Source organism: Antrostomus carolinensis, unplaced genomic scaffold (genome assembly GCF_000700745.2).
Source record: "Antrostomus carolinensis isolate BGI_N321 unplaced genomic scaffold, ASM70074v2 scaffold18024, whole genome shotgun sequence".
Lineage (NCBI taxonomy): Eukaryota > Metazoa > Chordata > Aves > Caprimulgiformes > Caprimulgidae > Antrostomus > Antrostomus carolinensis.
This window is the reverse complement of record NW_010313031.1, coordinates 1-65852: the sequence shown is the minus strand read 5'-3', so window position 1 is coordinate 65852 and position 65852 is coordinate 1. Positions and strand designations below refer to the sequence as shown.

Below are 65852 nucleotides of genomic sequence, written 5' to 3'. Positions count from 1 at the left end.
CCGTCATTCTGCAGCTCGTACCAGCACTTTGCTCTTTTGCAAACATCATGTGTCGTTCACTAATAACACTTTACCTCTTGCTTTAGATGTTCCAGCACAGACTTTTCCCAAATTATTCCTGCCAACGCTTCTGTGACATGGGATATCTTTAATATAACAAAATTTGCTCCTAGTTAATTCACAGTAAAGAAAAGAAAATGAGTTATCCAGAATTGCACTGTTGTAAAGGCCAGCAGAATTTGACAGAATATGAAGACTTCATGAAGAATATGAAAGTTACTAAACTTGCCACCAAGATGATTAAGGGAGTGGAGCCATCTCCCTTATGAGGAAAGGCTGAGGGAGCTGGGTCTCTTTAGCTTGGAGAAGAGGAGGCTGAGGGGTGACCTTATTAATATTTATAAATATGTTAGGGGCGAATGTCATGAGAATGAAGCCAGGCTCTTCTCAGTGATGCCCAATGATAGGACAAGGGGCAATGGGTGTGAGCTGGAACACAGAAGGTTCCGCTTAAATTTCAGAAGGAACTTCTTTAGAGTAAGGGTGACAGAGCACTGGAACAGGCTGCCCAGGGAGGTTGTGGAGTCTCCTTCTCTGGAGACATTCAAGACCCGCCTGGACGCCTTCCTGTGTAATTTTGTTTAGGTTCCTGCTCCGGCAGGGGGATTGGACTAGATGATCTTTCGAGGTCCCTTCCAATCCCTAATATTCTGTGTGATGCTGTGTAAACTCAGAACATTTTTTTTAGAAGTTATTTTTAAAAACTGGTGGTTTAATTTCAAAGACAAAGCAGTTGTTCATTCTTACATTGTTACTATGTCAAATCAATCTCAAGAAACTCACAGCTTTTGAATGCCAAGTTGAGAGTTCTTGAGCCTAACTTTGTCCAAGCAACAGTTCTCTGCACGTCTCTGCAACTGATGAGGTACAACATTTTGTCTCCATTCTCACTATGCCATTGACCTGCAATTCATGCTGATCCCACAGTGCACCAAAGGGTGAACTATTGGGTCAAATTAAATTTTCATTTAATACATGCAGTTCTGCTGCAGTCAGTTAAACAGTACAGAAGCCAAGGAAAACAATTCCATCATATTAAAGTTCTCATCTCTCTGAAATAAAAAATTACTATAAAAGCATTGGTGCCCTCAGGCACCGCAGTAGAAACTCTTTCCTTCTGAAACTGTCATGATGGGTTTAGGTAAAACAGGGTGAAATTAGAGGAGACAAACATCATTCCATCTCACCACGTAATGACAGACAAGACAGAAGAAAATCTTCATACATCAGCATAGAATGATAGAATGGCATGGGTTGGAAGGGACCTTTAAAGTTTCACTGTATTGTGCAAATACTTCCTACCTCATGGTCTAGGAAGCAGTTATGCTATCTCAGACCTGTTCTGCTCAACTTCTGCCATATCACAGTAAGTTTTTCAGCTTTCTATATTTTGCAAAACAAAACCAGGAATCTAATGCCTCAACTGGTATTTTCAGAAACCAGTACACTATTTGAAACTTAAATTGGCTATTAAAAAAAAATAATGACAAAACTGCAACTTCTTTATCTGATTCTATCTATATTCCCACTAAGAGCTTCCAGTGAAGTGTTCACCAAAAAAAAGAATGTCACTGAAGTTTAGATTACTGTTTGAGCTCTTTACCATATTGTTGCAGATGATCTATTTTATGTAAAACTACTAACATCACACAGATGTATATATCTTTTTGCAGGATGAAGTCTTAGAATGTGTTCCACCAATAAAATACTGACATTCTAAGGAATAACAATAAAAACAAATATATGAAAAAACTCCTGAAAAATCACTTCTGAGGCCTTGGGCCTTAGCAGACTATTCTGAAGCTATCACAAAGTTCACTTATATGTGAATAGTCTTTTAGTCTTTCAGATTACAAGAATAATTGCTTACTCTGCAGTTGATATTCTAGCTTATCACAGAAGTACATATTTGAGTTTTGCTTATAGTATTAATCTTGTGAAGGAAAAAAAAAAAGAAAAGAAATATGACCTTGCACAGACATTCCCAGAAGATATTGTATCTTGAACAAGCTTAGTTTAGAATTTCATAGATATGATAAAACTAGTATACATCTATTATATCAGCAAACTAAAGCTTGCTTTCTTAGAACATAAATAGAACAGCACTCCAGAGACGATGTAGCATAACAAACAGCAATTCTTCATCTTTATTCTCCATTTCAGAGCATAATGATTGAGTAAAAAGAGTATAATAATCATGAGCTACCATTTGGAGAATAACAGAGGCGATACAGTGCTCGTTTCCCCATCTGTCTCATCTTGCAGAATTTTCTCTATATTACAATAAAAAAAAAAATTGAACATTGTTCATTTTAAAAAAGGACCACTAGATCACTGTGAACATCCTATCCAAGGCTGTGGTACAGAACCTGCTTAGCTGACAGAGTTGTAGGATTCTTCCCCAGGTTGTTAATGCTTCCAAAGCTGTTACCTGGACCACAAGTTACATGGCAGACTGTGCAGTACTGCACTAGAACTTGTGTTCTAGTTTGCTAGAACACAAAAAGTTTAATCTCTGTCAAGAAATTGTACTATTTTTGAAAGTCAGGAATCAGTTGACAGCACGATATTGTGGCAAAGGACTTTCCCAGATTAGACTGTTTAGAAAGTCCTATTAGCTACTCCAGTGGCAGAAGCAGCTGTCTTACTGGGCTGTGGACAAGCCTTTCCTAGCTTTCTACTTAATCTCTCCCCATACCATATAACCAGCACTTCATCCAAATGTCTCCATATCCTCTCATCCTCTGCTACCTCCCCTATAATCCTATGTCTCCTAGATCTCTCGTCCCTATATAACACACCTGAAATTTTGGTCCATCCATACTGCACTTGTCATCACCTGCAGTGCAGCCTCATGCTTGATGGCTCCATTCCTTCTCTGTAAATAAAAATAAAGGTCCCAATGATGAACTGGTGATCACCAAAGTAGAATGAAGGCTTGGGAATGCTGCTGATAAGTTCTGGAAACCTTACTCCTATTTCTTTACCAAAAGGACAGAAAAAAAAAAAAAAAAAGCTCAGTTACAATCTAAACCATTGTGAGAAAACTGTTATCCCGTATACCCATCAGGTTTTTTTTCAGGTAGGCAGAATGCCAGCGAGCAGCACTTGTTACTTCTGGCATTTCAGAATTTGTTTCTCTAAAGCATGTCCTAACACAAACGTGAATCATGACTGACATACAGTGAAGCATGGCATACAAAGATGATGTAAATCTGCCCAAGTTATATGGGAACTAGAAAGAAACTGTCGATATAAATATGCAAACAGCAGGTCCAACATCATGTTTATGTTTTTTACAATTCCAGCTTAGTTATACAGTTGAAATAAATTGTTAGGAGATAAAACATAGGTTTACCACAAGAGGTATTTTTGTATCCAAAGTACACACTGTACTGTAAAGTATGTATATATTTATGTATTATAAAATAATAAAGAATACCATTTGGTTATTCTGAGGCTGAGAACATATTCAGATGGTGTTGCACTTAACGAATGCTCCCACTGATGTTTTCCTTTGCAAAAATTATTACTAGTGAAATCTCATCTATTCAGGCAGCTGTCCCAGTGAAAAAGCACTCTGGAAACCAGCACATTGTTTTCACTTGGGTTGTTTTCACTGCTGAAATATGGACTGAGCTGCTGAGGATGATGTTTTTATTAGATAACCAAGCTTCCTCTGATGACGCCATTAAAAGATTAGAATCTTTATGAATGCTATTAGAAAGAAGGTAATCTCTTTTCCTGAACTAGTTAAAGTGAAAAAAGGGTCTTATAAAGTTTTCATAGCCTGCCATGATAACTGACAGATTTTATTGAATCCCTTTCTTCTCAGGAAATATGATAGAGGTTTAATATAATTGCTTTAGGATTCCGAATATACTGTGCCCTCCAAACCTACAAATTAGAAGGGGAAGATCATTCTTCAGACTCTCAAACTGATGAACAGTTAATACTTTTCAGTAAGTTTCTCCTGCTTTCTTTTCCTACAGTTGATACTGATAACTTGCAACTATACATTCAGCATGGATATACTCAGGAAGGCCAGGCACAGCAAGAGCTATAAATGCTCTTTCTCTTCATCTCTGTTGTCACTGCTCAATCCATGTGACACATTAGCAGCCAAGCAGCTGCAGAGTTCCTCCATCCCAATCTCAGTTGCAATTCAATATTGGCACTGAAACCAACGTTGCCTCTATAGCAAAGGCTTTGCTTTAAAACATTAAAAGACTTCTGATCATATGTGAAAAGAAAGGCTTGATTTTGAAATTCATATTAGGTCTTGGTCTATTCATTTTCAGAAAAAATGCAATACGTAGGTTTGAAAGGTCTTTGCAATAACTGTAGGTCAGCTACAATAGCAGATTTACTGTGACTGTGACTACACTAGGCTCCATGATTAACCTCATCCCACACAATTACTTCAGGCTTGTATCAGTGACAGACACCAGAATGCAACCCACTCTTGTTTCTGCACATACATTCCACATAGATTATAGCATATTGGATATGCAGGCTTGCTTTTCAAGGAAAAAGAAAAAAAAGTGGTTTTAAGAATTAGAGGGAAATAAAATATACAGAAAATAGTATAAAATAGTATAATTCTGATCATTATATATCAGAGGAGGTGGGGCTTTTTCATGGAAGCGGCCTTGAATGCTCTTATATAATACTGCAGAAAGGTTAATGCAGTTAGTTTTGTATATCCACTTGGAGTGAAAGTGTGATAGTTTAACTAATAGGAAGAAACATGTGGAATTGGTTTTTTCATTGCTACACTTTGGCAGGAAGACCTAATCATTAATTCAGTTCCAGCAAATGGATGGGCCCTAAACTAATGTACATTATTACCAAAAACAGCAGCCAATTAAAAAAAAGTTAAGAGATTGAACAGTACTAGAATAAGCAACATTAATGATAAGACTACTTAATTAGATAGGGTAACATCCTTTCAAGCAGTATTTTACAGACAAAAAAAAAATCTGCATTAAAAAGATTTGGAATTGCTAGATAATGCTTAATAAATTACTATTTGAAAAGGCGGAAGCTATGCCCCAACCCCTGTGAGCTTCCATTGTGTATTTCAGTAGCACAAGATATAAGGCTCTTTAAGGAATCAGCAATATATATCTTAAGAGCCACCTCTGATTTCAGGAAATTCCTACTTAATACAGAGTTGCAAGAATAAGTAAATTTATGCAGAGCAAAGGATATACCAGCTGTTATTTTGGAATATCCAGTCTTAATGATAAATAATAAACTAAGAACCAATGAAAAACAATTTCTTACTAGGTAGGCCAAGCTGGTGTTTAAAATTCAAACTAAAACCCGTAAATATCTGCAAATACTGCAGCACAAAGACTGCTATTCAATGGCATCAGCAGAATGTTTCATTGTCTTTCAATGAACATTCAATAATCTTGGAGGAAGATGCTTTAGAGATGCATCATTAGGGCACTGGCAGCTAAAGACTGTTTTCCCAGAAAACAGCTCAGAATGCCTCCAACACACACGTTAAAAAAAAAAAAAAAAAAAAAGAAAAAAAATCAAAGCTGAATCATAGAGAAAGATGACTTAAGGAACAAAGTCAAATAGAACAATTCAAGCACTCATTCATAATTTAAACTATGGGAATAAAAGCAACTGTTCAAAACACATGATAAATGATAAGCATCTCTAATGCATCTTTGTAACACCACTGGAATCTGAAAACAATGAGTAGAACTGGAGAAATCCACAGATGAGACACCCTTGAAAATTAGTCCTTGTTTTTTGCAAAGGATCCTGCAGTTCAGGAAGGAATCCAAGGAAGAGGAGGACAATCCTCAGTCACCCCAAAACCCAGCCAGGAATTAAATACTGAGCTTTCATTATCAAACTTAAATTGTCTCTGTATTGAGGGTGGCACACAAAACCACAAAGAACATTTATTGTAAAGCTATTCAAATAACACAGGAAAAACTCAGTTTTGGGAATGCTCTTACATCATCCACCTTCTGTGAATCTGTCCAAGGAGAAAGTGTGAAAATCTCTGTGGCCCAAGGATACCACACTGGAAGAAAAATAGCTGGATATAAAGTAGAGCACCATTAAGGTTTCCTCTCTACTTCAGAAATTTCTCCTTCTCTCCACATTATATCGGGTGTACATAGTGCAATCTAACAAAATGCTGATTAAAGCTCTTACTCTCTCTCAGTAATTTTCCATCAGAAGTGCCGAATACAAACAGTATTCCAGCTTGTTTCCTCTCAACTTTGTCAGTAATTTTATTTACCATTGCGATTCACAGCAAATTAAAATTATTCTTGCCTATTTGAGCCCTTTTAATATACGAATTTGACATATCACTGTACACACCATAAATATACATCGTAAGACTATTTATAAAGGCAAGAGAAAGAAAAAAAAAGCACTATATAATCTGTTTAACAAATCATACAGAAGAAATTTCAAATAATGAATTTACTGCAAGTACCTACAACTTTCAGAAAGCTGAACACAATAATAGCCACAAAGACAGCTGCAAAAGAAATGCACCAACTGCACTAGGATAATTTATAAATGGAGAAGATGGCAATGTGATCTCAGAACATTCACAAGAAAAGGAGAGCTGCTGGCCATATTAGGTAGATTATTATAAGCACTATATATTAACTCAAGTGGAAACCACTGAACATATTCTTTAAGGTCCTGACAGTAAAACACATTGTAAGTTTAAAGATACAGAGGGATAACTGAAAGGTAACTGAAAGGTAACTGAAAGACTATATTAAAGACAGCTAAAATCACACATTAGAATGACATTAAAACCAACTATATTAAAGCAATATCTGTCATTTTCATCTTTAAAGTCTACTAATATTCTAGAATTGGATCTTCTTCAGTTGGAAGAGTTATACTTTTCATTAGAAACCAAATAATTGCCAACTACCCATTTACCCATAATCAGGATAAAAATCACATACGCTGAATTAACTAAATAGGAACTTTAAGTAAACTTATCCATGACATCTCAGTGCCTCTTACAGACAGGCATGGAAACTAACTGACCACACAGACTTCTACCTGAGAACAAGATGAATCACATCCTAGAAATGACTGCTTTTCCTCTACTGCTAACAAAGCAAGTCTAGAAGACAGGTTTAGACATACATGTCTGAAGTTAAGAAAAGTTAATTGTATCTATATCAGTTGGAAAGTAGGGTACTAAGAGTAAGATCTTATTCAGACACATTTCCTAAAATCTTTGAAATAGAGACAGTCTTATAATCTCAAGTTATCACACAACAGGAATAGGAACCAAGCAAAGAAGTAAGAGATGGAGTCCTTATATATTAGATTTTTATCATTAGATTAGATTTAAATTTTAAGTAGGGTTTTTTATTTAAATTATTTAGGTGACCGGTTTTCAGGAAAGCTGCTTATATAACTCAGTAATAGAATGTGCACACATAAAACTGCATTTTGAATATTTTGCCTTATTTAGGGAGAAAGTGTGGAAGGTACTGCAATTTTTCCAGGGGCAAGAAGGGGCACATTCCCCTTCTCTTCCCCTAAACACCCGTGTTTCAGAGCTGTGTATCTGTTAATTTGCAGAAGAGAAAATGTGCAAGTCCGTGCAGATCTCAAAATGGCACATGTCTACAACACAACATTCAAATTGTTCTGGGAATACAGGATGGAGGGGGCACTCTGGCAGAATACTTAGTTCCTTTACAGGCATTGTAACTACAACCCACGTCTACGAGGAAGCAATTTGGCACATTCCACGTCTGGGAATAGCCCCCTCAGATTGCACTGTCTGAATTTATGTTCCTTGCCTCCACATGAAAAGATCTGAAGATACTACAAAAGGATAAGAAATGCCACAAATCACAACTTAAAAAAAAAAAAAAGTAATTTTCTAAACAAGCTGATCAAGGCTTTTAAGAAAAGAGTAATTTTATCAAGCTTTCGAATGTGCACGACAGACTGGATGCTATAGGACTGCAGTCTTAAAGGTGCTGAGCCTCAACACCTTCTGCAGGTACAGAGGTCCTCTTATTAGGAGGAGATTGGGAGTAATAACAGTTCTAACAATATTCTTGATAGCAGTAAGAGGTTGTATTGGCAGGTATGTTTTATATTATAGACAACAGCAATTGGATACTTGGGCAGCTGAGCTCAGACTTTTCTGCTATACAGCCTTTTTTACTATGTGGTCTTTCAGCGTTAGCTAACATTTTTTGCTGTGTAACCTATATTATGCTGTTCAGTGTTTCCATAAAAGAGGAACCAGAGAGATAAGTATAGTTGCCAGTCTTAGTTCAGCATCTCAGGCCCCAAGACATAAAATTAATGTATTTGAAGATTAACAAAAAATTGTAAATTAAGGATTTCATTACAGGATAAAGGCAAATGGCACAGCAACACAATTTCTGTTGATTTGCATCTATGCACTATCATTATATTTTCTAATGTAACAGACAATTAGTAGGTCATTATGGAAATACTTTAGTGGAGATCACCACAAAGTTAAGTTTATGATTCTCAGAAACATACTGGTAACTTGCCTTTTCTTCTTCAACAGTTTATGTCACTGTGGTATGCAACTGCACATTCCTTCCACTTTTGTCCTTACTTCTAAATCAAGATTTGGATCTTTGTGTCAACAATGACAAATAGGCCTAAGGAAAAATTATTTTTCTCCAAGAAACATAGTTTTTAATTTCCCAAACTTTTTTATTGCTTGGCTTTTATCAAGGGTTTTTTCTTGAGGAAAGAAAAATAAATTGCATCACAAACAAGAAGTGCCCAGGACATTCATCCCTTCTATTTGTTTCCTCTATTCTCTCTATTGTATTACGGTATGGTTGTTTTTGCACTATCACTTTGAAAGTTTTGCATTGTTCCTGAATAAGCTAGTTTACGCACTTATTTCAATAAAGTCTTCTTTAGTACGAGTATGCCCCCCCTCCACTTTGTTTTTCTTGTTTGCTTAAACAAAATACATCTACAGGACGTGATACTGTCTTTTTATCAAAGCAGCATTACCCAGAATACATAAAAGGAGTACTGACACCCACCCAGGGCCTTGTATCTGGATCCTGCACACTATAAAGAAAGCAATCTGAGCTTCCTGTTCAAAGTTTCTTTTTAGAACCCTGCAGTTATTTGTTGGCTGTACTAAGAGTTTAAGAGTACATCTGTGGCAATGAAAAGGACTGTGAGGAATCCAGACCAGATATCTATAACTGAGGAGAACAAGGAGGAGGTTTTGCTTAATGTATTGTACATTGTCATTCATTTGCACTTTCAGTTATGATTCAACTCCAAATAATATCAATAGACCATGATCTTGAGACAGAATTTACTGCCCATAGGGCAAAAAGCTTCCTATCTCTCTATATGTATGGATAAATGTGATGAAAAAAAGTAAACTGGAAGTTTAATTTCTACCAGATACTGATTTCTATTTTCATGTAACAGAGATGACTGTTTTCTTTTTTTTTGTTTCTCAGTTTCAGATTATGTCCTACTTGTCACTTCCTAGACACCCAGATTAAAGTAGGATAAAAAAGAAAATCACTGCATTTCCTTAAAAATTTTAGCTTTTCCTCCCTAAAAGAAATGAGCGGAGTTTAGTGTATTTCATATCTGTATGTAGATACAGATTTTTACAACTAATGTTAGGATAGGTTTATTATCAATGCAATTAAACATGATTATACAGTTCCTTCAAGTGAGAAAGCTGGATATCAGTAATTAAATTACTAGGTAAAGAAAGTTTAGCAGTGAGGAAGAACTGTAGCATCTCCCCAGCCAAATTCAGCTACTTAAAAAAAAAAAAACCAAACCCCAAACAAACCAATTGACAGTTCTAGAGTGATTCACCACAATCCATTACTCTTCCAGCAGAGATCAGATGCAACCTGATCATGGGCTAATCCTAAGTTTTATTTTTTTAAAATATTCTTTTATTGATACAATGTGGAGGCTGATGAGTGTTTTTTTAATAACTAACTGACTATGAAAAGCTGCCTGGTTTGTCTGCTTAGACACTAATTTTAAAACTAATGTTCTTATGCATGAGTGATTATCATTTATGTCTTATAGAATTAGATTAGTGTCTATTACAGGTATGTAGAGGGTCTGCTGGCAAGCAGACATGAAGATTACTGAACATATCAATTTTTATATGAAGTAAAGCCACAATGACTGGCTTGGGTATTCATTAAAAATGAACATTCATAATCTAGAACATTCTAACCTGATTTTTACTGCTTATCACTCAAGCCTTTGATCAATTATTTTCTTAGTTTTTATAGAAGTTCTGCTGGACCTGGCATCTCCTGAGCATAAAAATATAATCTAAATCAGTAAGAAAATATGGAGATTTCCTCTTAATTACATATACTAGCCATTTCATCTTGAAAAAGCCAGGGGTTTCAGTCACCCAACCTCAGCAGAGAAACTTCCCTCTGAGAACAAGTACTAAGAAGCAGAGTGAATTATCACAGACAGATCACCAATCTAACATGGGCACTCTGCTAGCAGCCCCCAAGGTATTTTCTTCAGAGTTACCATAAGTATCACTGTGGAGTACTACACTGTGCAGCGATGCTGTGAGACTATTTACAAAAGCTTCATTTAGAGCTGCTAATTATCCCGAGTGTTTCAGGTATTAAAATTGACTGGATTCCATCAAACACTGAGTCTGCAGAGAGGATTTTGTGCTGTTTTCATCATGCTGTTGTCTTAGACAGAATCTTCAGCAAGCATGTCTCTTCAGGGGAATACATTTCAGTACTGCTTCTTCAGTTTGAGTTTAGCTTCCTATAACTAGGTTTTTAGAAAACACTTTGTCAGTAATTGTGAGCACTTTTGTAATGGACAAGTTAACATTTCATTGTAGGACTAGCTGATAAATACAATTACAGATGATTCAGATGTCTTACCTGGGCAGGCTAGGTAAATTCTGCTTTGTTTTAATAAATACAATTACAGATGATTCAGATGTCTTCAGGCTAGGTAAATTCTGCTTTGTTTTCATTTCATAGCTTATCAGAAAGGACTTAGATTATACATACTTACCTCATATAACTTAAAAGTCAAAAATAATTTGATCACAGCATTTGGGATATATTCTGGGTCACATGCTAGATTCCCACAGAGTTTGTGAATTCTGAGCTCACAACCAAAGGACAAATTTCATTTTTTGGTACATAATCACATATAACTATTTTGGTTTTGCCAGGAACTGCTTCTGCAGAAAGTTACAATTATTGCACTGTGTTGTATACAATGAAGTTGTAATATTCCATCAAGCACTTATACGAGAGGGCCTAAACATACAACATGTGTGTTTCTACAAAACTAACTTTCAGCCTTTACAAGGTGAGGGTAATGCAGAAGCTTAGAATATACTTCATCACAGAGGGAATTATTTTAAGGGAGCATTTTCAACCTGAAATTCTGCACAGCTTTTAGTTGGCTTCATTAATGTTTATGGTATTTTTTCTCAATAGACCACTTCAAAACATTTGCTTCTTGTATTTGCCAAAACTGCACAAACAGAAAAAGAAACAGCATTTTATGATAAACTGATCAGTCACAAAATACCTCATAACTTGAACTGATGTACAGGCAAATTTATATAACACTAAAAAAACACTTTCTGAAAAACTCTCTTATATAAGCACTAAGTCCTGGGCACAGAGAATGCTTTTTCAAACCTGTTTCAAACCCATTAATGAAGACATCTTCATGCAGTATGACACTTAGCAAGCAGGTGTAGAGAGGCTTCTTTGAACCCTGTCCACTCTAGAGTGTGTGCAACCAAGGCTGTCTTGACGGAGAAATCGGTACTTTTAGCAAAATAACCAACAGCACTTGAAGAAGCATTTTAGAGAAGTCAGAACAACTAGAAGTGTTAGTAGCATTTTCATTTGATTATTGTGTACCTTCTTTCAAAGCTAAACTTGAGTATTGTGTATTTTAATTCTACTGAGAAAGTACCTGCAGCACCTTCAGCATTGAAAATGTTTTGTTCTGTAAGCACTCTTATAATGACTGCTTTCACTGGTTAGGATTATATGCACTAGAGGTTTGGCTATACTTTCTTTTTAGCAAAAGTTTAACGTTTTTGTTCATTTTTGATGCTTTTGGTGGAAAGCATCTCTATTTGTTAAAAAAAATGCCCAAAACATCCCACAATATATCCAAGTGACCATTAGGAAGATTTCTATATGATACAACAAAAGTACAGTAAACTCCTGTTCCCACTACAATGGCCAAATAACAGAAATTTGCTTAGGAAAATTAAGTGGATACTGGAGCATTTTTCTAAAAGTGGCATCAATAGACAGCAGGTGTATTCAAGTTGTTGAAGTCATCCCCACAAGAACATAAAAGTCCAGTGGCCTTAGTGGACCCATTACCAATACACAGTGATTATCAGGCCAAACAGCAACAAACTACACCTCAGTATTCCTTCAAGACTGCAATCCAATCTTTCCCCTTTAAAAATAGGCCAAGAAACTGGAATTACAGTGCAAAGAAAGCTCAAAGAACCAGATACTCCTTACCTTCCCTAGATCTCTATAAAATAAACTGAAAGGAGTTAGGGAAGGGAGAAGGTTTGTTCACAAGTCCATCAAGTAGGGAATAGTTAAAGCAACAAAAACAGTGCTTAGCAATTCAAACTTTTGAAGAGGTAAGCAGCAACAGACAAGCTCCAGAAGCAAGGAAAAGTTAACAGTGGAAGAAAGAGTTACCTAGCAGCACTGCATATCATCTCTTTGGGAACTTCTCCTCAAAGAAAGACAGAAGAACCTGAATCCTGCCTAGAGGTTGAGAAGAAAAAATACTCAGGGTATGTATCATAGAAAAGGAGACTGCAGCCATTGCAGTGGGTCCACATATATATGGTTAATTATAGTAATGTAACAGAGATAAGCTTTTACATCATATGTTCTCACATACATGCAAACCATTTTATAAATGAAAAAATTCACTATAAGAAATAAATGTTCTAGCAAAAGATTTTTCAACTCTTACATTTTCCAACTCTCTGATGAAGAATTATTTTAAGCCTCATGTTGTGCTAAAGAGGAAATAAATTTACTGGCATAAACTGCTCAGGCATTCAAGCAGTTGTTACAATGTAAAGGAGATAATATTAAAAGTGAATCGGTATGATAAAATCCTGAGTAAATCAAGTTCTAATAAACAACAATAAGAAATACTTGTATAGCCCACATATTACTTCAAAAAATTAAAATGGAAAAAAATGGGAGAAGTGGTTTAAAAGTTCAAGAGAACATGCTCTGCCTCTGTGGCTGCACATTCAATTACAAGTTCTGTACCACTTTTAATGCAGTTATCATATAAGAGGATGCTGCACAAGACTTGTAGAGATATTCACTCAACTGTGGCAGCATAGGTTACACAAAAAAAAAAAAAAAAAAAGATGGAGGGGAGAGTATTTGAGTATTTAGCTGCCAAAGAAGCCTGTGTGTGGCAATCTGAAGACTCATCCTGAACCCCTCTGAATAGTCTGCACATTTTTCCATGACAAAGGAACAGACTGCCTCTCAAAGCACCTTTCCTCATACCCCAAAGAGCTGCTCTCAAATTAGTTTTATATCTATGGAGAAAGAGAAAATATGAGAGTCCTCACTAGTTCCTGCGCATCAAGGACAAAAGTCTTCACACACCTCTTCCTTTTTCTCACCAGCTGCAATACCAATTCAGGAGAAGAAAAAAAAAGTAAACAAGTTGAAGAGATAGCAACCTGAAACTAGATGCTCAGATACTTATTACGAAGTTAGTTTTAGATAGCACATCCGTGACCTGTTCCTATAATACTTTATTACAGCTGCTTCTGCCTGTGACAAGAACACACTGTCCTCATCTTCAAAATAAGTAGTGCTTCTTGAGTTAACAAGTCTAGTCTACCAGTTTGAAGATCAGAACTTATGCGGGCAAAGTAATATGAGAAAAATATCCATATTGTTAACTCTCTCCATTTCAACTTTCATTAAGAGGTTTTTTTCATGCTGTTCTACCAATCTGATGTGGACAGAATGAAAAGAGTGATTTTGCGGGGAGTCATCAAGAAAATACACCTTAATTTTCTTACAAGGTTTAATTCCTCTTAATAGGCAAGAACATATATCAATTCAGCCCCAGGATCCCTTTAACCATTAAAAAAATAACAACTTTATTAGATATATTTAGAAAACATGGCAGATAATTGAAATTGTTTTCTAGATAACCATGAATTAGTATGAAAGAGAAGTTATTAATGGACACAACTAGCACACGCTTGATGTCCAAGAGATTTTGAGGTAAAAATAGGCAGAGATAAGTCTGGCATCAGATTTACCAGTGGCTACCCATCCTTGGGGTAAGGTGAGCATTTATCTCATACTTTAATGACTGCAGTGAAACCATTAGGACAAAAAAATTAAGATCTCAGCTTGATCCCATCCTACTAGTTTCACGTAAGTGATTCTTATATTAGTGATAAATTTCCACTGATTCCACTGAAGTTATTTTCTTTATACATAGTTACTAGATCAGATTCAAGTCCTTATTACTAAACCAGAACTCTAACATTATCATATGAGCCTCAGGTCTCTACAGAGATGCATACCCTTCTGATCAACTATGAAGAGTATTTTGCCTTTTTTTTTTTTCCCCTCAAAGGTCTATTGTAAAATATTAAAGCAAAAAAAAAAAAAAAACAAACCTGCCTTATTTTTAATTGCATAAAAAAGAACTTTGTTAATTCAGTGAATGCCTACTCAGGCTCTAAAGAATTCGTAGAATTCAACCATAGTTCTTTGTAGAGAACAACAAGTCCAATCATTCTGGTTGCATTATACAAAGTTCCAGGAATTCTTTGACGTGAAAGAACTTAAATACATTTTCTCTGGTATATGGAAATAATATTTGATTTAAAGATATATCCCACAGAAGTCAGTCTTGACAAAACTGAACTTAGCTATAAAGAAGTATTTTCACCTTATTTAACCCCTTTTGCGACTTCTTCATGACCAATTCAACTGGCTTCTTGCCCCTGAACTACGATTCATGCACAAGTTCTTTGTATGAGTAAGAAGATACATAGCACTGATAGAAGAAGGAGCCCCAACAAAAACCTTACCGAATTTTTAGAAATCAGTACTTTTGATTAAATAAATTATCATGGAGTGAGGAATCAAAATATGTTTGTGTTGGAAACTGGTCAGATCATTCTTGGACTCCCTAAACCTCAAGCAACATATGCTAACAAAGAAAGAAATGGTTAATACAATGAATGTAAAATCAATACTTATTTTACCAAACTCCTCATTCTGAAGCTTTTAAAAATAATATGAGTAGTTAAGTATTTTATTCTTGCCATTTGCACGTATAACAAAGATTATCTAAGGATATAGGTGCTTCCAAATTAAGCTAGTATTTGTTTTAATTGCAATTCAGCAATAATGAAAGTAATGCCTTCCAGAGCTCTTTTTCCAATAGCCTTGTTACTCTAATACTAGAGCCTGGCCCATAAAACAAAGTACCATCTCCAAAGTCAGTGAGCGACAGCTGCAACCACACCAGGGTTTGAGGTATTGTAACTTCTCTTTATATCCTAGACTAAACACAAAACTATGTGTTTGCAGTGACAACAAATACTGAGTTTGACTTTTGATAAAAATGTGGGGAACTTGAAGAAAAACACGAGAAAACTAGCAATCAAAGTTCAACACAACCTGTCATTCTACTCAGCAACTGAAACCAAAGCAACACTAAATGCAGTAAACCAGTTTCAAATCATGAGAAGGAGCTGGAAGCTTAGTATAGTAACTTTCTTATACTGATTCATAAAGCTTTCTTAATTTGGTATTCATGGAAAAATCATCCATTTACTTCAGAACTGATCATTTTTATTAGTTTGTCCACATTAACAATCTATAAGAAACATACTATGAAATGGATCAAAAACAGCCTCAAAATCTAGCTTCTCCAGAACATAAATATCCTTTGTCTATAAGCAGTAAAAACATACAGCTGCTTGTTAAAACAAAAGATATTAATGCATTACTACTTGTTATGCAACAGGTTATAACCATTCTTGTGACCAGCTCTAAATACCAGACACAATAGAATTGTTCACTAAAGCTCAGCCCATTTCTGCGTGTACTTTTTTATTCCAGGAAAATTATACAGTGAAATTATTCTGGAAACAAGTCTATGCATAATACATAGATGTAGAAGGATTTGTGCACATGGAAAATGAATGAGAGTTCAGTTCTCAGACTGAAATTACGTTGGCTTCTGGTTGTGTAAGCTGTGTATCTTCAATGAGGTTGCAGTAATGCCGGAAGCATTTCCACATGAATTCAGTCCTTATTCTACCCAAATGAACTGCATTATTTATTTACTTACTTACTTTACGAAAGGCTCTCAGAAGAGATTTCGCATTCAATAAAATTCTAGGCCTCTTCCAGCCTTCCCCCAGTTAAAAATATTCTATCACTAGAATTATTGTACGTAAGTCTTAAATACCTTCTGTTCCTAGTGAGATCATAGTCCTTTAGATATAAGACTCTTTTACCCATTAAATGGGTTTTTTTATTAAAAGTGCTCTAATTTGTTTCACTTATTTCTTTTAAATACTAATGCTAAAGCCTTGCGTGAAAAGAAAGAAGAATGAAAACATTTTACAGGAATCTTTTACATTTGTGGGCTGACAGTGAAAGATAAGTATGCATAGTGCCTTACTGCCAGAGGACATGACTCAGCCTTGCTGAAAACAGACTTGAGTGACTGGATTTTCTAAATTTGAGAGTGCTAAGCAAAAAAAGATTATTTTAACCTATTTCACAAAACAGTCTATTTGGACCCATAGAGCTAAATTTATAGAAGAGTCAGCTAAGGATTTCCCATAGCAGAAACTGAGAAAATTCAGACTTCCATTGGTGTTCCAAAACAGTAACAGGCACAAGTACTTTATTCATCCATCTATGTTAGAATCATCTTTTAATAACATCATCACCTTTTCCTATAGATCTTTGGTCATTATTATAATGTTTCCTGTAAATTGCTTAATGCAGTTCTTGAAAACATTTGGATTTTCCCAAATTAAGTTTGTTCAAGTTTCCCAGGGCTATAGTAATAAAAAGCAGCATCACAAAGCAGAGAAACCATCCTTTAGTTGGTATAGTAATTCTGAAGAGTTATCAAACCAACTGGGAATATAAAGGAAACAGTATATACAAAAATATACAAACAGTTAGTAAGACCCTTCCAACATTAGTGTAGGATTGTATCTTACAAAAGGTTAATTACAACTTTGTCCATTCCGGTTTTAGAATAAAACTCTTGGACTTTTCTTCCTTTCTGTTGGAAAGTAAAAGTACACTTAGATATTCTAGGCAGAGAATTAATATAATTTCCGCTAGTTGCGCCTCCAAATGACAAATCTTTTCCCTTCATATTCAGAGCCAAACAATTATAAACTTTGTTTACTTTTCTGTTTCACTCTTTAGTTACAATTTTAATCAGCATTAGGCATGTGTATCTCTACCATCAGCTATTTTGCAGCAGATACATTGAGCTCTAGAGGTAAAATTACAAAATATTCTTAATAGCAATGGCCCCTGATCTGTTACAAAAAAAACAAACTTCCATCTCTAAGCAACTGATCTCTTAGCAACAAGAAGCACCTGCATAAAAGATGCCACAGCGAGTGATCACCAGAAAACCTATTTAGATCTTTAAAAGGAGCACATCAGTAACAAAGATAGCACTCTTCACTGGTAAAAAATAAAGAAAAAACAAGAGGACACAGGTAAGTTTTTAATTCATATTCTAGTATTTTTCTTCAAACAATGTGAGTAGGACACTACAGATATGATTTTTATTTTGGTTTTGAGTGGGAAGTACACTTTCTGGAGCTGCTTTGATCTGAGTTACTATGATTATCTTTGTGTAAATTATATGTTGTCACTTTCTAAATAGAGTTTTGGGGGTTTCTTAGCAGAAAATCTGCAGGTCTTAAACCAAATTCTTGGTATTAAAATAACAATAAGGTGTTATCTGTTTTGTAACTATTCTACAAAGTTTCTTTTAAAAAAAAATGGCACAATGTTCTTGCAGAATAGTCACCCTTAGAAATTGTTCACTTCATTCAACATTTCAAACTGTTAATGTTATATCAAGAAATACTGAAACTTTTTACGTTTTATAGATACATGCTCCACTGACTAGAAAAAGCAAACCTGTCCCGTGTTTCTGTGGCCTCCGATTTCATTCTATCTACTCTTAAGTGGATTTTGCTCCCTTCACTACCTTTCATGCAAAGATGTGTACCATGACTGTCTAAGGTAGAATACATAGCATGGAATGCACACTGCCAACTGTTGATGATGTATAGCAACATAGAACTAGTTGGAAATTGAGTCAATTTGGAGAAACCAACATTTTCAAGCATCACTGTCACAGCAAGGAAAGAATTGGATTATGAGTGAGGTTAAAAAAAGGTCATCAGGTAGAACAAGTCTGGAATTGACCTAGGAAATTTGTTTATTCTGTCCTAGCTTGATGTCTCTCAGTGCTTGCTCTGGAAGAGTGTCATCTTTCTTTAAGCTACTACAACTTGGTTAATAATTATTTTTGATGAATAGTCATTTGCAGGGAAAATGGTTTGAGAACAGTCATACATTCTTCCTTAGTTTTGTTTTTTCCAATACCCAAATAACTAACTTTTCTTCAGAGTTAATTTACATACTTTGATAGAATATTTGGTATTTAAAGCCAGAAAAAAAAAAAATCAAAAATTTAATTTACTTCTCTTACAAAGTGGTCCTTCTGTTTCAACTTTTTGCTTAAGTTGGTCAAAGTATTTGCAAGCAATAAAAGTACTACAGCAGAGACATAATTATGGCAGACAGAGCTGCCTTCTATCTGCCAAATTAGAAACAAAACCATCTATCCAGTAGTAATAGCAAACCGATAGTAGCTACATGCAAAAATCCTTCCTCATATACGTCTGCTTTGCCATAGTCACAACAAGGAAGTCTGGTACAAAGTGGGTTAGATAGAAATTTCAGTTGTCCAATCACAACTCATTTTCTGGTAGTTTTGAATTAATTAGAGGTTCTGGTGTTCTAAGGAAACTTTGAGGTAGACAGGCAGTAAATACATACCAATACTGCAGAAGTTTGCATATCTCTACAGCTCTTTTTGATGGCTTACAAGCACCAACATACCTATTCTGCTTCAGAAAATGTACATTTCAGATGAAACCCTTTTACCATCTAATGCAGATAATGCTTTTCATGGACATTATGTTGGTTCCTAAGCAACAATGAGACCTTTTGTGAAAGGTACTAAAACTGGCAAGTTAATTTTCCAAATCATACATCAGACTGCAATTAAAAGCTCAGAAGAGGACATAGTCCAAATTCTAATTTCAGATCATTATTCTTCTGAAAGAAAAATCACCATAATTACAGATTGTTCAGAAAGCAGAAACTTTTATTTTACAGTCATTTGGGCAGCACATAGTGTACCTTTCCTCACACATCCATGTTGTATACATAGCTACAAGAAAATAGTATGGACACTGGCCAGAAAGAAGGAGAGAGATGACTACCAATTTTTTAGTTATACAGAGCAGGATATCACTTCAAGTCTTGCTCACTACAAGCAATCATGGTTTTACAACTGAATAGTTATTTCCATACTTTAGTGGAAAGTGATTTTTCCAGATGTAAGTATTCATCCTCTGAAGATCAATTTAGACATCTAAAGTAACTAGCAATTCCTAGAAGGATACATTTGAATCAAGACTTTCAGAACACCAGAACTTTCAGTGGTTAGTCTCAAAAACAACAAGCCTGACAGTATATTATAAATACTTTATTTTGGAAGCTCACTAAGCTCCACAATCAATAGCAACATCAAAAGCTCATTTAGCCATTTCAGCAATAATTTATTATCTTGGCCAGTACTTGGTTATATGTCAGCAACATCAGGTCTTTGGCATTAAGGATCACTAAAAGGATCCAGTAACTTCTTTGGAATATTTAAAGGCAGGACTTACAGCTCCATTGTACGAGAAAAAACATTTATATAAATCAGAAAAAGAGCAGCCTATAGGATACTTATTTGACTATCACCTTGCAGAAATTACAGCTCCAAGCTCATTACCATAATTTCAAATAGCTCCTCCGTGATATCTAAATATGTGTATAAATGACTCTGATACGTGGCAACTTCAGGTTTAACCCTAAAGATATTCCAGTAGATGACCTGGAACAACAGGCACAAAGATGGTAAGTTCACAAAATGAAGGTTGCAGCCACCACGTACAAGAGGCATTGCTTTTACTACAGTTACCCAAATAAATAGTATTATTCAAATAGAAGTCCTACATTCAGAAAAGATATTTTTAATATGTTTGCTTCCCTGTCAATGAGTTCCATCTGCATTGACCAGTTAAGTCCCAGACACATGCTAGTACTAGCTGGTGTTTAGAAAACTAATTGACCAAACAGGCTCCAAACAACAGGAATGTCAGCTTCTACAACAGTACCGCAACTCAAACCTTTACACTTTGCAGATGTAGGGTACGCTTCAAGTAGAAGGGGTGACAAGAAATTGAGTTCTTCAGTCACTGAGGCAGATAAGAAAAGCCAAGTATTGTTTACAGTTGTGTATGAGCTCCTGGTGGCCACCACTAATATAGAACAAATATGTAGTAGCATTTTAGAAGTAACGCTGAAGGCAGCTGACAGAACTTAAAAACTCGGAGAAACATGCTCTAGGGATAGAGCCAATTCAGCTCTGAAACAAAGTAACACTGTAAAAGGAAGGCTCACTAAAATTAAGAAAGCCACAATTCCAAGTAACAGCAGAGGCATCAAATATCACAACCTTTCTTATCTCACAGTACAGACATATTCTTTCAACACCACAAAATCATGGATATGTTTTGCATTTCTGTCTTACTTGCCCTCTGACACAATGTTAGGGTCTCACCTCCTCCTTTACTTCTTGAGAGCCCATTAAGATTGCCAGGATGATCATTATTAAATTCCTACTTCCAAGATTCTGCTGAAAGCTGTCACCTCTTCCTTCCCTCTTCCTCCTCCTCTAACCTAAACAGCAGATAAATTTACAAGTGTCGTTTAGATTAGACTTCATAGTAAACAAGTGGTAAAGGATTATTTTACAAGGCTGTAAGAATCATTCAACATTGCTAGAATACATTTCCATAGTAATAAGATGTGATAGACCTTTACAACTACACAAATTCTAGCCTACTGACTTGAAATGGCTGGAAAAAGTAACTATTATCCAGTGTATTCATACCCTAGTGTTCACATTTTACCATAATTATCATTCTTTTGAGTTGCAGATGATTGAATTAAAAGTAGGAGACAGACCTAAACAAGCCAGAGTGCTTTCAAAAGCAGAGTAATATAAACACCTAGCTTTAAAAAGGCTACTCTGCACATTGTAATTGCAAGTGAAACCATCTCTAATAAGACAGATGTCATCTGGAGCAAAGGATCAGATCGTTAAAGAACAGATTCAGAGAAAGTAAAAAAATTAATAAGAAAAAATATTATAAACAAAGAATGTCACAACAAGAGTAACACAATATCAGATAACCAATAAATTGTGATGAAATCTCTCCGTGACATCTCCATTGCATCCTGAGAGAATTACAGCATTAGAAGAGACCACAGAATGTCAGGGAACAATTTCCAGGGTAGACACTAAATAAACATACACAATCTGATGCTTACAGAATAATAGTACAGCTCAGTTTACAAGGAATAGGAAGCACTCTCAAGTTTAAAAAAATATTTTTAAACCCCACAGACTTTCAAGGTAACATGACAGTCTTCTCTATCAAGGCTTATGTGACGTACGCTGTATACCTGATGATAATTATCCACTTCAAATTAATTGATTATTTAAAAGGAATCTAACCACAAGACAAAAAGGTAGATTTTTAGTGGTTCTTACAATGGGTTCCATGCAAATGCAACTACTTTTACAGTAGTTCCACATGTGACTTCTTATTCAACAGCTAGGAAAAGAATTTCTGACTTTGCAATAAAATCCACAGTTTGAAGGCAGTGTTAAAATGGTTGTATGGAACTTCTTCAGCACAAGCTCAATTAAAGAGATCTGACTTGCAGTTAAGAGTCAGAGACTGCTTTCATCCTATGTTAAGTGCTATAATCCCAATACAGCAAGATAGTTATGTGCCTAAAACTAATTATAAACAACTATTTTATTTGTCAAAAGGTATTGTGTTCCTTTTACATTATATCAACATTGTCAAATGCTGTGCTGGAATGGGAGCAGATCTGTAAAACAAGAGTCAGTGATGATCCGCTCCCTACACTATACACATTTCTCAGGAGTTCACTTTAATATAGATCTGAAGTGGTTTTGACATTTGAATCTCCTTTAAATTCTGGTGTGAGACACAGCTTTGGAATACATTACCTGATTTAATTAAAACAGATCCCAGTTTGCATGCTCCAAGATTGCTCTGTGATACATACTGAAGCATGGGAATGGGAATAATATGAAGGTTTGCTATCAAAACACATCCCTGATACAAACTAAAACACCAGTGCAGACACCACGAGCCATTGTCCTCAGGGACTATTGCACGTTCAGGCAGCATTCACAGGAGAAATACAAGAAAATCACTACTTGCCTAGTTAGACATTAGCCTTCTAGTTGTGAAAGGCACGACAAAAGCTATCTGCATACTTACATGTAGAAGGTTGAGTCTTTTACAGTCTGCATGAAACCATCATGAAAACTGTAGAATCAGCTTCCAGGAAGAGAAGAAGGCTATGACATTTTATCTGGGAAAATAAAGACTTACTGGGCTCATATAAGCAAATAGGTTTATTTTTGTGTTAAATCAGTCTATTTGAAATTTTACAATTTTTTTCCAAACTGTTTACTTAAACCTAGGTCAGTTGCTTCAGATGCTGCTAATATTGGCCCCTACTGTTTGGGGATTTATAACAAGTAGCAATTTGTTTTTTCCCCGCCAATGTCTGTCCTGACAGATGAACCACTACAGAGGAAAGAATTCCAGCACTCAAGAACGGTCCTTCAAGAGTTTTCAGGCAGTTTTATGAGCTCCTTCTCAAAAGCATCAGAAAATTTCAGCTCCGGTTCTATAATATGATAAATAATTTTCTCTTTTACCAGCACAGTCATTAAGTACAAAGCTCTAACTGGCAGAAAAGGGGACAACACAATTGTCATTTAGATATATAGACTTTTTTCTTTACTGTGGACCCTGTTATCATTTATCATATCACCTTTCGTAAGAAAGGGTTTAACAGAACCTAGAATTTTCTGAGAGTGCTTTGTAGTCAAGATTTGAGGATCAGTAATCTAAAGGGCCCTCTGCTGGCAGATGCTTTCCCAGCTCTTAAGATCCACAATTACTGTCAGGTCAGGCAGGCTGTGCACATTTATCTACTTTGTCACAAAAGCACTTCCTTATCCTAAGTCTCTTTCCTCTCATTATTTGATTTTAAAAGGGTTTTTGTCCCATCTCTGTCCCCCCTCCACCATATGAGTAACAATCAGAACCAAGAAATCCCTCTGATCAGACACATACCTCAACCAGCTGCAAGGAAAGGAAAATTAACTCTAGAAGATTTCAAGACAAAATGAGCAAAAACAGTGAAATCTTCTTTCATGCACAATGGGCACTCTAGCTTTGTTCAACTTCTAAGTTTCTTCAGACTATTCAGTGATTACTTACTATCAAAATTTACTTGGCTGAATTTTTACTAGGAGTTATTTACTTCATGGACAATTCTTTTAAAAAATACAGTGGGTACAAGCAGTTTGGCTGAAATATTTTTAATGTGAATTTTTCATGGTCCAGTTGGCTTTTGCAATAAAAAAATAATTAGAAATGCAAACCCTGAAAGTCTGCTTCAATCATACTCACTGAAATGAGGCAAAGAACTTTTAAATACAAGAAATGTCAGGAGCCACTTTGACTAAAAATAAGATTGCTTCACATCAGTTTGAGAGTATAAAAAGGATTCAATTCTAATACAGTGCCTTCAATATCATTTAGATACACGAGAGCATGATCCAGGATATAAAAATTCTAAATCTTACAACAAGGTGCACACTGATATATTGGATGTCATATCCAGCAATAAAGATTCTATTCTTTTACCAAAAAAAAATAAAAGAAAATAAAATAAAAAATTATGAAGTTGAGGTAATCTAAACCCAAAAACCTAATCCATTGCAATCTGTATATTTTGAAAAGACAGACACCTGCTTCCATTTCTCTGTCAATAAAAAGATAAGCTTCAGCTGTGAACAACTAAAAACTGAGCAAGATCAAAACTCAGGGTTGATCTTTAGAAAATAAAAGGAGGGGACTCAAGCTTGCAAAGTACACCACACAAACATAACACCACCTTGAACTATAGCAGAGCTTAACCTACAGATATAATATTCATAGATACACATTTGTACGTATAGATGTGTTTATTTCATACCACTCAAATGCATAACAACCTACATACTTCTCTTCATAGGGAATATGAGGCAGAGAAACTACTGTACAGACACACCAGAATGTCTTGGAGATGAAAAAAACAACCAAAAACAACGAACATCAGAGCCTATCGGTGGCAATGGAGTACAAAGATGAAGTTCATCCAGATCCAGAGAGAAAGCAACAAAAAAGTGAAACTATATGCCCTAAGTGTAGTTATTTCCTTTTATAACATTATAAGCTCATACAGTAAAAGGGAATGAAACTAATAAAAGTATTCACGTACACATGCTGCAGGCATGCTTTTGTTGTGGTAATGAAAAGTACTCAAGGAAATTTAAAACTAGCATATTTACTTCTACTGAGCAAACATCATTAGTGTGGAACAGTACATTAGTGAAATTAATAAATGCCATTACACGATAAAAATGCTTGTGATTGCAAAGACATTTTTCATAACATTCACGACAGTACAACAGTCATGCTCTCATGAGAGGTGTACTGCTAGCTATTGGAATAGCAGATGTGTTTTTAAAAGGTCGCCTGGCATATTGGGTCACAGTCATTTTGGATCACAACAATACCAAGAACAATATGCAAGATTTGCATAGCAATCATCCAAAATACTGGAGTGTTGCATGCACCTGTAAGGTTTGAAGCCACTGCTTGCTCCCCTCTCTGGGGTTTTGCCTGTACTCTATAGATTTTTTACTTCAACCATAAATACCAATCATCTTACTAGAAAGCATCTATCACATTCTTGGCTTATTGTAATATAACTATAGCACTGACAGTAACTACAAAGTAAGCTGTACTTCCTTCTGTGATGTGAGTCCACAGCACAAGATAGACAAGAAAGCACTTGCTGAAAAGCAAACTGTAACAAAAAGCTTTCTATTCAAGTAAATACACCCTTCAATTCTGAAATACTGTTGCAGGAAGGAACAAAGCAAATCTACTCTTAATTATATTCAGAGTAGAATTAAGAAGGTTTTTTATTAATAAATTACTGTGCAGATGCAACCAGTATCTTTCTGTGGTTATGTGAGTTCTCATTCATAGCATAACATCTTCCTTCTCAGGTACAATCACTTCTCATATTTTATGACTTAAAGTTAAAAACATGCAAAACAACTTTGAAGGAATTCTGCTGCTGCTCCTATGGATAACAGACCTGTCCATTTGCCTGTTTTTTCTTTCCTGTGCCAAGTGTTGGTTACTGCCTGAGGAAAAATATGGTACCAGACAATCCATGATCCTGTTTGCTATTGCACACACTATATTTTTCAAAGTATTCAACAGAAGAACCATAAAGAAATACAGTGCATTGTATTACCCTCAAAAGGTGACAATTAAAAAAAAAATACATTGCTTCAAACAAAAACCTGGGGTACACTCTACCTACATCATGAAAAACTAATATAGTTATTCTGGAAATTCAAGGACTCTGGCACTACAGGCATGCAGGAAGTAAAAAGGCTAATTAACAGAGATAAAACTTGCAAGTGAACTCATTCAATACTTCCACGTGTGCTGAAAGTTTAATTTCTTGTGTTTTGGTTAGAAATTTGCAAGGAGTAAACCTCAGTATTGGCCAGCCAAGTCAGTATCACAGATAAGAAGTCTGTCAGCCAAAGTATCCAAAACTATGCTTCAATATCAAGGTCAGAAAAGCTTTGTTATTTCCAAGCAAAAAGAGTGTCTGCTGCATGTCTGTTTCGACTTGTGATGTAGCTTGTCCTGGCAAGCAGTCCAGGCAGTTACTCTCATTATAAAATAAAGCTACCTCTCCAGAGCTAATTTGCTCAGTTACAAGACCTACGAAGGGGCTGAGAGGTACCAACTAAAGCTGAATGTATCTTTGAGCTTTGAAAAACTCTGCCTCTTTCCCCTTTCTCTCTCTCTAAAGCAAAGCCGAATCTCTTGGACAAGATGGTACTGGAAACTCTGAATCCAATGCACTACATCACCAGCCTAGTACCAGATACGATGCCAGTGGCCACAGTGCCCCTACTCATTCTCATGTGCTTTCTCTTTCTAATATGGAATCATGAAGAAACTTCATCAATACCAGGTAAATTAACTTTAGCTATAGTAACACCTAAAATCTGTCTGAGAATTTTTTTCTTTTGTTTCTCAAATTTAGGTGAGAAAATAATGCTGAATAATGATTGTACACCAACAAAATTTACTAAGAGGCAGTTTAAATAATACAACTTTTTAAAATAACTGTTAAAAGAAATCAGGCTCTGTTTAACCTCAGAACTTCCATAATGAACCTGGCTTGGCTATATAAATATATGACATTTAGTTTTCTGCTTTTTTATGTATATGCTAGAACGATGTAATACCACTTTACAAACTCTAGATTTTCATGTACATTATAAATTTCTACTTTTTACGTGTTTTAAGTTTAAAGCTTTCTAAATTATCTTTACTAGAAACAAACCATTAGCTAGGAAATCATTCAGATTTCAGTAGATTATCAATTTTTCTCTCCATGTTTGGCACTGAAGACCCTCCAGAACAGAAAAACATCAAATGGTTTCCCTTTCAGAGGGCCCCTTCTGTTATGTTTTGAGGGCTTATGGTAGACATTACTGATTCAGCCTATTTTTCATTAGATGCAGTACAACGATCTAATGCATGAGTGAGAACAGTGTCCACAGCTCAGGAGGACGTATGACAGGAATAATTCTAAAACAATGCAGTGGTACCTGAACGAAATTCTGAAAAAAGATCATTGCCAAACATCCTTCAATATGCATTCTCTTTCAATGTTTGATTGGATCAATAAGAAGATAGAACTAAATTAATACACTTTAAGTTAACAGGTATTTAAATAATCTAGGTTATTGCAGTTCCTATTAGTAAATGGTGGAGCCATAAGTAACTTCTACATTTTCAAACAGTATGCAAAAGATTTCTAAGTACTTAATTTTTATAGCGTTGGATTTATATTTTACACACAAAAAGAGCAAATTAAGCTTTCCCTGAGGAAGAAAACTTCCTTTAAAAGTAATTAAAGGCAAAGTCTCTCCTGCTGTCTCTACTTTCTCCTTCTTGTTGTAAGAGGTAAATTTGGTGCTGAGTTAGGAAGGATTTACTTGAGAACCTTGCTGACTAAACGCTTATTAATCCATTCTTAGCTCCTATTTAAGCATGTTTTCATAATTTCACAGCAAAGTACTTTCTCCTTTAAATGCCTGCTTTCTCACTCTAGTATTAATAACTTTGAGAAACATAATTAATTATGTTTATTTACAGAAAAAGGATATTGACTTTTTTAAGTGTTACTATGATACTTCAACAGAAAAATCACTCAAAGGATTTGTTAAAATCACAACTTAATTAACCATGTGCATTTTTCCTAGATAATTTCTTCTTCTTTCTGATATCTAGCCATTGTCTCTCCAAATATAAGCAATCTCAAGGCAGCAATTTGAAGTTGCACAAATAATAAATGAATGTCATTTGTTGCATGTACTTTGAATGGACTACAGGCTTCCATAGATATTAAGTGAGGCTTCAACAACATAGATTCAAGTTTCCCTGAGACAGAACTTCAGAAAAGGATTGTGTATGTGAACTGCCCAATGCAGACCTTGACTGTCATGTTAAAAAGCTCTTTTCAAAAGGCTGATGCTCAGAGGTATGTTCTTGTTAGCAAGCACTGCTGAGATCAAACTTTTCTTACTTTATTTCTCAGGGCCAGGATACTGTATGGGAATCGGTCCCCTCATTTCACATTGGAGATTTCTCTGGATGGGAGTAGGTAAAGCCTGCAACTACTACAATAAGACATATGGAGAATTTGTGAGAGTTTGGATCAGCGGTGAAGAAACATTTATAATTAGCAAGTAAATCCTTATTTTCTACCCTTAATAATATGAAGAGATGCTAAATATTTTTACAGTCTCTTTCCTACTTTTTTTTCCAAAGTAGAGTTGAATTTATTACTTTCAAAAATTATCCTAACATAAATCTTTTACTTCCTGCTGTTCACAGACTTTTTTTCTAATCTTTTATTTCTTTAAAGACTCTACTATTGAAGTCTATGTGAATTCTCTCATTTTCTTTGTGGAAAGGAAGATTAAGCACTGTGGCTTAATCCTAGAAATTGCTTACTGTCTCTTTTATTACTCCATTTAGTATTAGGATCACATACTATACAGGAACCTAGAATAACTGCAATGCAGGATTAAGCCAAATTTTAGTTTCATGTGTTCTTAAGTTTCCCCTTAAAATGGGAGTAATGCTTGAAGATTATGGTTCAATTCAGAAAGTTAATTAAGCAAATGTAGCATTACAGGATTATGAGTAACTCCACTACAGTTAATAGGATTTCTCATAGACTTTGATTATACACGGTATTAAACATAATGCTAAACCACGGTCTATCATTTTATTAGCTACAGTGGATGGTTGCTTTCTTCTTACATTGGATCCTCTGCATGCTTATGAGTTATGCCATGAAAAAAAAAAAGGGCAGTACAATGTTTACCATATGTAGTCAATAAAGAATCACAACTGTTTTATTAGCAATATCAATCCATCCATACTCAGCTTTCATTATGTAAAAGCTTTTGAAGGAAAACATAGTTTAGAGGACTACCACAGGATTTGCCACATGAAGGCAAGTCAGTTTCATCTCTTGTCTTTACCTCTGTAAAAAGAGGTAATCATGACAGAAAAACTACTTACATTCCTATCCCACATAGATGTTGTAAATATCAACTAATATGCTATAGTGTTTTGGTAATGTGAAATGTTACGAACTGTTATTGCTTACACTTTCTGAACTTGCAATTCATCAGAAACAAATCAGGAGTGCTGATAAACAGTGCCACAGCTGCACCAGACTTCACAGTCAATACATCACTTTTCTTCAGACATGTTTTTGTGCTTAAAAGCATTCACAGTACATAGAGAACTAGTACTTAACTTTTTTAAAAAAACAATAATGTAGAATAAAGTTTTCAGTGGATCATAAATTCACCACAAAACTAAACATAACCCGAATTCTGTATACTATATATATACTAATAATATACTATTTCCACCAATGTCATCTGAATTTTTACCACCAAATCCAATAATACTCAGATGCTAATGCACAGAGAGAAGGACTTGCAGTCTTGGTTGAAACAGATGTTGTCTTTTGAAGGACTTCATTAAATAGTTTCATAAGGAAAGTCTACTTATACAAGGTCACATATCAAAATCCTTCCTTAAAACATTATTACATGTCTCCTGTGCAGATGTGTGGAACAGAGGAAGCAAAATGAGCAACCTGCACCTTTCCATTCCTGGGGGCAGCTGTCATAATTCAATACCATCTTTTCAGGTTCATAAAAATACAGATTTCATTGACATGCAAAAAAACCTTTAAGGCAATTAGAAAAAAAAAATCAAGCAGATGTGAGGGAGTGTAGGAAAGGGAGAATATGCCAAGTTCTTTGGAAGGCTTGACCTGCAGACACACTTCTCCCTGTTTTTATTCCAACCCTTAATTCATGTTTATCTATTTGTACCATATAGCATCCCACTATTAACTTTACCTCTGGTCATGCAAAACTGTGGTGAAAACCCAGCACTGTCAAAGCCAATAACAAAAATCCTATTTACTTTTGCCTAACTGAAAAAACAAACTAATCCATGCAATAAGACTAGGATTTGGTCCATAGAGCATGCTACATAGTAAAGAAAGCAGGACATTGTTTCATTTCAATCTCTGTTTTGATTTTCTTTTTTGTTGTTGTTGTTGGATTTAATTTGATCAGGTTTTCATCACGTCAACATCTCTAGAATGCTAGCTCCCTCTAAAGGAAATTATATCTTAAAGTAATAATGGTGCTCACAATCTGTTTGCCAGCACATGTAAACAAACCTTGTCAACTGTAAAAAAAATTATACATATCATGGATTTCCCTAACATTTCTATTTAGGAATATTTATCCCACACATATCACTGTATTATGATGCTGCATATTTAAATGATGCATGTATATTTATGCTTTCTGTGTGGATCTGCTAGGAAGGACCAAATAGCTACAGTATAGCTGTAATTTATTACACATCATGATGAAATTCTCAGCTGCTAAAATACTTTACACCTCATCTTCTGAAATATCTTACATTGGTCATTGCCTGAGTGCATCTGATACATCTACATGTTTCTAGGTATACACACTATACAGATTAAAATCTTTCTGTAACCATTTTCATTTTAACTGAAAAATAGTTTTAAATCTCAATAGCATACATTATTGCTCAATTATACATTCTGAAGGCATTTATGATCAATTTTTGTAATTGTGTAAAAGGAACAATATTTAATGTCAAGCATTGTACTTCCTGGTAAATTAAGAATGGAAGTCAGCACTTCCGAGCAACTATAACACGTCAGAATAAAAATTCTGTGTACAATCTATGAAACAATATTTTCGTTTTGGACTTTTTTTTCTTCCCCTGTTTCTTTTCCAGATCCTCAAGTGTGTTCCACGTAATGAAACATTGGCATTATGTTTCTCGATTTGGGAGCAAGCTTGGATTACAGTGCATTGGCATGTATGAAAATGGCATCATATTTAATAACAACCCAGCACACTGGAAAGAAATTCGACCCTTTTTCACCAAAGGTAAATCACTGTGCATTAATACACTGCATCACTGTAGCACACAGTGTATCTTTTCTTAAATCCCTTGCATATTTAAATTACAGAAATCTGTTTTCTATATATCCACAGAAATATTTTATTGCACATGTTCTTTCACACTTATCCTGCTTGGTATGCTATTTTAAATGGTCCTGAAGTAGTTTTGCAGATTCTTAATCTCATCCAATTAAAACAAAATTAAATTATGCCCACAAGCCACATTTAAATGTTTCTATGTTTCAAGTCCAACATTTACATTAGCTCAACCAGCACTTCCAGAAATGTAGTTGGCTGTTCCTATGCCAGCCTTCCCTAAGTTCAAAGACTTATCTGTCTTGCTGTAATTGAAGTTGGGGGGGAAGGAAAAAAAGTGCTTTAGTTTCAAAATTAATTTAGAAGATCTGCACAGAACTATTTGTTAATCCCTTTTAATATGCTAGGAATCAACATAGTAACAGAGAAAAAGATTTAAGTAGTTAATATCACTAGGTTGAAATCAAATAAGAAATAACATAAACTCCAATGCTACTATTTTACGAGTCTGCAATTTTTTGATTCACTTTTCTGCACACTGAAAAATTTTCAGTATCTGCATATCATTAGAATTAGCTACTTCCAATGATCTTGCAGCCTTCCTAACAAAACTGCCACACTCATTCTGCAGGCTCCACAGTTCAGAAAACCTTCTCAACAGCTGAGGCTGCAGTAGTCTACAAAAGTGATTCCAGAACCTGAAAATGGACATAAAGCAATCAAAAATAAATTCATTATCTGTTGGTTTAAATTTTCTGTGTTATTTTGTTGATATATCTGTGTTCCTATATGATACTTGGGCCTTTTCTATGTGATTTTGCTATTGAAAAATATCAGCAATTTTATATAGGTTTCTACTTATTCCTAGAACTACCGGTTCTCTCTACTTACAAAATGGACCTTCTCTCTTCTCAATTACAAACATACAACCCCTCTCAACACATATTTGATAGAAAGTATCCTTGAGGTAGTTACACCAATTCTTGTATGGAAAAGTACAAGATCTTGAGGCAAGATTTCCAAAGTAATTTTAAAAATTATCTGAATCCATTCCAGCTGGAGCCTATCAAAATCCAACTGAATTACATAGCAATGGAACTGACCACTGCTTTTGGTTGCTTTTGAATTCTCAAAATACAACAAATGTATTGTAACACTGTCTCCACTATTCATAGGTGGACAGATTAAGGTAGGCTAGCACCCAGCATACTGCCAAGCTAGCCTTCAGCATGTCTCCAACAGTGACATTACAGGTTGCCAGTAGCTTACTGCAAAGCTACCATGCTTTTAAGAGCACCTAGAAGTTACGTTTTTCAGAGGTTTCCATCATTCTCCCCACAAATCCTCTTCCCTGCCCAGGGTCATTGCAATCAAACAAGACAGGACATACACAGTGCCTGTAATGCAGATGAGGATGTGGATACTCTCCCATGCAGAAAGGTAGCACAACAAGTGATGCCAAATATCGTTCTTTAACATGGTAGGAACCTAGCATAAAACATGTCTGAGATACAAAGTGGCTGGATGCAAGGGAAGTTTGGGTTTTGAATTCATTGCCCTTTTAACTCAAAATGCTTACATTTTTCTTTCAAAAGATGATAAATCAGTGAGTTTTAGAACAATTTTATACCAGTTGCTCACATGATAATGTTCTATATTTTACTGACACCATTGTCACCAATTGATGTGATAAATAAGGTATGAAAGTTAACCAATCATTTGATCATTTTGCACATGTATTTCAGCTCTGTCTGGTCCTGGTCTTGTGCGTATGATAGCAATTTGTGTTGAATCAACAATTGATCACCTGGACAAACTAGAGGAAGTAACCACTGAAGTAGGAAACATTAATGTGTTGAATCTTATGAGACGGATCATGCTTGACACATCTAACAAGCTTTTTCTTGGGATCCCGTTGGATGGTACTAACAGCTTTATTTTTACACTTTATGATGGATCTAAAGTGTATGTCCAAGGAAAACTCATTAATATCACTCAGCAATTTTGTTTCAGAAAATGGAGCAAAACCAGACTCTTATATCACCATATAATTAATTGAAATTGATTTGAGTGATTTTAGTTAAAAAGGAGAATTTTTAATTTAATTAAGTAAACATTTATCCTGTTACACTAATCTAGTAAATAGTACCATTTAAAGAGATTTTTTTTAATGTACTGAGTTGGTACAATCCCAATATTATATGCATGTAGGAATCTGAAATCTTTTCATCAAACTAAATGGTTGTCTTGAAAAGCTCACCAGACAATTTATGTCTTCTGCGATTTCTTCATGCCCAAATCCATATGACAGAAATAACATTATCGGGATGTATAAATCATCCCATTTCAATATGCTGTAAGAGTTCTGCTTCTGCTCTCGTGTGAGAGACTATATGGCTCTGGTTGACACACCACTATCTCCTTTTAGCTATCTACCAAGAGTTTTTACAAAGATCTATACCTTTTCTACAGTGTGCTACAAATGTTTCCTAATGCTCTCTACCACATATTAAAACCTCTTGCTTTTCAAATTCCCTTGACCTTAGTTGGAGTAGGGAACAGGTCCTTATTATTAATTTTTCTGTCAAATTTGTGCTATTTGACTATTGAGATTTATATTTTATTCTGCTTTTTTATAACGTTTATTTTCAGAACATGCCATTGTGCTTAAGATTCAGAACTACTTTGATGCTTGGCAAGCACTTTTATTAAAGCCCGACATCTTTTTCAAGATTTCTTGGCTGTGCAAGAAATATGAAGAGGCAGTGTAAGTACCAATAGTTTTACAAGTCATTTGCATAAGATTCTTTCTGTCTCAGAAGATTTCCTTGATATTTTCCTCTGCCTTTTAGAAAATAAACTGTGAAACTTGCAAAGCTGGCTGTCTGAAATCCCCTATCTGCAGATCGAAGATGATCAGCAGAACAAGAGTTGCCACTGATGCTACAAGTGGCTGATCTCAGGGGATGATTTAAAGCCCTTCTTTATTCAGACCTAGTTTACTCACCAAAATATTAGTTAATGCAAGCTCAAAATGTGAAACAATTGAAATCACTGGTTCGGTTCAGACAAGGAAAAGCCATCATAGGGGGTGAAGATACATTTGCTATCTAGTCAAGGGCAGTCAAATAGTAGGCTACAGTTCATCAAAACAAGAAAACCCGTCTCGATTCATAGCACTGTGCCAGAAGAGTTAACCCCTGTGCATAATTCTATTCATCGGTGCCCTCAACATGCATTTTTGAGTCAACAGTTGATTTTTTAGTTAAAACTTGGTGCTCAGCATAATAATCCATTTCAAGGTTTTTATTCCTAAATAAGGAGCAAATACATTTTGCGGTCTCCCTCTTTGCAAAAATACAAAATGCCTCTTCCATTTTTATGATCTCATTTGCTGTCTTCTGCCAAAAGAGGACTGGCTATAAAAAGAACTGGCAATCAGTTTGTTAATTTTGGATTTGGATTCCATCTAGTGAGAGAAACCACTACTTATGAAGCATGTGTAATAAATTATTTTGATTGTGCTATATAACATGAAGGCCTTCAGGGAAAGATGGAGGTTCATCTAAAGTAATTAACAACTCTTATGAACTAGACAGAAGATTTACCTTCTCTAACATTTGCTGGCCAGTTTTATTATGACACTGATTAGTGCTTTATCCTGTGATTTCAATAACAGCTAACTATGGTGGCCCAGTTGTTACTAGAAAGCCCCTGCAGGCAGAAAGGACCGTTTGCTATTTCTAATACATACAACATGTTATAAATAATGAGAAATTTATCAAGTTTGAAGTTTTAAGCACATTTACCCCTACAAACCTGAATTTCTACCCCAAAGATAACAAATACAAATGGAAAGCCTGAGGATTTAATTTAAAAACTTTTCAAAATACTTTTTAAAAATAATTGCCTTTGAATCTATAGCTAATATAAAATCTCAAATAAAATTATAAAAACTGTTAGACTTTGCTGTTTTCCACCACTGAAATACAAATTGTTGATACATTATACTGACTATTTAGATATAAATAATTTAGATCAACTCTACCTTCAAGGTAGTACAATTTTTCTAACATTTATGTACATATTTCTAACAAATATCCTCTGATAATTTTTTATTCACTGATAAAATACAGTATAAAATAGAAAAAATAAACAAATTCTTTGGAAATGTTAATAAATCTTTTAAAATTCTATTCATTAATAGCATATACCGACACACTTTCACCCTTTTCAGTCTTTCCTATTAAAAAAAAGGGGGGGGTTGATTTCAGTTCAAATTAACAAGCAATTATTTAATAAGAAATAATAGGAAAATACAACTTCCCTTAGTATTACTGCTTCTGGTGAGAAACATACAACCACTCTTAAGAATACTTAATTTCTGCCATTCTTAGATGTTTTTATTGGTGTAATCTCTATGCTTTTAATCATATCCTAGTGTATACTAAAAGTCTGCAGATATTTATCAGTATTGGATTTTATCTGTTTTCAGCAAGGATCTGAAAGGAGCAATGGAAATCTTAATAGAACAGAAACGACAAAAGCTTTCCACTGTTGAAAAGTTGGATGAACATATGGATTTTGCATCCCAGCTGATTTTCGCACAGGTATTGGCAATGTACTCAAAATATGGCTAACTTTGATTTTTCTGACATTCTCCTGCCACTAACAACACAGGCTTTGCAATTTAAACTCCATGCATCTATCTGAAAGTCATGTCATCATAAAGGGATAGAAATTACTTGATTCTAAGGAGTCCCTAACATCCCTAAAATGAGTAGTTGCATCTTCAGGAACAGGTGCTTGTCCAATTTTTTTTTTCCACAGCTTAAACAACACCCTTAAAAAACTCTTGCATCCATCCCTGAATGTCCTCCATTTTTTTTTCTAATCCTTGTATTTTCTCTTGATGCATTGCCTTTTGTTTGCAAAGGCTTTAAATGCTGTGTAAATCCTATCTTGGATAATCTCTGACAGCTCACAGACCCTGTGGGGAAAGGCAATAGATCAATAAAAACCTCAGTTAAGAACAAGCTCTTGCTTTTCTGTAATATAATACACCTCCATCAAAACATGACTTTTCTGGTTTTCTCTGAAAGACAAAAAATAAATGCTATTTAACATATGAGGTAGAAAGACTGTAAAGACTTTTTTACTTTTGTTTAAAGCAGATATTCTAGATCCTTCCCATTCTACTGCTATAGGACCTTTGTTGGCATAAGAGGTCAGAAATCAAAATTTTCTGCAAAATTTCCATTTTTTTCAGAACAGAGGGGATCTGACTGCCGAGAATGTGAACCAGTGTGTGCTGGAGATGATGATTGCTGCTCCTGATACTCTATCTGTGACTCTCTTCTTTATGCTAATACTGATTGCAGAGCACCCCACAGTGGAAGAGGAGATGATGAGAGAAATTGAAACTGTTATGGGTAAGCAGGACCTGCAAAGTCAGTGTTGTGGGAATATTATTTTGCTTCAGTTGTGGTCCTATTTCTATTATTCAAAAGCTGAAAATGCTAGAGTACTTTCTTCTGACAGAAGCATTTACCATAAAATATATTAACTACCATTATATGTAAAAGATTCTATTCAAGATCAAATGAAAGAAGATGAGCAACTTTTAAGATAAATTCAAATAGGAATAATCAGAATTGACAATCTGTTAGAAAGAATGTGCTATATTCAGTTCTCAGCAACAGCAGTGCAAATCAGCACTCACTTCATAAATTCCACTGAAATTATTTTCCATTTACCTTGAAATAGCAAAAGGGGACACTCATTTCAAATACTTCTAATCACCAGTATTTCTCAGTGTATATATAGAACCTAAGTTTCACTAAGGCTGCAGAAAGGAAAGATTAGAGAAAATTAAAATTATATTCTGCTTTCATCCATTTTTATATCAAACTGGCCTCCTCTTTAAGTACTAATTAATAACCACTGAAAACACAATCAAGATATTCCAAATTCGTATTCTTCCTTTTCCCTAGGCTTCATTTGAAGCCTGACACTAACTAATATAGAAACTAACTTCATCCACTCCTATTCAACATTTACTTCTGTTCAGTTAAACACTGGAAAGTGCATAACGCGTCCTTTACATTTTTTCAAAGTTACTTATATAAAACATATTTTATTGCCCTCATGAGAGTTGACTACTAACTTACTCATCTTCCCTATTTTGGATAGCCTTGATTCCTAAGGCAGTAGAACGTGGTTGTCTTTTCCTTAAGCAAATGACCAGCTGAAGTAGCAAAGCTGCCTTTTGTCTTAAAAATCTACCACTTCCGTGGTTAGCCTGTAGTTATTGAACTGCTTGTGGCTTGAAAGTTAAAGTAAGGCTCCCACAGGCCGTACATTGTGGCACCAATATTGCTGCTGATGGAATCATGCTGGTAACTGAAATAGTCAGCTAACAGTTGGACCTAGCTGTACATCCAGCCAAATCCAATCAAAGGTGAAAATTTAAGATCCCTACAAAGTTATCTCCCATCTGCAGACTATTCCTAGATTCCCTTTGCTGTCAGCTCAGAAGATTGCTTTGCTGTGTCTTGTTGCTTTCAGTCATACAAAATTCTAGACTTCCTGAGTTTTGTCACTGACAAGAAAGCAGAACAAAGACTCCTCATGTATTAAGAAGAAGATAAGGTGAGAAGATCATAAATTAATAAATTAATAAACTAGGATTTATGCTGATGAACAATATACCAGATTTCCCAAATATGTAAGGCTACATAAAACTACTTAGAAGCTGTTGGATACTTTCTACCATTTCAGGAACCGAGAATCTTCCAAAACTGTTTTGGTATTTGTACAATAAAGCTATTAAATTCATAACCAATTTCTTCACCATCTGTTTTATTCCTCAAGGTGACAGAGACATACAGAGTGATGACATGCCAAATTTAAAAATCGTGGAAAATTTTATTTATGAGAGCATGAGATACCAGCCAGTTGTGGACTTAATCATGCGAAAAGCTTTACAAGATGATGTAATTGATGGCTATCCTGTGAAAAAGGGGACAAACATTATTCTCAATATTGGACGTATGCATAAGCTTGAATTCTTCCCAAAGCCGAATGAGTTTTCTCTTGAAAATTTTGAGAAAAATGTAAGTTTTCTACCTTATTTTGTACAGGAAATTGAGTATTATTTATCGACAATGTATCTTCCTCCTATTTCAATTAAGGTCTCTGTGACCATAAGACTATTATCCCTTTGTCTAACTGCCAAGTTAGCCTGCTTATTAGTACTATTATTCTTAAAGCTAGGCAGATATTTTCCAATCAAAGTGCCTTTTAATTTTAAAAAAAATATTAGATTGAAAACAAAGTTTTCCCAGACATCTTAATTTTTATTAAAAACTACTGATGTAATCAAAGGCACATGCAGTTTCCATTATATCCCCTAACACTGGACAAAATAAAGAGGCTTTAGGGAGACAGAGCCATGCAAGCAGTACAACACAGAGCTGAGGCCATGTGAGGATTCTCTGGAGAGGTGAAGCAGCACGTTAACTCCTGAGAGACTGAGAATCTAGCACCCATTGTCTTTTTTTTTTTTTTAATTCCTAAATAAACAACATTTATAGACAAAAATAGAAATCCTAAGTTTTAACCAACTCAATACTGCAAATGTGGACTAATTCAGTCCCAGCACAGCATTTCAATTTCATTTATATTCTGACTCCCAAAAGAACTAGAATTTTCTTCAGTCTGCATTACTGAGTCCTGTATCAAAAGCTATATGTGAATTTTTGCCCTACTTGTAATTTTCTACTTTTGTAAATCATCCTTCAGATTACTTACTTTTGTTTAGACCTCTGTTCTTCTGATTACTGATTAAACAAACTGTACTGGTTCAGCAACAATCATGTTGAGGGATTAAAACTGCATTGAAAGAAAATAGACTGACTCTGTGGCACATTTGACTCCTTGTTTTTCACTGTTAACCAGTGAAGATGGAAGTGGAAGATACTGTGACAGAGAGCACAAAGTATGAAATATTAAGGTTTGGTTAGCACTCCTGTAAGGGAATTAGAAAGATCTCTGGAATAATTAGCTGTACAAGAGTGGAGGGTATAATTAACTTAGTCCTATGAAGGCAATGTCAGCTGCAGAACATTAGCCTTACTATCATAGATACACACGGTTTCCTGGAATTCAAGTTTTCTCTTACATTTTCTAGGGGCTTGTAAAATATTAAGGTTGAATGAGGTTGAAGCTAAAGGGTGAATGTTTTCTACAACTGTAATAGTTTTTATTTTGTCTAACTAGAAAAGTTAAGAAATAATGTTGTTACCAGGTAAAACTTTTTTCTTTTGAGCTGTTAGCAGCTGCACACATAAGGGTCCACAGATAGTAATTTCAGTAAAAAAATAAATACATGACCTATTTTGATACAACAAAAATGTCTGAAAAATTAATTAAGAAAATAAATAAATAAAAGATACAAATGCTCAAGTCAGAAACATACCTCTAAATTTTATATTTTTTCCTATCAAAAAATCTAGGAGTACTGTGTATACCACACACTCACCAATGAGCTCTACACAACCTGGCTAACATTTTTAAATTGCTGGTTGATTACTCGTACCAAACTCGGCACACAGTTCTAAAAACAACAACTCAAGAAAAAAGTCATTATAGAAAATTCAAGAAGAAAGTTAAGTTTCTTGAAATAACTATTCACTGTGAATAGTTTTCATTTTGCCACACATTATTTTGATTCTAATTATTTCTATCAAAATGGATTTCTTGCTCATTTTGTAAGTACACTTTGCTACTAAAAATATTTCCCCTCAATCAAATATTTAACCCCACATTTTCTATCTGACATGATGCATTCTTTTTGCCACATAATTATTCTAGCAGCCACAATTTTCATAGTTCTCTAAGTGAATAGCAATCCACACCATTATTTATTATAAGATAGCATTATTAGAATCTAAACGTTTTTTCCAGGCTGTGCATTTGCCATTTTGCTGTACTGCCAGCTGCTGTACTTGCTCTGTATTATAAACACTTGTATTCACCTATAGTATTTGTCTATAATTTTTCAAAAAGCACAGCTCAGTTTATCTTAAAGATTAAATGAAACATTTTTCTCAGTCTGAAAATGAGAAAATAAGACATTTTTTCTAGACAATGTAAAGCAACCTTTTCTAGTCTAATCTTGGATTAAGCAGGAAGTCAGAACACAGCTAATATCTTACTTTTTTAAAAATTACACAGATGAAGAAAAATAATTTCTTTATAGTCAAACTTGCTTTTTCTTACTCACAAGAAGTACCTTTGTACCTCATTAGCAGTGCTATTCATGCTGTTGGGACCATTTTGGATAACTGATCTATTCAATGTCAATAAAAGTAGCAGAAGCTGTCTGTGCATTCTTCAACAGTCCCAGGAATCCTGCATTTCAAATTTTAGTTAATAGGACAGGAGACAGTCATTTTACAAGTGTTATCTCTCTATTAGTTATCAAATAAAATTTTCAACATTACATTTTATGAGAAATTAATTCTCAGGAACATTAGCTTTTGGAGGACAGTTGTAGTAGATGTATGGCTTTATGTTTAGACAAGGCATCAGCCTATATCTCAGACATTTATGAGCTTTATAATTTTCTGAAAGTTTTTAATGTACATTAAAGTTCATTAAAGAGTAAAAGCTTCACTCCATTTCACAGCTTGTAGTAAAATTTCTGTAGTTCACAGGCTGAACAGACTGAAGTACACAGGTAGAATTCAGCTGCTTAACTTTACATTCCCTGCTATCTTAGCATTTAAAATGTCATACCATCTGTAGGTATCTCTGTATTTCAGCCTGACTTGAGTGGGAGGACTGTTCAGTGTAAAGGAAAGAAGTAATTGTTCATAAGAGATTATTTTCACAAGTTTTTCAGAACATATTTACTACCAATTTCCATCATAATTTTGTCTACTTTTATGAAGAAAAATTTGTCTTAAAATTTATTCCTCATGTTATTCTGTGCAGGTTCCTTCACGTTATTTCCAACCATTTGGATTCGGCCCTCGGGGCTGTGTAGGAAAGTTTATTGCCATGGTAATGATGAAAGCAATTCTGGTGACTCTTCTGAGACGGTGCAGAGTGCAGACAATGAAAGGAAGAGGCCTTAACAACATTCAGAAAAACAATGACTTATCCATGCACCCAATAGAAAGGCAGCCTCTGCTGGAGATGGTCTTCACGCCAAGAAGAAACACAAACAAGAGTCAGGGTGACTAAATGGATCAGCATCAGCATTAAAGTTACAGAGCTTTCTCAGCCACTGCCACTAAGAAATACCCATTATTCCTAGGTAAAGATACAGAGTAAAACATTTTCTTGCCCCTAAATCACTACAGCTTCATATCATGACTTATTCTGCCTGCACAGCAGAACCAGGTTCTGGCCACAACTTCAATGTAATTAAGACTGAAATTACAATTTTTCTGATTAGTGATGTCATGCTATATGCAGGATACTTGGCTACTTTTTAAAACCATCAAGCTCAGATGAAGTTATGATTGCTTTTCAAACAGTGCAAGTTCAGAGGTTTGGGGGTCAACAAAAGAACATGTCCAATATGTTTAATTCCAGAACTATGTGTGTCCCCGTTCCCTCCAACTCCCTAAAGTTGGACCTAGCAGTATTCGACTACTGCAAAAGATCTAATTATCAGATGTTTGAAAACATCTAAATTAATAATATTGAAGTTGATTTTAAGATTATGAAAAAATTCAAAATATTTCAGACATATATAAGAAATGTTTGTATAAGAAGTCAAACATTTTTCTTTACCATGTTTTGCTGTCATATTAAACAGATACCAAAGACTTACAGTGTCAGATAGATTTTACTGATGGTAATAATTTTCAGAGCACTAGGTAATATGACAGTTGAGATAACTGTTCTATGTTTTTAAAACCTACTATCCTGCTACAGAGGATCTATAAACATCTTAGTAATGACCAGCTAAGAATAAGGTAATGAATATGAAACATTACCACTAGTATTAGATGGGGGGTGGGGAAGACCACACTCAGCTCCATCTCCTCTAGTTAACTGTAGAAGTTTCCCACCTCACCTCAGTTTGGTGAAGAAGATCAAATTCTCTTTAAGATGCCTAAGCAGTACCAAATCCTGTTTCAATCCAGTTTAAATTGCTCAGCTCTACTTTAGAAAGTAAGATTTGGAGTTGTTGCCCATGTTCCCACACCACAGCAGGGAGGAAGTCACTCCCTAATTATCCACATAGCTCTATTCCTTCTCCTGAAAGAGCACTGGCCTGTATCCTACTCTCAAGCATCTTGCTTCATGCCCACTGACTTAAAGACGCAGTAGCATAAGAAGAGAAACATTGGTTCAAGAAGTTTTTGAAGGGTTTGTGGGGTTTTTGGGTTTGTTTTTTTTTTAATTAAAGTAAAATGGGCTTAACTCATCTACTCAAGGTAAGATGCAAGTCTCATTGGGTATATGCTCAGAGTTTTGTAGCGGTAAAGGAGAAGAGTTCTGAAGTAACAAGCTGACTTCTAAAAAACAGTTTTAAAGGGGGTTTGCACACACAGATCTTTATTTTAGTTATAAATTAGACTGAGTTTTATACTTGGTCATTTACAGGAAAGCTGCACGACTAACCAAAATCTCTGGTTAAAAATGGAGCTATCTTGAAATCTGTAGACCACTGCTCTTAGGTACAGATCCAGCAGAAGAAGATTCATCCAGTAGCAAATAAAAACTGCATAAAGCCTACACACAGATATGTGTTCCAGCCAAAGATAAAGAATTATGTCAGGCTAGGACTAGTGACAAAAAGGAGCTGTACATCTAGGTCATTTGTCAAAACAGGGTGTCAATTTTCTGCAGTGATTTAAAAAAAAGAAAAAAATCAAACTTGAAAGTAGAATAATTTATCCTAGCTAGGTTACTTTTAAAGCTTTCTCCACAGCATTTGCATGGTACCCAAAAATGACAATAGTGAAGTGCAATCCCATACTATCTGTAAATACAGACACAATTGGGGATTTGAAGATGTGTAAAAACAAGACTTCTATTTTTTAAGTCATGAAGTGATATAGCAGTATGAATCTTTGGAATATCTAATGTAATCTCTATTTCTACACTCTCTGTAGTATTTAAACTAGGAAATTGTTAGAACTGTTGGGAGAATTTAAAAAATGACCACTAAAAATGGTACTTCATCAGACATGTACTTCTTATTTGTATGAGAACTTTAAAAAGGAACCCACTGAAGGGTCTTTTTTCTTGGGAATAAACTACTATTTTGTACACAGTATGCATCTTTGCTTATTTCACACAGAAAACATTTTTTTGTGATAATTTGCTCTCCAATTTTCCATCGCATAATTATAGGTCTCTCCCTGAGTAACATTTTTCGCAAGGTTGGAATTAATACATTACTTCTATCATTCAAATTTTGAAATGATTGCATGAAATCGTGTAGTTATATGGAAAATGCATACTGCTCTGATTTCTTTAATATATTATATATTGTTGAATTTAGAGGCTGGAATTTCAGAAACATGATTACCATAATTATTCGATGAAAGAAAAAGCAGTTTCATTCTTTACTTTTTGTAAACAAGTTTGCAGAATTATTTCCTATTATATTTCAGATATATTATTTCTGATATGCTTTGCATACACTGTTTCTGGTCCTCAGATTTCTACAGTACTTCATTTTGTCCACATTTGGACAACAGACCTGTTAATTAATCTGAGCTGCTGCCCAATCTGAGCTCAGTTCTCCCTATCTTTTTTATGGTTGTTATGCAGTGGTCTAATTGCATGAATAATTGCACAATAAGGTCCATTTCTGCTCCTCACGTATATATATTTGAACTGCACTTGGTGAAGCAGTGTTTCAAAGCTTGCCACGTGGATATAATGAGTTTACATCTTTTCAATGTATATATGCCATTGTACAAAATAGAGCTCCGATTTTAAATGGTGTTTTATTACCAGGTACTATAAAAATTTAAGTGACTTAAAACCACATCAAGTCTACTATCATCAAGTGACTATTCCATTAATGTTCAATACAGCAACATAGACCAAACTTGAAGACTGTGTTTTATACATCACTGTGATTATGGGCTGCTCACAGCACATAAATGTGGATGTCGTTAGAAAATAATAGTCAAATAATAGTTGTATGTACAAAACCAAGTTTTAAATCATGTTTCATCATGTTTTCCCAATCTAAGAATCACAATAAAGTATTTAAATGTATGAGTGTGTATGCATGAACTGATTATTAAAGTATTTGAGAAAAAGATGAAATCTGGGATGTTCTAAACTCAAGTTTCCCACTGATTTCAGAGGATACAGTATTGCAAAGATATTTTTAATAATAGTAAGAAAGCAGAAATAGATTAAGTACTTTAAGTTCATACAATACTGCCTGCCTAGGAATGCACTGTATTAAAGCTTTAAAAGAAGAGAGTAGAGGTAGTTTTTGATGATTCTTAAGATAATGGGGATTTGTGGATATAACAAAAAAGCTTGGCTTGATGATACAAACAAAGGACTCAACTATCTTTCAGCAAAGTATTTAAAGTAATAAAAAAATGAAACCAAGCAAAGAGATAAACTGACTACATAGTTTAAAGCAAGTTTCATCTCTTTTTTTCTACTCATATCATGATGGCATGACAAATTCAGTTTGTATCTGTGTAACTAATTTATTTCAATTTCAAATGAAAGCTTTCACAGTGATAATTCTTGTATTCAGCTAAGTGACAAAAAAATCAGGAGGTAGTAAATAGCACTCAAAAAATAATCACAAGAACTCTAAAATAGCTGCAAATGGATAGATTTTTCAGACAGTAACCTGATCACAAGACACTCCTAATGAAAACATTTCTTTTAGAATTTTACAAGCTCTATTACTAATTTTAAACATTAACAAACAGTTGTCATTTTATTAGATTGTTCACTTTCCACATTCTCCAATACAATACAGTGTTACAGCCTCAGTTAATATCCCATTAAATTAAATTCTTGAGTTTAAAAGAAAATATCTATTGAAAGTTCACAGCAGAAAAGAATGTGTTACTGTTGAATAGAGGGAAACAGTTAATATGTTGGGTCAAATCCGCTCTGGTCTGTGGTGGACTAAATCCTTCTCTAAGATTCTAATTTGCTGCTGACATATTCATTTTTAAATGGCAGCTACCCAGGAGCTGAGAAGTTAAGACTGTTCACATAATCACAGAATGGTAGAGGTTGGAAGGGCCCTTTGGAGACCAACTAGTCCAATACCTCTGCTAAAGCAGGTTCACCTAAATGAGGTTGCACAGGATTGCATCCAGGCAGGTTTTGAACATCTCCAGAGAAAGAGACTCCACAACCTCTCTGGGCAGCCTGTTCCAGTATTTTGTCACTCTCAAAGTAAAGAAGTTTCTCGTCATCTCCAGAGGGAACTTCCTGTACTCCAGTTTGTGCCCATTGCCCTTTGTCCTGTCTCTGGGCACCACTGAAAAGAGTTTGGCCTCATCCTCTTGACACTTACCCTTTAGATATTTATAAGCATTGACAAGATCTCCTCTCAGTCTTGTCTTCTCCAGGCTAAACATACCCTGGAGGACCCTTATGAGGAAAGGCTAGGACTCCTAGCCTTTCCTCATAAGACAGATGCTCTGGTCCCCTAATCATCTTCACAGCACTCCATTGGACCCTCTCCAGTAGTTCCCAGTCTTTCTTGAACTGAGGAGCCCAGAACTGGACACAATATTCCAGATGTGGCCTCACTAGAGCAGAGTAGAAAGGGAGGATAACCTCCCTCAACCTGCCAGTCACACTCTTAATGCACCCTAGGATACCATTGGTCTTTTTGGCCACAAGGACACATTGCTGGGTCACAGTTAACTTGCTGTCCACCAGGACTCCCAGGTCTTTCTCTGCAGAGCTGCTTTCCAGCAGGTCAAATCCCAAACTGTACTGGTGCACGGGATATTCCTCCCTAGGTGCAGGACTCCACACTTGCCTTTGTCGAATTTCAAGTTCCTCTCTGCCCAACTGTCCAGGTCTCACTGAATGGCAGCACAGCCTTCTGGTGTATCAGCCATTCCTCTCAGTTTTGTATCAAGACAAGATTATCTATCTACTATTATTGTAAGCCTTAAACTTTATGAGATCTATTTATAAAAGTGCTGGTTTTGCATACTGTTATAAGTCCAATGTTTTCCAACATAGACCTTTAATTTTGCAACATTTGATTCAACAGATCTACTCTACTGTAGCAATTCCATCCAAATGCATCAATGCATTAAAATCATTGATGATTTTAATCATCCTGAACTGTCTTTTTCAGAATTATGTATTGAGAACTACAGTCACTCAAAAAACCCTACTGCTTCCATAAAGTGAGATGTTACCCTGTTCATATTTTTTGCTCTCATGTCTTCAGTTGCAGATAACTTTATTTAGGTACAAATATAATGGAATAGAGAGTTAACATTGCACTCTGAGCAGGGTCCAGCAGATGGCACACACAGAAAATGTATTAATGCAACAAAAACAGCTTATGTATGATCAAAGTCCCCGTTGCTATACAAAAGCTACAAGTCAATAGACTCCTATGGTGTTATTTATTGTACATTGCTTTAGGAAGAGGTGGAGTCATTCTAGAGTCACTGAAAGTATAGAGCTGGAGAGAAAACTAACTACCAGTGGTGTGGACAGAATTTATTGTCATTATTCCAATTAATACTGGCATTAGAACATTATTTTTAAATATCACATTTTATTAAAAGTGTTCTCCCAGCCTCTGTGAGTGGAATCTGTATGTATCACTTGGCATTAAGACTGACAGAACCCCACTTAGTAAGTTTCAAAATTATTTCTGAGAAATTTTAAGACTTGGCTGGTATTTTAAGGATAATTCAGCTGAACTTAATTTGATGCATTGATACTAACTCACTTTTTCTTAACACTTTTATATTATATTTTACCCTGTTGCTTGGTTAATTTAATTAATACCTATATGGCACTCTTCCATAGCCTACACTAGAACAGGAATCTCTAATTAAATATCAGAGTCTTCAAACTTTGATTTTTGTGTATTGATCCTTCAAGGAGTATTGCAGGTCCCAATACTTCAAAGCTTCACCACACTTCTACAGTAGTTATGAACTTTTCAGTCCAAGAATTGAGCAGGTATTCATACTAACTCTTTATTCTTTAAATAATTGCTGGTCAAAATCAAGACCTGTCAACTCAGCTGCAAAAAAGGAAGCATTTGGCATAATGTGCACAACTCCATTAAACTGCCTGATTAGATCTGAAAATACCTCCCATCAGATTTTAATCATTTAATTCCTCTTTAGTTTTGGGAGAGATGATTAGCATCTCGCTCAATGCTTTATAAACTTATCCTTACCTTGTAATGACACACAGATGGAGTTGAATTTCATTCTCCATTTAGCAACCATTGAAAGATTCTTGGCAAGTAATTATAGATCAAAATAGCTATATTCAGAAACTGCACCTTCTATACACCTATACGCATACGTGCATTTATACTCACCCTTTTTTATTCCAGCAAATGTTAGATGATATTTTTCAGTGTTAAACAATAGTTCAAGAGAGACATGAGAAGAGTATAAATCAGTATTATTATAATATTAAATATGGTGCTAACTGCATTAAGAAAATTGCCACTTACTTCTGTTTCAGAAAGCACATAATTAAATTTTGCAAAAGGATTAGATCCAGCTACTGAATGAATACTAAAGCAGCTGCAAATGGATCTTTTTCTGTTTGATGTGAAGTGAAATGTTTTCAAATGAAATTTCACTAGCTCAAGATGTACAAATACAAATGAAACTATATTCATTGTTCTTGTCTTCATTCTTCCATAAAGGATAATACAAAGAAGATAAATTCATACTACGGAAGTGTTATCAATCCATTATATTAGTTCACCTAAGGATCTCAAAGCATAAGTGCCAATTAAGTCTTTGAAACAGAGCTGGCATGCTAAACCCATGCCCCAGAGAATGGTTACATTAAAAAAAACCCCAACAATTTACTGTGTAGCTCAGGAACCAATTGCCTGAGGACCCCTTCACTCAGATTACAATCTTTGGACAAAACACCAAGACACTGAGACCATAATCCAGTCAAAATACCTTTGCTTAGATGCCAGGATATATGGCCAGATTCTGCACCTCTGAGGATGTATGCATGGTGTGAGTAAATAACATTATGTATAAAGCAAATATTTCTCTAACACTATGTAAATCATATGTTCCAACCATTTAACCAAAGATTAGTAGAGTAGGAAATACATAATAAATGACAATACTTTGGTTAGAACATACAGTAAGACTCAGGGATATCAGAAAGTTGCAGACTAAAGAAAAATGAGAAGGTAAGCCAACTGTAATTGCAAATGTGTACATGTGGCTCCAGGGAACCCACAGATTAAGATGACAACACCATCAGGAATAACACCTCCTTCTCAGAATTGGGGAAACTAATGTCTTGTTGTGACATTCCACCTAAGGAAGAATAGCCATCAACCTTGGGACTCCACACATAATCAAGATACAAGAACACTTCAAGAGGGATACATAGAACTTGCTAAAATGTACCAGCTGTGGTTTATTGTTCCTTGCTTGTTGTTATTAACTAGGTTACCAGTAAATTATTGACTCTATACCATGTGTTTTCCTTTATTGCTGGCAAGTATCCTGCTTAAAATAATAAGTGCAAGAATCTCAAGGGGTTTTTGGTTGGTCAGTTGTTGAACAGCTACTTAAAATTATATCAGGAAATAACAACTCCCCATTTTCAGCTCCAGCTACACACTAGAGCTCTTGCTATAATAGGAGAGTGTCACCTAGCAAATGCAAAAGCCCATTGAAATTCTCTTAAATTTGAGTCATTTATCATTTCTGAAAAGCACCATGGGAACTGTATCATGACCCAAGAAAGGATAAATTGATTTGGAGAACATCATCTTACAGGGATAAAAGGTTTTAATACAGCATGTTAGTACAAAACACTGGCATGAGATACTGAGGCTTGTGATGCACAGGATGAGGAATTCGGATCATCAATTTCTACGCAGCTTAAAGCATAATATTGGACCCACTTAAATTTAAAACCATTTATTGAATTTTCTGTTTGAAGTCTGCTAACATGAATCCATTTCCATGTTATTTTTTTAATAAAGAATTAAATTCCCAATTCTCCTCTGAGAAGTCAAGGAGTTCTCTGTAGAACACAGCATGAATAGAGCAAGAGGAGATTAAACCAATCCAAAAATGCTGTTTCAGTATTTGGGTTCTGAAGAGGCTCATTAATTAGCATGATAGTTTTGTGACATCATAGTCTTTCAAACAAAATACCACAGACTGGTCTTGGATCAGATTAAAAACCTTTAATGAAAATTACTGTAGTGGAGCCTTTGCTAGCCCAATGACTATTTATATATTAGTACACAGTTTGAAAAGCTAAAAAATAAACTGAAGTGTGACATTTATTCACCAAACCTTTTTAGAACTTGCAATGCATGGTTTACAGGGGTTCATTTCAGTATTCCGAGCAAGTCTCATGAAATCTCACATAAAGGCAGTGGGATTTTAAAGTATGTAATGATTGCTCCTAAGACCAAGCAAAATTTAATTCTAAACATATTTCAATATTAATAGTAAAGGCATTATGTTCTTCTAATTGATTAGCAATAAACAACAATACTCATGTACAACAAATACTAGAGTTATAGTCTTCCTTCAGCATATCATACAAGATATTTTGCTCTTTATCTCGCTTGAAAACCATTGCCATTAATTTTAATAGTTTTTTAATCCTGAAATATGAATGCTGTACTTTGTGCCACAATCTCGTTTTGTGCAACAAGTCCAAACATTTTCTTTTTTTTTTTTTTTGCAGTCATTCTATTGCAATAGATACTTTACTATTTTATAACTAATTCCTATTTGTAGTTTCATTGTGCTATTTCATTACACTAGAAGTTTTTCTATAGCATTCTGAAACCTTTCATTTATTTATCCATCCATTTTACAGTCACATGACAAATACAGCTACAATAGCTTAACTGATTTATCAAAGCAGAGACTTTCCACTGCAGAGACTTAAGGCCACATATTAACATGGTATTTAGTCCTTGATTTCTTTTTTTTTTTTCCACTTATGAATGTCTGAAATAGCCTAAGTGCTGTACTGGAGCCTTCCAAAGAAGTATGTTTTTATGCATAAAACTACACAAAACTAAAGGTTTTGATGTATGCTTTGAGATAAATATGAGATCATGTGAAAGATGCAAAGCCTGTTGGCATAATGAAGAAAATACTTGGATTCTAGAGATTTATCTGCTACACCAACCCTCTGTGCTGGAGAGAGCTAGTCGAAGCTCTCCAAAATACAGGTAAGGGACAAACATTACTACAGCACAGGCAAACAAGAGGTCTAGTGCTCAAGCTCATTCCTTAGCCCTCTCATTTATCAGGAGACAATTCATGATGATCTGAATTCTTCATCCTGTGCATCACAAGCCTCAGTATCTCATGCCAGTGTTTTGTACTAGCATGCTGTATTAAAATCAGGGAGTTACTGATGCACAAGTAAACATCCTCAAATGTTCAGAGTAATTTGGGAAGAAACCATAGAATTCATCAGCAAGAACATGTGATGATAAGAAATAAATATGTATTTTGAAGACTTTAAAAGGTGTTTTGTTTCCCTTAGGTATTAAGTCCATTTGCAATGGAATTCACTATAGTTTACCAAGCTTTTCCCCACCCCCACTCTACTGAATTACCTTTAAATAGCCTGTTGAGAGAAGAAAAAAAATCCAGTAAACTCCAAGCCTTTCTATTTAAGCTTAGTTAATTTTCTTTAGTTTTCATTAAAAGTAGAAAGTAAATTTAAGACAGACATGTAAAAAGGGTTCAGATTCTGAACTCCAAGAAAAAGGCACTTGTATTTGATATGGCCTTTAAATCCATTTCCAGTGGATAAAACAAAGAATATTTAAGCCTTTTCAACTTTTGGAGATTTAACTTCAGGTTAATGTTCAGTGACACATTTTTACAGGTTCCTGTAGTAGCCAGACACCTGTATTAATCTCTGTTTAAAACATAAAACCTGTATCCAGAAAAACTAAGAATTTAACACCTCTTAGCAGCCATTTCTGAAATCACCATGTGACCATAGATATGTTTTAACCCTTCAGTATAATTTTGAGATTTGGTGTTACCAAAAATGCAGAAATAGCTATGCATTAGCTATGCAAGACTATAAAGCATATGATCTCCTGATTACTTTAATTACTTACTAATCCCATTTACTTCAGAAATAAGGATTATACAGTTATGCATTCTTTTTATTTGTATGCCTTCTCCCCAAAAAAATTTGCACTAAAAAAATTTAAAAAGGGAAGATAGTTTTAAAAATATTTTCAATACTACACGTTTTCTAAAACATGCAGCAAGATAGAAGAGAAAAACATAACTGAAAAGCAAAACCAACATAACTTATTAGACATCAGGACATGTGATGGAGCCTTCTTGCACAGACCTAACTAGTGCCACAGAACTATCTATTTGGTGTAACCAAACAGAATTTTTGGGTCTTCCTTCCAGCTCTTAAGGAGTCACATATCAGGGAGAGAAACTGGCTTTGTCAACCTCAAACAGCAAAGACTAAAATGGGATAGTTAGATCTGAACCACTGAACTTCTTGAGCAAAATGAATTGTTTCTATTGAGAACAAACTGGACGGACACTTGAACCCATTTGTTGTCCCCTAGAGGATGACAGAGCACCATATAGATGAAATGCGGTCATCAAGAGTCATAGAATCAAAGGATGGTTTGGGTTGGCAGGGACCTTTAAAGGTCATCTAGTCCAACCCTGCCGCAGTGAGCAGGGACATCTTCAATTAGATCAGGTTGCTCAGAGCCCCATCCAATCTGACCTTGAATGTTTCCATACTTAGACAATACACTTCCCAAACAATCTTCCATTTAATAATCCCTCAGTAGGAAAAACATCAGATAATAAATGTAGACTGTGAAGTAGGGCCAACTGTGCATTCAAAATTAACTGTACAAAAGAAGCTATAGCAAGACATTTTAAAATTAATTAGGGAACAAATCCTGTCAGATCTATTTTACATCTCCAGCCTCTAATATCTCTTCAGAATTACATACTTTTTAAGGACAAACAACAAGAACAAAGCAATCATTGCAAACTGGCTTAAATTATTTTTCAGAGTGGGTTTCATATATTAATAGCAGTATGTTCTTGCCAAGTGGGTACGATATCTTTGGGCCTAAAACAATGACTCACAAAAATAATTATTTTTGTGTAGACTAATGCTGGTGCACAAGATATACAGCTAATAAGCAGAGTTGTCCATGACAACTATACTGTTGGGTTATTATTAAAGAATATCAAAGAACTTAATATTATGTGGTAATGATTATATCAAGTGTGTGTATATATATAAAAGACTGCATGCTCTTTATTTACCCATTACAGACAATAGCAAAACCCCGTCAGACTTAATTGGATGCCTGGTCATGACACTCACAACAAAAATAATTTTTAGAAAACAAAACTTTCCCACTGAATTTTGCACAAAAACACTGGAAAAAACCCACAAGATCTCAAAAAATATTTTTAAAGATGCAATAAGATTTTTGCCTCACAACAGCCAGTCAGACCAGATTATTTAAGACAATTTGGTTGTATTTAACTTTAAAAAGTAAGTAAAAATAATACAAAAGCATAACCGGCCTTTTTCCTGCTCCCATTTTAACCAAAAGAAGTTTTGCCAGTACCTTTATTAAAAATACGACGTGTTTACTCTTTTGCAACAGGAAAGCCAACTCTTCTTACTCAACTCTGGCAATATTTTCTCACAATATCCATGATATTAGGGGAGTACATCTTCCTGTAAACCTCTCCCTCACACCACTTAAGCATCTTTTTGATATTTTCATAGCTAGAATTGAAGCTGAATGCAATTCTCCACTTACTTGCTCTAATTCTGCAGTTTTCAGCTTTTGGAAGAAGATCCTGGAGAAGCTATAATTGTACCTGAACCAAAGGAGGCCTTATTTACTCATGCAAAAATCAAATCTGTCTTTAATTCCAATATTTAGCCATAATTGATCATGTCTTCTATTCATAAGTGGCTTGCAGACTTTGGAATTTTCACTTGATATCTACAGTTGTGTAAATAACTAAGGCTGCCAACAGCATTTAAGTAAATACATAAAGTTAAAAGAAAAAAGAAAAAAGCCAGGTTTTTACTCTTCATTAAAAATGTAATTGAAGTACCAGCCATATGGATGTGGACAACTCAAAACAGGTAACAATGTTTCATATGAAGTCTTAAATGTTTTGATGCCCAATATTTGTGAAAGAGTGAAAACAGATCAAGACTGATTTTGCACTGCTCCAGTGTTGTAACATTGCATGCTGTACCTCCTTCAGCTCCAGTTGCTGCTCTGTCAGAGGAAACAAATCCTCTAGTTTTTGAATAAAGAGAATGACAGTGTGAAATTAAGAACTTTTGTTGGGATTTTTCTTGGTTTTGTGGGTGTTGTTTTTGTGGGTTTTGGGGTTGTTTTTTTTTTTTTTTAATTTGTGCAGCAGAAGTTCAACTACCCTATGGATAAGGCAAGATTTATTGTTGTAGAAGCAGTTATGCAAAATCAAACCCATAGATCTAACCACCAGTAGAACACATTTTAAATCATGCATCGAGATGGATTTTGAAGAAAAGTAGTCATATTCATTTTAAAACAAAAAAAGTAACATTAGACCACAGTATTTACCACAGGCACAGTGCACAGAACAGCACATTTAGAATCCCTTTTTAGCCTGTAAGGATGGAATGTTAGATGAATTTATATTTCTTTATTGGTTCAAAATGTCTAGTATTGCCTATGTTAAGTTCAATTATTTCATCCTAAATCTCAGTTACTAGAAGTTATTACAAAAAATCCACATGATTGTCAAACTGCTTATAAAAGGTGTCAGAGTAAAAGACAAAGGTTTATTAGAGATCAAGAAGTGGAAATATGGGAAATCACAAAGTTCACAAACCCAGACAGAATTTTTCCTTTTAGTCAGGAATAGATATCTATTTTTTCCCCTCCTCTTGAAAAGAAACAAAGACTTTCCTTATTAGGAAAGATTCCCTTTCTTTGTATGCCATCACATGTTTGAACACATGTACTAAATCAAACTGCTTATTTGCAGTCATATCCTTCTGCTTATACATCAGAGTTGTATCTTTCAATATTAACTATTCTACAAGACATCTTTCTGTTCTCATGTCTTTTCTGCTAGATTAATCTTCTCTTCACCTTTGCAACTGTTATTAACCAAGAATAAATGGAGAGCTAATTTTACATGAGACATTCATTTCCAAGAAAAGTCTAAACCATCTGGAATGGATGTGAGGGGATTCTTGACAGTTTTATTAGAGTCCCATATGGTCCTCAATTATTCCTTTTTTTTTTTTTTTTTTTTTCTTTTCTTCCAGAATAGGGAAGCAACAATATACCAAGATTTTCTGCACTAAAGCTAATTTTCCCCCAGCATTAATGTGTTGTACTGTGAAGTATGTTACATATTTTGTTTACTTACTTTATCTGGTCAGCCTGGCAATGCCATTACAGGATAAATACATTTAACTCTTTTTTTGTTAATATTTGGAATCACATTTTAAAATTACTGTCAGCCACTTTGCAGCCTGCTTTCAGGCTGATCAGTAGCAACAGCTGCTTCAAAATATTAGAAAAGTATACTCTTATCCTAATCTTTATAGAACCCAGACTTATACAGATAGTTCTACTACTATGGTCTAGCATAAATTCACAAGAGATTCCAAAGCCATTAAAGCTTTTGAGAAACTTTCCAAACTAGAGATCAGGTGTAGCAATATTGGTAGATATCACTGTTTTCTTGTCTTTTGCTGTTGTGATTCACAGAACACACCAAGCACTACAACTGAAAGCCATTCAACAGTAAAGCAGCATGCCATCCTCCCGCTTTCCAAAATGTTTGCCATTGAGGGGAAAAAAAAAAAAAAAAAAAAAAAGTTACCAAAACAAAATGAAAAGCATTTCCATAGAAAATGTGACCACTTCATACAATTCTTACACAAATTAATGTTTCATTTCCACACCTACAAGAACACAATATGTTCATAGCAAAGAGACAGGAGCACTAGTTATGCTCTTTAGCTGAAAACATAAAAGATGTTTTGTGAAACATATCCCTGAATAAAAGCAATGCTTACTAGAAAGTATCTTTACTAGAACAACCAGAGATCATAAATTCTAACAATCTTATTCTTAATAACCAAATACTGTTCAGAACAGGGGTTGCATGAAGCCCACTGAAGGCACAAAAAGCTTTTTCTTTTGTGCACTTTATCTCAAGCTCTGCATTTTTTATAAAAATAAGAAAAGCAATAAGTGACAGTGTGAAGGAACAATGGGAAAACATCAGATTTCAGTCATTTCCTGCACTGCCAAATGCTGCTTAAAAAGCCCAAACGAGGCTCCGCTATGACTACCATGTTGCTTGCAGGAGCAGACAGTGTGGTTCATTCCAGGAATGGGTTTCAACAGGACTAGGAAATCTTGTGGTGTGTTCTGTATACTCTTTATCATAAAGTTCTCCTTTTTGCTACTTAGACATTTCAGACACTCTAGTTCTTTAAACTAGGTAGTATAGGACATTTTGTACAGATCTCAAAGTCAGATGGCACTCAGAACTATTATATCACCACAGGAAGTTGTGAAAGGTTATCAAAATTATTAAAGACATCCCTTATGAGTGCTGTTGGAACAATTTAAAATAAATAAATAAATAAATCATTTCTCTCCCTCATGCCTAGTCCTAGACTGTCTCTTGATGAAAAGTTTTCACAGACTCTACTCCTTCCCCTTGATTTTCATCAAAGCTGCTGTTTGATGGTTAAAAAATTTTGTCTCGCATTGAACCTCAGATGATTGTCCCATCACAGCAGCCATTAATAAGTTATATTTCACATAATTCTCAAGTGTGGTTCACTCAAACTAGACGTAAAATTCTATACAATTCAGTAGACAAGACCAGTAAAATACATAAACCTGACTGATTAGACTGCAGAAAACCTTGGTGAAATCAGTACACAGCTATCAATAGGTTTTCTCTTTGTTACCTGTGTCAATGTATTTCCGTCATAATATAGAGTTATTTTGTCCTAAAGTCAAATAGAGTTTCCATAATGAAGAATATAAGCCTTCTGTCATCAAATACTACACACTGTTTTTTTTTTTTTCTTTCATAAATGACAAACACAGAGACATACTTTAGTAAATTCATGAAGTCTTACTGATTGCGAGGAACTGAACCATTATTCCAGCACAGTTTCATTGAAATCAAAGGCTTGTTGAAGTGGTATTGGATTTTTACTAAGAATTCGATGTTTGGGGGTTTTTTTCAATGTTTCTTTCAAAACTCCTATCCTGTATTAACAATTGATATAGATTTTTATTTTTTAAGCACACTGCAGTTATTCTGGGAAAACAGGACACTGTAAGCATGCAAAACTTGTGCAGCTTTGAAGGCTTACTGGCTAATTTAGCTTTATTTTCTATTGTTCCCCCATAGAAAAATATCAAGTGTACATATTACTAGAGTTTAAAGGTTGTACTCCATAATGCTTCAGGACTTTTCCCCCCCCCCCAGAAAAACAAGCTTACAACTGTATAATGCTTTAAGCCAGTTTATGCTATTAAGGTTGTCTCTAATGGTTAAGCAGTAAATCAATACATACTTAGTTGCCTGCTGTATTTCCAGTGCTCCATAAACAGAAAAATACTGCAATTGTATTCAGTGCAAATGACATTTGCAAATGATACACTGAGCAGACTAACGTTTCAGTAGGAGTTCTTCTATAAGTAAAAAGAGATGGATTTTCCTCGTCCAGGTCCTTGACTAGCATACATTCAGATCCTATTTCTATAAACTAATCTGTAAAATCAGTACAAAATAATAATGAATGGGACTTAAAATACTAATATAAATTATACAGTAGTGGGTTCTTCTAGACTTGGGGTTCACTTCACTAAATTACTGGGTGAAAACCTTTAAACTGGACTGCCTATTCTTTACAAGGATACCTGGAAGGTACGGGGAAGGCAGGGGAGAGCATGCTTTGTCCATGGTTCTGAACTAGGAGGGACTCGCCATTTCATTAGCTCCACAATGAACCGGCTTCTTAGCAGGACTTGGCAGTTTGAGCATGTCGTTACAATAATTGCAGTTAAGTTCTTGAAGCCATCTTAGAGAGAAAAAAATAAACAAAAAAAGTACTTTGGACATATGTAGAAGTACAGAAGACAAAGATATCACAGATATTACTTCCTAATGGCCAAAAGTACCACTGTCCTCCAAAGACTTAAGGAGTGAATCACATGGGGATAGAGGAAACAGAGGTCAGTGCTGCAATACCTGTCTTTCACGTAGCCTAAATCTGTCCTTTCCCAAGCCCTGTTCAACAGTGCTTCCCAACACTCGGACATAATGAAAGGAGGGACTTTATTTCTAACAACCAGACACATGAATAGAAGACAAGATAATCCAAAAACTCAACATGTCAAACTTTCTAAGAACTCTCTTTTTTATATTCAAGCAGATGTTCAAAAATACTAAAAGGGTAAAATTTGAAACTTCATTTTGACAAAGTAAAGTATGCATAATGATGCCAAAATAACTCCACAATCTCTGCTTGAATGTAATGAATTATCAAACTGAAAGCACTGAAGTGCTCAGAATGATTATATCCAGGAGAAAGTCCAATTAATGCAACTGCTGTAAAACAAGTATTGCATCTTTTGATAATTAAGTTTTATTAGAAATGGAGGAGCAGAGGCATAAGATTAAACTGATTGATTAAATTGATCCATTGTTTTCTGGATGAGAAAGAACAACAGCTAATGCTTGGCACTCACAAAACAAAGCCTATTTTTTGAGAGACTAAAGGGTGAGACTCCAATAAACATTGTTAACAGAACAAAATTTTTCTAAAATCTTTTTTTTTTTTTTTTAAAGAAAAGAAAAAGCTTTAAATTGCATTCTGAATTAAAGAATTAAGATAATTTATTTGATGGTCAGTCATCATAACACAGTTACCACAGCATTTTCCCACCTACCAAATATAGTAGAAATGCCAGCTTTTCAGACTAATCCATAAAGTGTGTATCAAGCTGTAAAATTCTGATACCCTGGACTGTTATATAGGTAAATAAGTTTATTCTGATAAGCAAAACTAATCACACTTCCTTGAGTCTACAAGTCCTAAAAAGGACTGATATTCAACAATCACTCTGACAAAAAAAAAAAAAAAAAAAAAAAAAAAAAAAAAAAGCCAAAAAACAAACAAACAAAAAAAACCCCCACAACAACAAAAATAATAATTCAACTGTCAGTCCTTACTGGGCAGCAAAATAATTGCTCAGATGGGAATAATTTAGCAATATGTATTTGGTTCATGAATATGAAAGAATAACATTAGTGTGATAGTTTTCCTGCATTTCAAAGACAGCCCTCACTTGTGAGTGGTCATTGTCTCATTGTCTCTTCAGAATAATACACAGTGTAAAAACAAAAACTCCAACCAGTTAGCAAAAGTCTACACATAAAGAAGGGGGTTTTGTGGTATTTTTTCTTAAGCACTGTGCTGTGTTATTGCTGACCTGAGACAGTTCAATATCAAATAAGGAAAAGGATATTTGGATAACTAAATATGAATATAAGTTTATTTCTGAACTGTGAGGAAGGCAAAAACCTGTAAATTTATAAAGCTACCGTGTGTAAAAACTCCTCATGATTTTTCAGGAACTGGATACAGTGGACTTTATTCAATCTGATACTGATTTTCCTCATCTCTACTTGAAACAGGACAGGCCAAACCTGAAATCACTTATCTAATCTTCCTGATATTCCAAGTTCTGTTGAGTTCAAGCAATTTCATATAAATAAAAAATTAACAAGATAATGGCTCAAGGAAAGATCAAAGTAACAATGTTGTGGAACTGGGATTATGTTGCATGCCTTTATATATTGCATTTATGCAACTAAGAGTTGTGCTTTAGAGATTAAAGGTGAGTTCAATTCATGGGCAATTGTACAAAGAAAACAGATCAGCAAATGAAACTGCTACAGGATGAAAATAAACACATCGATTGAGCTTTTTTTATCCATTTCTATTTTTATTTTCTTCCTATTCTCCTCTTTGTTCAATAATGAAGGGGAGGGGATGCAAGCATCCAAGCTTGAACCCCCATATGTAGAACAAAGTTTCCATTGCTGTGCATTAGCAAACTGGGTGTTAATTTCTTCCAAATTTATTTAAACTTTGCCATGGGACATCTGTTCTTGTGTGCTGTGTTATATTATTAACACTTTCTACATACTTACAGGAACACGGACAATTTTTTGAAAGAACGTTCCTGCTCTAACTTAAATATTCTAGAATGTGCTTTTTAAAAATTAAAATGCCAGCACTGCTCTCTCTTTTTACTATGTTAACAGCTGAATTTCTATTTCTAAATTGAGGATGTAAGAAGAAACCAGATGCAGTGCAATATGCACTGCGGTGACAAACTTAAGTACTTAATGGTCTGTGTTGTACAGAATAAGACATACTTTCTCCCTGCTGAGCCCTTGGAATATACGTGAACAACAAATGGGATCCAGCTCCAAATCATTCCAAGTTCTTTTTTAAGAACCAAAACCCAACTACAGTACACTTTTCTGCAGCAAAACCAGCCCTATTTGTCCTCAGTTTTTAGCAAGAGGGAGACTGACCAAAGATGGAATCAATCATCCAGATTCCCTTTCCACTCAAATTTCAATGAATTTCAGTTTATGTAATTTATGCTGAGCCCAAACCAGCTTTTGCCTGAAGCTTCAAAATTAACACTGCAAAGACAACTTTTTTACCAGATTTCTAAATGTCAGTATAAGATTGCAAACATCTTTCACTGACAAGATCTAGAATTGCATTAGTAGCCAAAACCTGAGGCTGTGTGTCAGATTAATTAGGTTCAGGGTTTATTACCAATGCATCACTAATGCCATCAGGTCAGTGGACCAGGGCAGGAAAGAAAATAAAGGTCCTAGCTTCCAAAACATCTTTATTTGGATTCCTTAGATACATATATCCTGTGTCAACTTGCTTATGTAGTGAAAGAAAGAACATATATGCAAAAACATATATAAGCCTGCATTGTCCATGTTACAGGGATCAGGCTCTGGGTTACTGTGCTGGACTAATAATAAGGAGTACATGAATACAAATGTGATACCATGTTTTAGAACTAAAACAAACCAATAAGCTATGTTAAAACCATGAAACGTGCCATGCTGCCCCCTGCAGTAGGGACCTGCTCTCCCTCCTGTTTTCCTCAGCCTCTTTCTAGCTCTAAACCTGATCTCTTTCTCCCCACTACACCACCATGCACATTCCCACAATCATCCTTGATGACTCTTTTGTGCTGTGTTACTCCCCTGGTTGTTCCTTATACACCACTGCTACAGTACCTCAATACCTAGTGCCAGATTTAGCTGGTTACCATACTTTTTTCATCTGCTGAATGATTATGATCCTGGCAGAGGGGCAGGCAGAGCACAGCGCTACACATACACATGATGTCTAAGTCAAATCGCCTGCTACAGCAGAAGGTCACCCCTCATCAGGTCTCCTTGACACAAGCCATTTTAAGGTTCCAGTTACAGTTGCCCAGTTACCTCAACTCACCCCCACCACTGCCCTACAGCTTACTTCCACAGTATGTCACCATTGTTTACAAGTTGTTCTTTGACTCTGAACTTCAACAGTGGTTAGTGAGAAGGTTAAGAGGCTCTTAACTGCTTTCTGGACCTACAGCAGGTCACGATCTTCCCACCTTTTGCCAGACCAATATTTCAAGCAAGTCTTGAATTCCAGGAGCAGCTTTGCCAGAAGCTCCCACTGCTGTCATTACCAGAATAGCCATTTTGGGTTTTAAAGGGAACTTGATAAACACTTCAAGCAGTTGTGCCAAACTATTGATGCTCATTCCAACTTAGGCACCAACAGAAGTTTGAGTTGGCACCAAAAACAATGAGTAGCAGTGCTTTTTAGAAAAAAATTGGTACCAGGCAACAAAACATCTGTCATCTCTACATATTACTCTGAGGAATAAGGAAAGCAATATTTCAGACTTTACTTTCTGATAAAATCTTGTCTCATGTTCAGGCCAAAAGAATGAGTAACTGCAGGTGAAGAGACATAATTACATTTAAAAGTTCATGTTTCTTTTTTTTTTTTTTTTCCATTCAGAAAACTGAGTGGAGAATTGGCCAATACTCCACTGAATTAGATTGCCAGTGCTTTGGCAGAGGAGTCAGGCTTTGTTTTACGTCTTGCAGAGCCTCAAGTCACTATCAGCAGCTCCCCAAAAGATAAAAACATACTTTTATACTATTATGTCGGAAATTATAAAAAATGTGGCAGCAAAGCCAATGCAGTATGGTGACTTCAAGAGGGTATGGCTTTAAACTACAATACCTATTAATAATGAACACCCTCTATGGACACTTATTTTTATGTAAGATAGATTTACCCAAAATGAGGGGGTTTGGTTTTTGTTTTGTGGGTGTTTTTGTTTTTGAAATCTGATATGATTGAAAGAAAACAGAAAATTACCTCAAAATGTCAGGAGCAAAAGAAGTTTAAAGTTTTTGTTTGGTTCAAATACATTTTTAACAAGTATAAAACTGGTAGGTGTACTCTAGGTCTTATAAATTCACTTAATTAATAAACTGGTTGGGACTAAAGGAAGAGCACAAGACAACTGAGAACTTCAGACCATGTATGTACAGAATGAGTGCTTGTCCTCCCCATCACAAACATCACTGCGTTGATCAGTCCAGTGTAGCAAAGACACAGGAAAGGTGAAGTACAAAGTCTGACACATGAGCCAAGGGCTTGGTTACTGTTCAGAATAAAGTACTAAATTATACTTTGCTGAACAGCATACACAGCGTTCTTGTGGCACATACCTAACAAGCATTCCTCACTGCAATACTTACACTATAGTCTATTCCAACTGATTAAAAGTTGATAAAAATCTAATCCAATTTATCAACACTCTCATATTGCTTCTTATTGAAGGAGTTTTATTTTAGTGACTGTTTCTAAAAGCAAAAGCTTGGAAAGTTTTAGAAGAGTTCTCAAATGCTAAAAAAAAAAAACCAAACCAAAAAAAAACTATCAAACCTGACTGGATTTTGTTCACCTCTGCTACAAGATAAATTCACAGTGCAAAGAGTTAACATTGCCACTTAGAGACCCTCATCTGGACAAAAACCTAATCAGATATGCCTTTAAACTTGCTAGCATGCCAATAATCCAGCTGTGTTACAATGGCAAACAATAGTATGGGAGTGACATCCCCATCATAATAAACAGCTTAAACAGAGACAATTTCATTACAAACCAAAATGAACATTTTGTCAGCTGTTACTATAATACACAACTGCTGAAAATAGGGTCTCACAAATAATGATAAATATTCATTAGATCACCATTACAAAGCTATGAAAAACACGGCTCAAACTGAGCTACCATTGCTGGTGTGTCCTATTTACAAGTCATGATACCTTGTCTCTAGATGCTAACTCTTCTCTAGATGCTAACTCTCTTAATTGATTCTGAGCAATCATTTCTCCTAAACATCAGAAGGAAATGTGCATGTTTAGCATTTCACTGCAGACTCTCGGGGCCTCACAGGAGTGAGCTTTGAAAGAGGAACAAAAGGAGAAGAGAGTCTACAGGCAGATGGTAGGCAGCCAGGGAAGAGTCATGCTGGGTTAGTTGAACAGCTAAAAAGAGAGAGAGAAAGAGACGGTCCAGGAGACCCATTGTGGGGGAGAGAAGGGGAAAACTTGGGACGGATCACACACAGCTTGCTCCAGTTGCTGCTGCCACTATTCCCTGAAGAGCAAGGGGTCAGAACAAATGGAAACTGGCAAAGAAAATGGCAAACTGACTAGAGAATACAGTGGATTCACATATCAACAACACTTGGCACAACTATCTCTTTCCTCTCTGATATTGTCACTGCTTAGGGTGCCACAGTTGCCATAAATTTTCACACTTAAATTGCTTTAGCCATTGAAGTAGTAAGCAGGTAACAAAATAAAGATTAAGAGAAAGTAACAGGTTGAGCATGCCTTAAAAGAAGGGATTACCACATCAACAGGTATTGTGGCCACTTGTTCAGGTTTACCAATGTTCTTGAGAAGTTCCAGAAAAATATCTGCAGTCAAGTTACCCTTCTTTATGGAAGAAGTTTGCAGTTATGTACTTATATTAAGTATAACACTGGTTATGTACTTATATTCCTCCTGCAACATCATAAACTATCATTACTTCTGAGATTACTTTTATGCATATAGAAAACTAAACCAGCAGGTCCTGCTTTGCTTTTTCTTACCCTGTTCACAAATGCCTGCCCCTTTCTCACTAACACTTGTGTGATTTCATGTTAAATTTTTCAGTAAAAACCTATTCACTTTTATTTTGGCAAGCTGTTTTTATGCCACTTTAACTCTCTTTACTGGCTCTTGGGAGGAGACAGCAGGCAAGTTGGACAGCATTTTGACAATAATGGCAAAAGTGGGGTGTCAGCATTTACAGAGAGGGAGAGGAGAAGCAGCCCTGACTTTTTCAAGTGACACTAGGTCAGCTTATCTCTGTTATTAAGCCATATCCTGATGTGCTGTATAAGGAAACCTCATTTAGTGTTGTGAATTACACAGGTCAGCATTTACCAAAAAAAAAGGAAAGAGAACAGCCCACGTACCATTGCAGCACACGAAGACCAGCAGGTACATTTCTGTTATAGACCTTTGAGTTCTCATAATGTTAAAAAGAAATGCAGTCACCCTTCCCCCACTCTGGCATATATATTTATATGCACACACATTTATGTACATGTACATATGTGTATGTCCTGGCTTTGGAATGATCAGCTGGTTTCTAAATGCCATCACCATCCACAAAGGTTTAAAAGTCACAAATGGACCTATACATCATTGTGAGGAAAAGACAGTTCAAATAATTATAGTAGGGTCCATCTTTTAAAATATAGGTTCTTACTTTGTAAGAACTAAGAAGCATCAAAACTGTGCCAACTTTCAGATAGTTTGTAATGAGTTTGCCATGGACGGCCAGACAAGCACAAGATTAAGCAGCTAGTACAGCCCTCCATCTGCTGGCTACACTTGGCCTATGCAGCTTGCAAGTCACTATCACAAAATTTAAGTGAGAACTCTGTCTGAACTTAGTCCTATTACAAGACAAGTCACCTTTGTCATACTTTATTCAAGGAGATCTTATCAGCTAATATATTATACAAATTATAGAATCTAAAATTTATGATGATACAAATCCTAATAAGAAAAAAAACACACCAGGAAAGACCTAAACCACTGTCAAAACTATTTGTTCTTTTCCCCACAAGTTTTTGCATAAGCATTCTGCGTTGTACCTTAATTGATCACTGGCTCATCAAATAGTCTGGCAAGATAACAAAATAAGAACACTTACTTTGAGAATTTAAAATTCATAAAATGTATATTTCTCTTAACAAGATTTACCTACAAAAGCACTTTAGTAATAGCATATAAAATTTGACAGAAAATATAGGGTAGGTAAAAATTCTCCATTAATTTGAGTAGATTACCGAGAAAAGGAGTGAAGAAATGAGGGCCAAAACAACTCCAGATCACTGACTGTGACAGGAGGTCAGATTTTAACAGTCAAATATCTGACACATGAAAATCTCAGGATTCTTCCAGGAAACAAACATATTACATTCCTCACTGAACCCTGGAACTTCACCCATCTAAAGGCAGAGGAAAGATGATAATTTCTTCATAAATCAGAAATAAGAGAAACAGTGAATAAAGGCTGAGTCATCACAACTAAAACTTCAGCTTCCACCTACACCTCTTACACATGCACATACACACAGAAGATGAACAGCATTGTTTATGAACACTGACATATCTTAATATCAGATGAGTCATTACACAAGGTATTTCAGGATACATTTTATCATAGCATGTGAGAGGGATACAAATGGACTGCTTAAATCCAACCCACATACGCTCTGTCCAATGCTTTGGAAGGTTGCCTTTTCACATAGTATTTTTCAGCATCAAGAGCATCACACTTCAAACAAAAGTTCATTTCTGAAGCTGAACCTGTTATCCCAAAGTAGGTTTGGCTAGTGTTCAGCGTGATACTGTACACTCTGTAGTGCCAATTGTATATATCCTTATACTACTTATATTTATTTTCATTTCTATCTCTTAGATCTATCCTTAACTTGGAAAAAATTTAAAGTTTCGTAATCAGTTAACTAAGGATCACATGTCCTAACAGTTCCTGTAGTTACAGAATCACAGAATGTTGGGGATTGG

At 35.2% G+C, this 65852-nt stretch overlaps 1 protein-coding gene across 2 annotated transcripts; it reads left to right on the top strand.

Moving 5' to 3' along the window:
* Nucleotides 1–17794: 17794 nt before the first annotated feature.
* Nucleotides 17795–42059, top strand: CYP19A1 (cytochrome P450 family 19 subfamily A member 1). 2 transcript variants are annotated; one of them, XM_010167219.2, is made up of 10 exons: nucleotides 17795–17887; nucleotides 26526–26690; nucleotides 28326–28476; nucleotides 31103–31257; nucleotides 33054–33230; nucleotides 33961–34075; nucleotides 35804–35918; nucleotides 36578–36740; nucleotides 38182–38423; nucleotides 41308–42059. In XM_010167219.2, exons 2-10 carry the CDS (start codon nucleotides 26549–26551, stop codon nucleotides 41557–41559), a joined length of 1512 nt encoding a protein of 503 aa, XP_010165521.1. In that variant the 5' UTR covers nucleotides 17795–17887; nucleotides 26526–26548; the 3' UTR covers nucleotides 41560–42059. The 2 variants fall into 2 exon arrangements, with proteins under 2 accessions (XP_010165521.1, XP_010165520.1); XM_010167218.2 differs by lacking the exon at nucleotides 17795–17887 and having other exon boundaries at nucleotides 26444–26690.
* Nucleotides 42060–65852: the final 23793 nt, after the last annotated feature.

Excerpts from the sequence above, each read along its gene's own strand:
- CYP19A1 (XM_010167219.2), top strand. The coding sequence starts at position 26,549 with ATGGTACTGGAAACTCTGAATCCAATGCACTACATCACCAGCCTAGTA. Across the intron at positions 26,691-28,325 it reads AGAAACTTCATCAATACCAG|GGCCAGGATACTGTATGGGA; the intron begins GTAAATTAACTT and ends TTTATTTCTCAG. Across the intron at positions 34,076-35,803 it reads AAGAAATATGAAGAGGCAGT|CAAGGATCTGAAAGGAGCAA; the intron begins GTAAGTACCAAT and ends ATCTGTTTTCAG.